This window comes from Ciconia boyciana, chromosome 9 (assembly GCF_034638445.1).
Source record: "Ciconia boyciana chromosome 9, ASM3463844v1, whole genome shotgun sequence".
Lineage (NCBI taxonomy): Eukaryota > Metazoa > Chordata > Aves > Ciconiiformes > Ciconiidae > Ciconia > Ciconia boyciana.
The window spans coordinates 13,553,143-13,622,700 of NC_132942.1; the positions used below are offsets into that span (position 1 = coordinate 13,553,143).

A 69,558-nucleotide genomic window follows, 5' to 3' on the forward strand; every position below is an offset into this window, starting at 1 on the left:
CAGCTGCCTGGGCTGGGGCGAGCTGCCTGCATGGGAGTGGTGCTCTCTTGAGACAGCTTGGCTGTGAAAGCCAGAGCTCTTTATTTGGTGTTTTTCCAGAAACTTTGTGTTTCTGGAATAAAGAGACTTTATGTAAATCTCTGTTTTGGTTTAAAAACAAAGTAAATAACTGCTTGGCGGGAGGACAATGGCAGCGCAAACCAAAATGCAGCCTGAAGGTGCAGGAGCAAGCCAGAATGTGTTATTTTTAAAATTCTCCAAAGTCTAAGCCAGTCATTTTGAGTTTCGTGTGGGGTTTTTCCTCGCTTCTAGTATTTCAACGATTGGCCCTGTAGTGACCCAGAGACACTTGTACCTTGGCAGCTGCCCTTCCCTCCCTCCTCTCCTGGGTGAGGCAGGAGGAGGGGAGCCCACAGCTGCTTGAGATGATTGTTCTTGCAGGATTGGGCTTCATGGAGACATTTTGTTCAGCATGCAAGTTGCTCTTAAGGCATCCTAAGAGGAAATTCATCTTTTCTAGAGGAACCTGTGCAAGAGGAACCCACATGTATCCCTTCAAACACTCATGCCTCTCTCACAGAAATACTTGTGATGTGGTATGTTTAAATGACTTCAGCGCAGTGGGAGGTTAAACGATCTGGAGAAGCTGTTCCTCTCCCTCTTGCCTGCTATATTTTATTGGTTTGTGTTTTCCCTTGCTCTGAGTCCTCGATGGCAGCAGATGCCCGGGGCTGGGGTTGAGCTGTGCAGCGCAGCGGGCAGCACCGTGACCTGGTGGGGCGGCCGGGGCAGTTCCCGAGGGTGGACAGGAGCAGGCTGGAGCCAGAGTCCGGCGCTGCTCCTGCGGGAAGGACCTCGTAGCCCCAAACTGAAAGCAAGTGCTACTGTACTGAGCACTCAGCGGGGGGTCAGTGGTTTTCTTTATAATTCGCATTTTGATATTCCAGACATAAAAGACTCATTTGCATGTTTTTCTTTTCACTAGAATAAAAAGGATGCTTTGCCAGACAGTTAATAACTTCCCTTGTTTCTCATCTGGGAAAACCAGCTTCTGTCCCCCTGAGAAGGCTGACACCGGGAGGAAACACTCCCTGCTGGGGCCTTCTCTGGAGATAACAAGGGAAGACTGAGGGGCTGAGCTGATCTAATTGCTCACTGCTGCTTCCCCTCCACCCTCCTCTTCTCAGGCTTATTCCCTGTGGGGCTCTCCCATCCCCTTCCAGCTCTGGTACCTGCCTGGTGCCAAGTGGGTTCAGCTCATAAAATCAGGGAAGAACTAACTTGACTACAAATAAAACCCAAACAATAAAAAACCCCACCCCCAAAATACCCACTTTTGGGGATGGGTAATGCACTGAATCAAGGGGGAAGAACTGAGGAGGGAAGCTAGGTCTCTGTCTTCTGGCAGCAGTGGGCTGAGAGAGCTACTGGATTAATTAAAGCTGTACTATGTAATTTCCCTTTTGGGTGCAGCACAGCTGGGTGGCGTTGTGGAGAGGCAACATCCTCCCATGTGTCCCACCACCTCCCCTGAGCTGCCCCTAACATGTACAGTTGCTGGGGGACCTGTGTCGGGACCTGTAGAGACCTGCATGCACCTCAGCTCAGCCAAAAAGCAGTTATTTCCCCCGCTGGGCTCCTGGGCTGTCAGGGTGGGAGTCAGGGGCTGGGCATTGAGGGAGAAATGCAATCCTTGAACTGCTGCTGCCTTTGGAAGGCTGCCTGCAAATGCACCCCAGGACACCCTAAATGAGGGAGGTTTGGAAAGAGAAATATATTATCTGAGCAACCCCTGCCAGGGAAAGGACACCTGCCGTCTGGGTGAGCAGCTTCAGGGGAACAGGCAGATCCTACTCTTCCACCTTGCAGGTTTCCTTGCACAGAGAGTAGAAAACTCTGTGCGTTCCCCAGCTTGCTGGGCTGGGAGGAGGGAAATACTCCTGTGGCACCAGCCCCTACAAAATCCGTCGCTAAACCCAACAGTGTCTGTGGAATCTGTAACACAGTTTTGAAATACCTTCTGGGAAACCACTTTTCTAAATATCAAGACTATTCCAGCAGTACTTTTGTTCAGATTTATTTTATAAAATGTATTTGAAAACATTTTTGTAAGATATAACACAATTACTGTAGTTCACGAAAATCATGCAAATATTTTGACTTGTAAAAGTAAGATTGAAAAAAAAAAAAATTTGTTCTTATGGGATATCCCTTCAATGCCTAAATATGAGGATTAGAGGAGCTAGAGTTCATGGGAGTCTTCACCAAGTGATAAAGGAGATGAAAAACTGGAAACCAAGAGGACGCATCTGATAGCAAGGAAGAGACTCCTTCCATCTGGCTACTGAGACAGAGACCTCTGTGTTACAGGACTTCTGGACACCCTGGGGCAAGGCAGCCAGGCTGAGTGGCTTTATGGCAGGAGAACTCTTTGCTCTGGTAATAGCGAACCATTTTAGAGCATGTCCCTGCGTCAGCTGATGCAGAGGAGGAAAAAAAATTGCTAAGCTCAGCTTAGCAAAAGCAAAAAGCTCAACTGAGCGAAAGTTCAGCTTTTGACTTTTCTGGGTTTTTTTCCATACAGTTTAGAACCAAAACATTGATTTTGGAACATCTGTAACATTTGACATACAACATCAAAAAAGCAAAGCAGCAGTAAGATAGGGTCTAGCTGTAGCATTAAGCCCTTGAGGGGGATCTCAGCAGCACCACAAGTATCCCCTTCCAGCAAAAGCTGGCAGGGATGAAGGGAGGGGGTTATTAATGAATCTGTTTCTGGAATGAAGGTTCATGCTGTCTTTGACAGTTGAGTCTTATCTGCAAAGTTCATCCTCCACCGTGGCTCGGGGGCCCACAGGTATTCAGCTTGCACAGTCCAGTTCAGGCTCTGGTCACAGCTTACCAACACTTGTCTGAAACCAGACACAGGACTCCAGCGCTGGTATATCGAGGCTGAAATCTGAGAAATGCCAGTGCTCAGTGCAACAGTCTTACGAGGAGTCTTACCTTTAACCTTAAAAATGAGACCTCTCTTTTGTGTAATTTCCTATTTAGACCGATGCCTTTGCTTATTAGTACTGCTTTGATGAGGCTGAGAGCTACTCTTACTTTTATAACTTTAGCTGACAACTTCCTGACTCTTAGGTAGCTGGTAAAGTGTAACTCTGTATTAACAAGGATTATTACTATTATGGGGTGTAGAGGGAGGCGGCGCAGTGGTACAATCTCCAGCATCAATGGCACTTCTGAGCTCAGCTTTCAGAAAATGGTTGCTGGTCTCCATGCTTCATAATAATAATAAAATTATCAAAGCATTCTGCAAAAAATTCTGCAGTATTTGAGTTACATGTCCATGGTTTGTTGGAATCATCACGGAAAACATAATGGGTGGCTTTGAGATTTAGAGATTCATAAGGCTGCTTAAAGGTGAGTCCTACTGGTCTTGGTACCCTGTGGACTAGTTGATGACATCCAGTAAATATTTAAATAGCCAATACAGGCTGTTAGCGCCAAAAATGTGGAATCGTATGATAATCCCACCCATGTTCATGTACAGGCTACACTTTGCTGGACTGAGGTCTCATGCATTTCCTATTTTTTCCCACAGGCTAGTTTCTTATCCTATATTTCATTGAGATAATCTTGATCAGGATATATCAGGAAGCCAGTAAATAAGCTGTCTGTCCAGTAGGGATCATAAAAGAGCCCATTTTGTTCTGAGTAAAAGATCTGCAGCCATACCTCATCCTCCTGCTTCAGAGAGAGGATGGTTGATCCAGAGGCAACATCATGGTTCCCAGTGTTGGCATCAAAAGTCTTGATCCGGTACTGCCCATTGTGGACCAAGCCAATGGCCAGATGTTTGTTGGCCAAAGTGATATCATAAGTAAAGTAGTAAATACCTGGGATGCCGCATATAAATTTCCCACTGGAAGCATTGTAATGTCCTCCCTCGTTCATCAGGATCCTGTCAAATTTGATGGGCAACCTTTCTCTTGGGTAGCTCTTTGAGACTGCCACGGAGAAGGCAGATTTGGCTTTGTTGGCGTTACAGGTGCAGGGTCCTGGCATCCCAGTCTCGCCCTTGTTCCCTTTGGGCCCTTTCTTTCCTGGTGCCCCATTTTTTCCAGGATTACCCTTTAAACCCTTGGGCCCTCGTGGGCCTGCCTTGCCAATAGCTCCTGCTTTACCCTTTGGTCCTGGCTTGCCGGGGTTTCCTGTTCTGCCTCGTGGACCTAAAAGACAAACAACCTTGTAAATTTTTCAGTGAAAGAGATGATATGGCAAGTGGAAAGGGGTTGTATCGTTGCAGTGGTATATTTTCATTTAGAAGGGAAACTTTGCTGGTGAGAATCCTGATGAAATACCACCTGGGGCTGGACATCTGTCAGACCTGACTAACCATGTTAGGTAGGTGGTTGGCATGATAACAATGGGACTCGGGAGCAGGACAGTCTGTCCCTTTTAAGAACCAAAAGGCTGGTTCTATTATCTGACTCACTTGAGAAAAAGGAGTAATTAATTATAAAGCTGGCCAATAACAAGCTTTAAATGTTTGGGTTTTCCAGGAGTGGGACAGATTTGTGAAGCTTTTGGAACCAAGCTGTGAGCAGATGGGGTACTTTTAATCTCCTGTCTCGTTTTTTTTTTTTTTTTTACATTTAACATGAAACTGTTGTTTAAAAAAAAAAAAATAATTCTAGGTGTAGTAAAAAGCCCAGCCTAGTTGGGGGATGAACCCGTCATGAACCAGAAGACAGCCAGTGCAGGGACTGCCTTGAGATGGGAAGTGAGTTGGGCTGTCACTGTGATGCTGCAACTGCTGATTACTGCTGATTGCAGTAGTGTCTGATATAAGACAAATTCATGGGGATTTGTACCCTGTCTCTTGACCTGCTGTAGCAAGACTAGATTTAAATGCAGCTGTGGGTGGAAACCTGTTCTCCAGATTCCCTGTTTTGGGGGTGGGAGAAGAGAATAAGATGCAGCTTTGGCACGCCGGTGTTACGCTGAATCAGGAGTGCACTCTAGTGTGGCAATGGGAAATCACTGTTTTCTCACCATAGCTGGTCCTGATGCTTACTGACTGTAAGGCTGGATCTAAAGGAGAGCCCCACCTCAGGATTAAAGAAGGGTTGTTGTTTGCTTTGATTTAAATTGAGCATGGTCAGCCTGTCACCCAGCTAGAGTGCTCCGGGGAGCAAATAATTTTTTCACCTGACTTTGCTTCGCTTGAGAGCAGGAGTCAGAGACCACCACTTTGTCTCATCTAGAGAGCATCTATCAGAACAGGGAAAATCTCACTTCATAACAAAATGAAGCCAATAGGAATTGCATACAGCATTAAGATGCTATCAGCAAATGATGCGAGTCTGAACCCTCCTGGCAGAAGCTGACAAGTGTGAGATGCTGGAGGGGGCAGAGTGGAAATTTCTAGAAGAGTTTCCTATGAGATGTTGTCTGTCCTGGGGCTCAGATTTGGGGTGACAGGTTAACTGGGCTGTTGCACTATTGCTTTTACATTTTACCCTTGCTGTGTTAAGAAGCGCTTTTCTCTTACCTTCATCACCGTGCTCGCCTTTATCCCCATCCTTGCCATCCTTGCCATCTTTGCCCGGGAAGCCCATCCTGCCCACCGTCCCTGGAGCCCCGGGTGCGCCGGGGGGGCCGGGTGGCCCGGGGGGTCCCGGCAGGCTGCACGCCAGCTGGGGACCTTCCTGCAGCGCTCCCTTGGCAAAGCCCCCGAGGATGTGGTTTGCCACACAGGGCACAGTCCAGAGGAGGAGGACAGCGGAGATCATGGCGCAGCCTGTAAAAAGGAGATGGGACGTGGCTGTTACGTGTGGTTGGCTACCACTTGTGTGGGTACGGTGGTATCGCCTCCACCGGGACAGTGCATTGTAGAGACTTGCATGAAAATGGGAGATAATTGGGCTCTTTTTGGCAGGGTGGGGGAGCTGTTTGTTTTGGTGTGACATGAATTCAAGGATTTGGCTCATGGAGTTTTCTAGGTCTGACCAATATTTTTTTCAGACTTGCTCTTCTCTAAGCCTGTATCTGTGGCCATCCCTCGTTTTGTTTTGTTCTCTGGGCCTCCTTTCTCCGGAAACAAAAGTAGCGATGGCAGAGGGGTGCAGAAAGCAGCTGCTCGGGACTAGCAGAGTGGAGGAAGGAGAAAGGGTTTTGGTGTAAACTTCCCCAGTAAGACCTGCCCTGCAACTGGGTCACTGGGGTTTCTTACCAAGCACAAAACCCATCGTGTGATGCGGGGCTGAATTTAGAAGACGGGCTTGCGGAGGCTTTGGGCCAAGGCAGTCCTTACTGCGTTTTGCCTGACAGTACGAATGGAGCCTCTTAGCTAGCTGAGAATGTCCGGTTCCTCATGGCAGCTCGGCTGCACGGCACTGCACAACCTGCAGCCGAATTGCCCACCAAGTCTCTGGCTCAGTGTCGGGGTGCAGCCGCCTCTGCGGCCGTGACCAGCCCTGCTGCAGCCTCTGCCCTGCTCTCCTCTCGCCGTGCTGACCTGCCTCTCGGGGGGGGGCAGTAGCTCAGGCTTTATGTCTGTTACTAGCATTCACCTTGGAAAGAAAGGTAACTGTTAAAACCCTGGCTGTTGTTTGTCTCCTGGCTCTGTAAAGTAAGCCATTGCTTTAAGTATAGCAAATGCCAAGGGCTTTTTTGGAGCATCCGAGGCTCTGCCTTCATTCACAGCGGGAGACTGAGCCTCCTGGGCTTGTCTCACTCCACTCCTGGATGGGGAAATAGCGATGGAAAATAATTTCTGGAATAAAGCTATTCCCATGAACCTGCTAATGATACAGAGCAGTTATTACACAGTAAAATATCCCTCTGGATGTCTGCGCATGGAGCTGTTTGCAAATAGCTATGGTCCATGTGCAGCTCCTGAGTAACTCCACTGCATCTTGAAATAGTGCTCAGATGTATCAGCAGCTTAGAGAAGATGCTCAAAATCAGGCTGATTGATAAGAGCCCATCTTCATGCATGACCCACCTGACACTCTGGGTATTAGAAGCATTTAAAATAGAATTTGGGTTCTGCACATGGTTACAGATATAGTAAAAAAGAGAATTTCCCCTATGGTATCAGTTTCTGACTACCCATGGGTAAAGGTGCTCCTGCCATCCCCTCCCCAGAACAGAAGGCCTCCTTATGCCCGGGCTGAGGACTTTTTCCTCCCTTTGCTCTGCCAGTGAGGGAGGTTATGGCCATGGCCACCAGCTCCCCAGCAGGGCTGGTGCTCCCTGGTGGGCACTGACCATGGGCTGAGGGGAGATGCTGATGGAGTTGGGCTCTTTTCCAGTTGTATGAATATGGAAACAAGCTGGTTGGGGGATGAAAGGCATCCCCTGGCCCAATTTCTTTCTTTCAGCTTCTGTAGCTGGAGTAGCCCTTGGAGAAATGAGACACGAAGCCTAAAACTGCCCCATACAAATCTGTGGCTGGTTCACTGTTTGCTTGGTAGCTCTTTGATCAGGAGAGATGAAGCTAAAGCCAAAGGATTTGGCTTTTTTAAAGGAATTTTTTTTGCTTTTTTAAAGGAATTAGCCATGTATCACTTTAATACAACTCCTACCCACGGGCTAAGAGGTGCACACTCTTATTTGATGGAAAAGACTCCTATGAAATTTAGTCTTTTCCCTTATTAGAGCTACCTCTGACAGTAGGGGGTTAAATATTTTACAAGAATCATCCATCTGCGTGGGCTTTCTTATCACATCCCGAAGTCCTGCTAACAAAATACAGAATGTAAGTGAGGATTGAAAAGCAAGCAAACTGCCTTTCACATATTGCCTTCAAGATTTGGTGCTGAAGCAAATTTGTAGTTAAGCACAGATGCAATAGAAGATGAGCTGGGATATTCCAGACCTTTCAATCTGTCGGTGGCCTTTTGGTCAGGCAAGGTCCTGCTTGACATCATTAAGTCAAATACCAGGAGGCTTTAGCATCTCCCCAGTAGTGTTATGTTTAACTCCTGCACTGGAAATAAGATGCTTAAAGTATTGGATAAATTTCATGTTGGCCTTAGCACTCTCATCCTGGTATCGGCTCCAGAAGGGGGTGGAAATGCATATTACATGCTCCAAATCCAGCGAGCAATATGCTACCTATTAAGGCTGAGTGGGAGCCTCCCAGTTCTGCGATATGTATAATTAAGAACATGCAGAGGAGTGGGAAATGCAAAACAGATCTCTGGGCTGGATTCAGCTGCTAAGCCATTTTGTTCTTCAGCTCTCTTTTGGATTTCTTATACCTAAGTTTATTTGATGCTAGTGAAAGGTGTCAGTTTAATGGCCTTGTGAGATGGAAATCACCAACCAGTATTAATGTGGGCAGTTGAATAAAGGCTCTCAGTTCACAGAAAGGGAAACAAAATGTTAAAATGCCTGCGGAGTGGGGAGATCCCAAGGAAAGCTACATCCCTGCTTCCCAGTAACCACCTCAAATGGGGCAGAAGAGAAGTGAGAGGCGTCTGGAGGTGGATGACACTAAGTTGTGGCAAGGAAAAATGTCATTGTGGAGCATAACCTGGAAAAAAGCTGGGACTGCTTCATGTGGAGAAGAAACAGGCAAGAGTGAGTACAGGGCAGGAGGGCAGCTCCTTCTCTTAAAGTTTCTTACCATAAGTACTTCTATTACCTTCAGACAACCCAGCTAGTTGACCTGATGGGATAAAAAGTGGCAAACACAAAATACCCCAAGGCTGGGAGTTTTGTAGTACCGATACTTGGATAGACGGAGAATATTTGACTACCTGGAGCTGTGTGCTGGCGCAGCTCCCGAGTCGGTGTTAATTAACGGCTCCACAAGAACATTTCATCCCACATCACAGCAGTGTGTGTGGGATGCAAAGCACAGTCACATTCACAAGAGGATCTATAAATAGCCTCTTAAAGAAATCTCTTTGAAAGAAAACAAACCTTGTGCTGTTCCACCTTAAAAGGAAAATTGTTTCTCTATGTAGAATGTACGATGAGCTCCAAAAAGCAAATTGGAAACAGATCAGCATCTTTCCGCAGTACGGGAGGCAGGCCTGGCACTGGAGGCCATGCAGCATGGTTTCAGCTGAGGTCTTACTTTCCTAGTGACATTTTAATTAATGCCTTTGTTAATAGGGGTTTGGAGACCTTTTGGCTACGACTGACGCCTGTTGTGTGGGTGTGTGCACCATGCCCAGGGGGTTACGAGAGCTGACTGGTGGTGGAGGACTGCTTAGGAAGGAGAGGAGATCCTGCGTCATCTGACTGAGCGTGGGGACTGGGCGATGGCTGTAGTTTATACCTGCCACTGAAATGCAAATGTTCAGCTCTTCAGCACCTGTGGAGAGCACACCGGTATCGGGCACTGATTTCAGCATGGGAAAAGAAAATGGACCAGCTTCACTTAAACAAGCTAGCTCAGATGTCCACAGCATAGGCATGGCTGGCCAGGGCTTAGGGCTGCCATGCCCCAGCTTCTCCCCAGCAGAGCCTGGAGCACCAGGACTATGCTTGAGGTTATCAAGCATGTTGGTGCCAAGCTTGGGCCAGAGCACCAGGTGTGGAGTGCCTCTCCCTCAGTGACAGCATGTTGGTGATGGGCGAAATCTCATGCATGCAGAAATGCTTTTCTTCCCAATACTTAAAAATAACCTATCCATCCATTGAGTCACTCTGAAATGATGTCTTCTGAAATATTTAGCAGCAATGGTGCTTTCTAGGTTGCTCAGTCGAAGAAGACCAAGCCCTTGGGCTCAGGAGATGGTGCAGCTTGTGGTGGGCATGTGATGGAGAAGGGCAGCACTGAGTTGCTCTGAGGTAGAAGGTCTTGAAGAAAAGACCCTTTGAGCTCCCAGATGCTAGGTAGGCTCTGGCTGAGGCCTCATGTTCTGATCATAGCTGGGTCAAACCTCCACCCAGTCAGAGAGGAGAGGGACTCCAAAATGTGCTGCAAATGTCTGTGCCCTGAGGTGGAAGGATGAGGCAGATAGGTGGAGTGACAGGTGTCCATCAGCTGGGTTTGAGAGACAATGATTCCCTGTGCCCTTCAGCTGAATCAATGGAAATTGCTGCTGTGGGTCCAAGGCATCCCCTGAGATCAATGTAGTCTGTCAAACTGTGCTGTGGATCCCCACCAGCTAATTCTGGGGAATACTTGTCAGCAAGCAAACCAGGAAGGGGATGATTTTGGAAAATGTTCACTCCTGAATCTTAGAGCTGGAACACACCTTTATAGAAAATACCTCAGGGCAAATAAAGCAATAAAGATAGAGCATCTCTGAGTTGCAAGCGTGGTACATGCAGAGCTGAGCATTTACTGGCTTCTCTCTTCCTAACGAGCCATGTGTTTAGTGGCCTTCACTATAATTACATAATACAATGTAATGAATGACTCAAAGCAAGCATGTGTCTGAAACGGGATGTTCTGACTCTGCCCCTTGGCCTTTACCTGACACCCGCTTTCTGTTTTAGGACATTTTGTTGTCATCGCTCGTTGCTTCAGTGGGTCCTTCTCTTCCTGCTGGAGCTCAGGCCCTTGGCAGAGGCTGCCCCATGCCCTGGCTCTCCTTGCCGCAGGGGCTGGGGAGGGGAGGCTGGGGCTTCGCTTTCCTCAGGATCAACAAATGCTGGGAGCGGGTGGGCTGCCTGACTCCCCAGCTGCCCTAACCAGCCCATTTGAAGCAGACACTTGTACACTCAGCACGATTTGAACCCAACCCCTCCATGCTGAAACTTGAGCACCCCATGAGCTTCTGTAGCACATGGAGCATCTGTGCAGGGGGACTGCAAACCCATGCTCTCTAATAGCTTTTCTGTGCATGCTCCTTGTCGCCAGAGCTACAGCGCATCACTCTCTCACCTGAGAGCCTCCATCCCTAGGAGCTGTGTCCCCACAGGGCTCCTTGCAGCCCCCAGTCCCGACCTGCAGCTCCCCTTTCTGCTGGCTGCTGCAGTGTGGGACGGGCTTGCTGCTGCTGGAGGGGCCTCACAGGCAGGGGTGTGGGGGACACATCTCTTGCCATGTCTCCCCTATAGCTTTGGCTGCCACAACATCCCTGCTCCACGTGGCTCCTGCAAGCCCCTGTGCGACCACCCTCATCCCAGCCCTGCTGCAGGTGAGCTTCCTGAGCCACGTCACAGTTAAGAAGCCAGACCAATTCTATAGATCTGTATGCATTAAAAAGGTGTTTCTGTAAGAAAATATTTTGCCTGTAAGAGTGAGTCCCAGGCATGAAGGATCAGTTGTACTTTCTGGTGCTTACAGGGCAGCTGGGCTGAAATCCCATCAGAGGGAAAAATCCCTGAGGATTTTCCAGATGTGGGGTGGTTTGGTGGCACGCGCAGTGGCCAGATGGTGATTTTTGGCCAGGGAGACCCTGTGCCATGCGGTGGGGAGGAAAAGCGCAGTGGGGGAGAGAAAAGGAGGGAGTCTGGGGGGAACTGCTGCTTGGAGAGAGGGAGGAGCAGGATGGTCTGATAGCCCGAGAGGGGACCCAGCAGCGAACAAACGACGGTGACTTTCTACTCTGTTTCCTTCCAATACTAGAGGCTTTCTTAAACAAAACAACCATCTTCCTGCTTCACAATTTCCCAGTGTACCTCAAGGCATCTTAATTAGTCTTCAAAATAATCATTATCCCCGTGAGCCTAATTCTCAGCTCTGGTGGTTGCCCTGCGGCATCCCTGGGGTGGAAGCACAAGGAGCCCTTGGGCGCACAGGGCTGATTTAGATAAAGTAAGGTGTGCTGCCGGTGACAGCAGCTGAAATAGATGTATTTAATTTCTGATATAAGCCAGTGAAATAGTTATACCAAATATGAGTTTGATCTGTTATCTGGTATTGCACAAAGCAATGTCAAAGGAGATAAAGGAGAGCGATGCATCTGTGCCTGAACCTGCATCACCGTCTTGGCTTTAGGCAGCCAGGGATGCCTGTGGCAAACCTTTCCTAGCCCCGAGCTAAAGCCCTGTTACAGAAGCTGCCGATCAGTGCCAGAGCGAAGGGAGAGGCTGCGGTTTCGGCTGTACAAGGTGGCTGCTCCCAGCAAAAGTCTAAGGGGTGTTTCCTTCCTGGAGTATTTCTTCTAACTGGCAACTGTTGCCTTTATGGATTGCTGTGCAGGCACTGGAAACCTGAGTGCTCAATGATTTAGACCTTATTTGGTAAGTTTTCGAAGTTAAGGTTAAGAGGAAAGAGAAAAAAAAAAAGGAAAAGTGAATCTACTCACCAAGACTAATCTCTTCAGTGAGATCTTGACAGGCACTGGAAACCTACACGATTTCAAGCAGATGTTTTGCTGCAGATGGCTGTCACGCGCAGAGCCCAAGCCCCGTCCTGCCGCAGCAGCTTCCTTCTGAGGAGCGTGCAATATTGACTTCGGTCTTTCTTTTTTATTAACGTTTTACTCCTTTTTGTGCAGATTGCTAGCTTCCTGCAGCAGTTCCAGGTTTTGGCTCAATGTTGCCAAAGGCATATTTTTATTATTGTGTAATGGGTCTGCGCCTCTTCCTCTGTCACGTGGCATGGGAAGAAATTTTTACGCACATATGGCTGGAAAGTGCTTGGTGCTTGGGGAGCTTTTGCCTTTCTCTGTCTCCCTTGCAGTCTTGTAGGAAAGGCTCAGGAGTTGCCTGGATCATTTCTGACCAATTCTGCCCCTCTCTGCTGTAGCTGCTGCCTGCGCAAGCAGAATTTGTAAGAGGACGGGTAATGCAGATCAAACTAGGGAACAACTTTGACACTTGATCCTGAAGCATTAGCAAGGGAAGCAAATCTTGTCCTAAGGGTGGAAACTCTCTTCTAAAACAAATTAGACAAACACGTAATGGCATATCACTCCAGGCTTGAATTAAAGGACGTGGTTGTGAAGCAGCAGCTTTGCAAATGCAAATTTTGAGAGGAAACTGCATGTACCTCAGCACTGCTTCAGGTGGATGTGCAAGACCAAACACAGAGACTTTGCCATAGGCATGTCAGGGCAGGAATGGGAATGCTTCTGTCTTTGGAAAGGGTTGGGATTTTGTTTTATGCTTGCAAAGTAATTACAAAACCCCCAGCAATTGCTTAAGGTAAGGCAGTAACACCAGAAGCAGTGTCTGAAGCCAGAGTTCAGCTTTAGCTCTGCCAACACAGAAGTGTGGAGTCACAGTAAATCCCTGTCCCTTCTTGTTTCTCCGCTGCAGCAAGTCATGGTGTTATAGGTCTGAGCAGTGTTGATATCCCAGCTTATGCCAGCCCATTAAACACAGAATTTGCAAATGCCTTGCAACTCTCAATATTGACAGTGCTTCCCTAACAGCCCCCGGGGAGGTGCAGAGGTGCAGCGAGATGAATGGGGGTTGAAGAGTTTCCTGACCCCACTCCCCCGCTGCCCACCCCTGCCCTCCCTCCCCACTTTGCAGGATGCTCTGTGATGCTGCTGGGGTTGGTACGGACCAGACTCATCTTTTTAAGGGAGCAGTGGGGAAGAGTCTAAACAGGCGAGATGACCCAGATATAAAGCCTGGCCCCAGGGGTGCCCCAGGCTGGCGGTGTGGGAGGTTGTGGGGGTCCCATCACCCTGCCGGGAGGGCAGCAATGGCCCTGGGGCCATCATCCCCCACGCAGAGTGGGTCACTGGTGCCCCTGGCTGCAGCCTACAGGTCCTGGTTGAGGGTCCGTGGCCCCTGCTCTGCCCCAGCCAGGATCCTGTGTGGGGCTTGAGACAGGCATGTGCTCCGTGGCAGGGCTCCAGAGCCTGTCCTGCTGCTCTCCAGCCAGTAAATATTTCTGCTCAGTGGAGATTATCAGCTGATTGGGAGTACGCTGGAAGTATCATTCCTTACTCTGCCAGAATTCATCCTTATCGGAGCTGGTTTGGTTTTTTTTTTTGCTTTTCCCTGCACTTGCTGTTGGAACATGGTGGGAATGGATACAATGTAAACATGAAGCATGTACACAGTTTGCTTTGTGAGCTCTAATCAGTTCAGCTGCTCCTGGGAGGGTTGGGAATGTTTGGCCGACGAAGCACAGGGCTGTTTTCGTGCTGTACTGATGGTCCTGCAGAGCTTCTTCAGAGCCGGCACCCCGGCCCCCAGCTCCCTGACAGCTCAGCGATGTTCCCTGCCATTGAACAACCTCCAGGAGAACAACCCCCCTCCCCAAACCCACGCAATCATCACCTTAAATTTCACTGGGATAAGGGCTGTTTTAGAAAAGCTGCCACGTGGCTGCAGAGCTCTGGCGTGGCCATGGGGAGCTGTCCCCAGCCCCACTGCTCCCCTGGCATTGGGGCCAGCGCAGGCAGGGACAACACCAGACACGGGCTCTGAGAGCCGTTCTTCACTGGGGTGAATGAATTCTCACTTTTTGCCTGTTTGTAGGAACCCAGTTCTCTTGGAGAACCTCTCCCGCCCGGGTGTGGGGCTGGAGTCAGCCAAAAGGCTCAAGGCATTGCACGTGCGTGGGTCCTGCCTCAGGTTTCTTATGAAACCAGATGAAAACGTCCTCTGGGCTTTGCCAGGGTGCCAGTCGGATTGGCCTGGGAAGTCATAGTGGTTTCCTCAGACACTAACAGTGTTGAGAAGAAAAAGCCCTTATCCTTATCCCAAACCTGCCCCATGGCAGCTGTGCTGGGGCACTGGGGCTTTGGGATGAGTGTGAAATGGGCCAGGGACAAAATGATGCTTGAAAATACAGCAGTCCTGCTGGGCAATTCAAGGTGTGACTGGGGAAGTTGCAGTTACTAGTGATTTTGTGCCTGGATCTGCGGCGTGTTGAAGGCAGCAAGATCCTGACCTAGTTCGGCAGCGTGGGGAGAGGCAGCGCTGGGAAGCTCCTGCCAGGCAGATGGAAAATATGTCTGTGCTGCAACGCTGAGCCGAGCTCACTCAGGGTCCCAGACAGCTCTGCTCTGCTGGAGAACATGTTTGGCAGCACGCTTTGTTGAATAAACTGCCCGTTCACAGTGAAACAAGAGCCGCCCCGAGACTTGGTTCTCAGTTCATTTTTTTTCAGCTAGACATTGCAGGGAAGCGTTACAAGAGATCGAGTCCCGTCTGTCCCACTTTTTAGCAAAAGCCTCCTGCTGTGACTAATGTGGGTTTCACCATTGATCATGGGGAAGGCGGCTCGTTGCTGCAGCGTGGGGAGCCAGCTCGGGCTGACGTCCGCCTCGGCAGAGCCCCACGGGACATGCGTAGGACTGGGGGTGCAGGTCTCCACCGTGGATGGGCTGCTGGGGCCTGTTGTGGTGCTTCCTCCTCGGCAGCAAAGCCGTCCTGCCCATGCCGCCCCTTGCAGTCCTCGCACCAGCCCAGGAGGTGCTGCCTCGCCTGGACTGGGCACTGCTCCTGGCTGGTGTGGGCCTGTCCCCCGTCTGCATCCCCCGCCAGTACCCCCAGCGCTGTGGCTTCGCATTCTTTAGGTAAAGCTTGTTGGGGGAATGCATGGCTCGTGTAGCAAGGGAAAAGTGCATCATCCAGCACCTACAGTCGAAAGTGTAATCGTAGTTCCGCTATCTCCTGTGCATGTGCAAACAAGAGTGCCTAAAGGTGAGCGATCGCCGGCTCCCACCCCGGGACAGCAGGACAGGACTGCCTCCCAGCAAGGAAGGATTTTCCCTTGTTTGCTTTCTGAGCGCTAACACATTTTACTGTTACAGATACCGACCTTGCAGCAACGACTTTGTAACCAAATCAAATGACTCAGCAAATGCCAAAATAGCTGCAGTTCACCCAGAGGCTGAAGGCAGCCTAAAATACAGCTTTCCCATTGCACTGGGCAATGGCAATTCTCTCCAAAGGTGAGTGTAGGTGCTTCGGGGGTTTTTCTGGAAGATACTAATGGGAGGGAAAAAGCATTTTTCTACCCTACAGGCCTCCTGGCTTAGTGTGGACTGGTGATTTGAGTAATTTTTATCACCCTGCCTAAAAGGAGTTTGGAAGTCTGTGAGCAGTCTTCAGAGAGTGATTGTCCCTCTCCAAAAGCCCCCATAAAAATGAGTCAAATCTCTGTTTAAACTTAAAGGGTGCCCTTGAGACCACTAGCTCTACTTAGGAACTGCAGTCCTAACCCATTAAGATAAAAATAAATAGAGCTTATTTTAGGAAGAGTGAAGTGGGAACCAGCCCAAGCACCAGTGAGCCACCGCAAGCACAGCGCAGAACATGTGTTAAGGTTGGGTTTTTTTTCTTTCATCTCATGCACCTTCTAATTCTAAGTGAAATTCAGCAATCTTTTTGACTTGCCACAACTGGCTCCTGCCTAGGTATCTAATAACATAGTTAGACAAGAAAAGACTCTTCTGAAAATGCCTTATATTTCCCAAAATACAAAGAACTCCAGCCCCACTTCTGGAGTCTGTAGCATCAGCAGCAGCAGCAATCCCAGTACCTGGGGACTCGGGCAGCATTTGCCCAAGCCAGAAAAGCCAGCAACAAATGTCACTTGCCAGTGTCACAGTACAGTGCCTCTGTCCTCCAGGGCAAAGCAGCAGCCCCCAGAGACGAGTGAAAAATTACTTCCACTGTGTGCGAGCAGTGACAGTCCGTGCAGATAGTAATAGTGAGAGATAAAATCCCCTCTCCTGCTGCTGCTTTCCAAGCAGAGAATTTTGCATTACAGTTGGCTTTTCTGTTCTCACGGAATTGATAAATTGCTAAAAATGGTCTTTCAGTTATTCATAAAATATTAAGAAAATATGAGTGGGGCTGTGCTGCCTCTCCGGGGTTAAAACCTGCAGCCCAGTGCTTTTGCTTCTGCACATGCCCAGCATGAGACTTGTTAAAGCAAGAAGCAACAGCCGAGCAAAACCAGAAGCCAGCTGAAGGCACCATTTTCCTGCCCCGGCCTGGGTCTCATGCGGCCCAGAGGCTGATGCCATAACCCTTTCCCAACCAGGCTTGTGCAGAACCAGAAGCAAAGCTAGCACGAGGAAACTCCTCTTTCACCTGTGCTGCTGTGACAGCCACCCTGCTGATGGGGCACGACAGCAGGCGACTTCAACCTCAGGCCTTGCGCTCCAGCATCCACTTCCCCAATGCACTGTTAGCATAAGTTGTAGCGGCTTGTGAATAAAGAGCAGCAATGGGTTAAAACTCTGCTGTGAGGTGGTGCTGGAGCCAAATTTGTAGTTCTTAGCTTTATATTAAAAATCAAGAACAAATGCATGTGAAAATGTGCTAAGGAAGTAAATGCATCTGAAAAAAGGTCCCACTCCTAAGAGATGTGGTGGGAGATTACAGAGCCACGGGCCAAGGGCTGTGCTTAGATCCAAATGCAGTGCAAATGAGTGGCTGGGTGGAGGCTATTTCTAAAATGCCTTGGAATTGCTGCACTTACTTTTAAGACTTTGTAGCTTAGAAATTTTGGGTTTGCTAATGTGTCCACTGAGCAAGGTTTTTCTTAAGCAAAGTGACTTATTTCTCTGTTCCACTGAGGTCCAAAATGCATTTTGCAGAAGCAAAAATCATCACTATCTACTACCCCGGTGGGTTTCTGGTTGGGTCATCTAAGAGATGTGAACAAATTTGTTTCATGTACAATATCTAGTTTAAGTTAGAATGATATTTCTGCCTCTTTCTTTGTTGCATCTGGCAAAATGAATGCAAACAGGAGTGCTAACAGAACAATGAGGAGTTACCTGCATGTAGTTCAGGCCACAGTGTTTTGGCCTGAATGGAGTAAAGTTATACCCAAAAGTGGTACAGAAAACTGCAGTTACTGGGTTGCACTAGGCACTAGTGGGCACAGAAAATCCTGTCTCTTCTGTTTTGTCTTTTTCCTAAAAGTTGAACTCCATTTCATCCTTAACTAATTGCTATCGTTCCCGCTTTTTTTCTGATCCCTTAACAGCCTAAAACAATTACGCTCACGTAGAACAGTGCATCTCTTTCATTAACCCACTCAGGAACGCCATAAAGATCCAATTACAAAGATATATGGAGACAGTAAAAGAACTACCTTCTGGCATGCCTTGAAAGATAACATAGACTCTTAAACTTTTCAACAACAACAAAAAAAGGAGAATGTTTTAATCTACATGTTCTAAAAATGCAAATGTCTTCAAATCAGCTGGCTAGTGCACAGTTTGCAGACTGAGTATGGCTCAGACAACCAGTACTCAACAGGATGAAAAATGAGGCAATTGAAGCAATTGTTGAAAAGGGAGTTGAGAAAGTAATTTTTCAGCTTTGCCAAGGGCAAGATTCAGCAAAAGCTACCCTGAATGTGCTGGGAGGGTCTGTCTTGTATTATGATTTGAGAATTTGACTAGTTTGTGTTACCAGGCTAAGAATTTTCTCTCGTGTCGCTTCTGTCTGTATGCATGCAAGAAACAGGAGTTCTCAACTTCAGCTGTCTCTGCTAGAGTATGCTTGTTTTCATTGTATGTTCGTTTTTGTCCAGGCTAGCCTACAAACTTGTTTCAAACTCATTTCAGAAAGGAAAAATTCTTCCTGTGCAATAGGAAGCGGTCTTTGGATATGCACGGTCATACTGCATACCAAATCCAAGGGGAAGCAGATGGAGGGAAATTAATCCTCGTGATCAGATCCACAATGTTCTTTAACATTTAACCTTTATGATATAAATAGGACAACATGTTTTAAGCTTCATTTGTCCTCTAGCTGTTGAGACTGATCCAGACAGGATCTACTCTGCAACATTCACAAGCTCAAGGAACTATATTTTGAATAAAACACTACTAATTGCTTTTTCCCCTGGAGATGCCTTTCTGCTCCACCAGAGAGGAAACTGGTCCATCTTCCCCATAGGCTCTCTCTTAGCAGAGCAAGACAGGGCACGCCACAAAGTAAGTTACAGTCATGTCTTCAGGTATTGAAAAGAAAATCCATCCACATGAGTATGCTTAAGGTGGAATTCAGTATGTTTACTTGTAATAAACGTGTCTCTCTGTAGCACTGAACACATTATATTGGCTTCTAAAATACACACACCTTTAACTCTCTTCCCGTTTTTCTCTTGAATGTAAGAAAAATACTTACTAAACAAGAGTTTATATCTGAACTTTACAGGGTGCCTAGACTGGTGAATTATTTGTTCTTCATTCTAAACTGCTCTTTTCAGTGTCATTTCTGAATTGCCTCCTTTATAAAGAATCAAGTGTCTATCTACTTTTAGAAAGTACCTAAATAGCTCACGGAGCTGATAACATGGACCCTTCTGACACCTCATCTTCCCTCAGATTGAACTTGGCACTGACTAAGACAACAGCAGTTGGTATCTGCAGCTGGAAGTATGCTGGCCAGAACTTCAGATGTTACAGCCTTGAGAAGAATCATAGTTTACAGTTCAGCTAATTCAGAAAAATCATCCAAGGACAGTTTGCATTCAGGTCATACCAGAGGATCTCTGGAACACAGTAAATACTCAACCTAAAATGTTGATCCTCAATGAGAATATCACGGATAGTTTTAATATGGAACTACGTTGCAGAATAACGCAGAATTTCCATTATTAGCATTTCTGTATGCGAAATTGAAATACTCAATCCTCGAAGCGGCTGTGAAATCACATACACAACACTTAAATGTATGTTTATTGTATGTAATTACTTGTGGAAAAGAGCAGTTTTCCCTTGAAATTATCCATAACCTAGAAAGGCCAAGACATGAGCTGATGTGGAAACCTAGCAAATGTGAGTCACTAGTATAGCGGAAGGGAAACTATATCCCTAGTATTTTTCCCCCTCTGACTGTCTAAATCCACATTGTTTGTGAAAACATAAAAGCAATTTCTGCAAAAGATGATTTCTACTCTTTAAAGTTTTTCCTTTCTGGTACTTGGTTATATTAACAATTCCACCCCCAGATCTTTGATCTCACTAGTTGGTTATATTTTTTTGCAAGTGCTAGGAGGATTTTAAAATCAAGTTTTATAAAATAAAAGTCTGCAGTCAGATTTATAAGTCTTACAAAATTCTGCATTCAGAATTAGTATTTCTGTAACAAAAAATAAAGGGGAAGCAAACTTGGAGAAAACCTAAAAAAAAAGGAAACCAGCTTTACAGGTGGAAATTACAGGTACAACATGTTACAGACCTAACATACTATTTCGTTTTCTTCCAGTAACTTCCTTCATTATTTACAAAGTGGAAATTGTAATTAGGTTCTTAATTTTAAGAAGAAAAGCCAGGATTACAAAGTCTTCCTTGTCCTACCATTAATATAACCACATTAAATGTGGTTATAAAAGCCATGTTTAATAAGACAGTTTAAGCCATAACAGAAATAATTCTCAAGCCTTCCAACTCTATGCTGTGAAGTTTTTCACCCATTTCTTCAACTTTTAATAGTTAAAGTGGATAACTCCCAGTTTAAGGACTAATACTGCCAAACACAAAGCAGATGCTGCTTGACATTATCACAAGGTATTAGAGCCTGACACTTTGTATTACACCATGTAACAGGATTCTGGAAGTTATAAGGGTAAGATGAATACTGTTATCAAACAGAAAACCAAGAACTCAGATCTTTGCAACTGGAATTTATATGTTAACATCTGCAGAAACAGAATTAGAATTTAAAAGCCCTACAGTCACCTTCTCCTAACCTCTTCATTAAAAAAGCTGGACAGCATTTAAGACCTTTACATTAATTTAACCAAAATTGTACAAAGCAATCAATTTTTACATTTCCAAAATACTTACTACAAAGTGATCAAGAAAGAAACTATTTCTCCTTTTAAACCCATGTGACAGGCAACTCCCTTTACAAATAAGAGGCTTCAGTAGCTGTATCAATTTGTTTTTCAACAATTTTTGTTCTAGATTAAGTGACACCTGCTGACCATTTCTTTGGCATAGTCACTTTTACTGAATGTATCATGACTTTATGCACATATTAGTTGGCCAAACGAACCTAGAATTCCAGCCAATATCAGATCTTTTCCAATAAAGAATTGACATAGTAGGTGTATGTATTTTATATATACATATAATTCTATATATATAGGGGTGTGTGTATATATATATTTGTGACTGTATATGTATACACACACACATATATAAAATTGCTGTAAGTATTGGACTGCTTATGTCTGTTGAAAGAAGTTTTCACCATCTTCTTTGGTGCAAAAAAAGGTCTCTGCTATTTCTGACACTTATTAGACACATGGAAGGTAAGCAAGTGTCTACAGAGTTGTAAACAAGTATGAAAAAAGTCTTGTGTATTCAAATGATTTTCACGGTGACTACTGTCCAAGAAAAGAGGCCATGGGATCATCAGGTCTCTGACGTTTCATTCTGTATGCTTCCATTTCCTCTTCTGTTGGCTCCCTGGTTTCATATAGGCTGTTGTATGGTCTCTTCCTCTCATCTAACTGCATGATTTCTTTAACATGGAGAAGACGAGCCTCTTCTGCATTCAGTGCCTGAAGTGAAAGCAAAGAAAAAAAAAAACCACAATGAAAGTTAAGCAAAAGAAACAATGAAAGTTTGTATTAGATTCTAGCATAATGAACAAGCAGCAGGCAGAATGGTGGGATAAGCAATGCACACCTGCCTGGCCCACCTACAGCACATTTCATTTAATACTTATTTTTTAGTGTTTAACATAAAATTATGGTAAAAAGATATTTAGCAAACAAGATACTTTAATCTCTTTCCAATTGCCCAAATCAAGTAAGAAACTCCTTGGATTTGCCTAAAATGTAGTCACGATCCAGCAAGTAAAAAAAGCAGATAAGCAAGCACGTGATCTTAGGGGCTTGGGCTTTGGGTTTTTTTTGGTTTTGTTTTTTTTTTCCAGTCAGGGTGCTTTTTGAAATACATATTATCCCATTCCTCAAACTACTACTGTTGCTTCTTCTTGCTACTGCAAAGAAGTTGCATTTGTACAATGCTTTGATTAACCATAGTTTAACATTAGTTTCACACTCTGAATATCCAGAGGCAAGCTGCTGTGCTTGAGGAAGGGCTGTTAGCATCAGCCAGTAGATAGCTTGGTGGATGGATTTATTGCATCAACTGTGAGACTGGGCCCAAGTCTGGGATAAAAAGTCTCAAGTTAAGCTTTGACAGTGCCTTTGATCTCCCCATCAATACCCAAACCATTGTGTTCTGCAATGTCTTTTATAGATCTACAGCTGTAATAGGTGCCTAGAAAGGAAGTGTTCTAAATCTTCTGAACTCAGTCTTCCAAAACTAAATATTTATTGCATGTTTGCCTGAGAAATAGGGAATGTACTTTAGAACATCTAACAGCATTTTAAATTTGCTTTAGCTTAAAATTAGCATCAAAGGACATCCCACAAAATACCACAAGAACTGAATTATAGGCTTCATAAAACTGACACAGTTGTAAAATATATTTCAAGAACTTTTTGCTACAAAACCACTGAAGAATATAGTGCACCTTTTTAAGTTTTTCTTGCTTCTTTTTCTCTTCACCCTCACTATCTGAATTTGAGCTCTTCTTGTGCTTCTTCTTTTTCTTTTCTTTCTGTTTCTCTTGGTGGATCTGTAAGGTGGAAAACCAGCTACTGTTAAGATTCAACTTGCGAACATTAGTAATGTTCAAGCCATTAAATCCCAAGCATCTATTAATGCTATTTGAGAGCTTAGTTTTCAGTAGAGATATTAATGACCTAATAACACAGTCTAAAAATTTTCAGACTCATTATGACTTACATAATTTTGTAGTTATAAATATCTTTCCATCTCTTAAAATGCTGAGGAAAAATATCTGCCTTCCTGAGAAAGGGAAACAACCTACCTCCATCAGTGTTTTGGGTTTTGTTACATGTTCTTCCTCCCTGGGTTGCTCTTCCAGTAAGCTTGCTTCAGTACTCTATACAATAGACAAGAAGGACACCCATTTACTAAGCACATTTGAAAGGGGAAGAACAACAAAAAAAAACCAAACTGAAAACCTCAAACCCCAAAAAAAACAACCCCCCCCCAAAAAGCAAAACAGTCTAAAACTTAAGGTAGGAAGATGAATGCTTTTTAGCTCTTTCCAAGTGACTAAACAAGACAATACTTACAGCAATTTCCTTCCCAGCTTCTCCTGTACAGTATGAGTACTTGACAAATGAGTGGCAGCATTTGTAACCCCACTTGCCTTCTTTCCAATATGAACCCCAAATGCACTGCAAGAGAAGACAACATAGCAGTTATGTCCACAATGATACTTCCATAAGAGACAGACTGCAATTTATTCTTGAGGTTACATTATTATAATTATTATAATTATATTATTATAATTAATTATATTATAACCTGATAAATTATTCAAACAATCCAGAAGGGAAAGTTATGAGAAATACTTTTGCAATTTTACATTAGCCTTACAGGTACAGTTTCAAAAAAGAAAAAAGCAACAGGATGCAATCAACTCGTATTCAAAGTCAAAGGGAAATACAGTAACTTCCCCTTCAGTTTAAGATTGTCATCGCAACTCCTCAAATTCACATCGCAACCATGACAACTTGAAATTCATCCTTAATAGAAAAGCGAGTGTCACATTTGAGACAGGAGAAATTTATCTGCTGTATTAATTATACCGTGCTGTATCCTACCATACCTCATTCCCTTCCAATGGGAAGGAATCTATTTTTTAAATAATTTTTACATAAGCTAGAGCTTACTGTATGGTTGTTGATCTTTACATCCTCTTCATATTTAGAACAAGCAATAGCTTTCTCTTGTCCTTTGATGACTGTTCCATGTCTAGAGTACTCCACGTAATCTTCTGTTTGAGCTAACAGCAGTTCAGCTGGTGGGGCATCTAGATGCTCTTGTCCTCCATACTAAAATGCATACAGAAATGACATATAATAGTTTTGGAAAAAAACCCACCTTTTATGTAGTTTATGTTTCAAAATCTTCACCCTCAGTACCTTCTGAAGAAGGGACAAAAGAAGTGGATGGAGACAGCTTAATCTTTAGTGAATAGTTAAGAGAGAAATACATCTCCTCCTATGACCACTGTGGTGTTTTTTTGGTGGTGGTTTGTTTTGTTTGTTGTTTTGACTTTTTGGGGGGTTTGGTGTTGGTTTTTTTTTTGTTTTGTTTTTTGGTGATTTTTTTTTTTTTTTAATGCTTGGAGGGTTACAACAGTGATATTCCTCACTCAAAGCAGGAAAACTTTTCAGACCAAACCAAAAGGCTCTGGTATAACCACAGCAGTACTTCCTGTCCCCCTCCAAACTTGAATGTTGAAGGTTAGAATCTAAATGGATTATTTAGTTCTTTATCAGTTGTCCAAGAAACCAGTAGCAAAATATAAAATAAATATTTATCTAGAAGACCGCACCCAAAACTCGAGTCTGAAAATTCTGGTTTTCACATTTAAGAGAAAAGAAAAATTAAAAATAATTTTGAGAGACAGTTACTTGGGTATTTTACAAAAGATACCACTTCTAAACAGCAAAACAATTTTTTCAATCACTTGTATTATTTAAAAAGAAAAAATATCTAAATTCCCACTCCTCCTACATACTGCTGTCAGATTTTTCACTGGAGAAATTCTGACACTTAAGGGAACAGCTCCCAATAATCCAAAGAAATACCAGTGGATCTTCAACAGTTCCCATATTAAATAACATAATGAATCCAATTGATGAGATAGTGTGTATAGATATAAAAATCTTTTTATAAATCTAAGCTGCTGAGAACAGCTGATGCATTTTCACACAGCATTAGTAATCTTATTTGTTCCCTAAGACCCAGACTTCAAATTCAACACAATTCTTATTAAATAAAACCAAATGTCTATTACCTTCTCTAGGATGCTTTCTTTCTGCTGTGCCTTGAAATCTTCTTTTTTCACTTTGAAGGATTTATAAAGTAGCTCTAATTTTGTAGGGTCTGCTTGAAGATGAACTTCAGAGCCTTTGTCATAAGCCTCCCATGCAAACACTGTGTACACAAGAGGTTTCACTCAATATTTATTCTAAACCTGACACGTGCATTCGCATTACAATCTTTAATTCTGTAGTAATTTGAAAGAAAGCCTTGATCTAAAAAGATTTATTTCTCCTTTACAAGAAAGAAGCATTGTTAACTTAAGCCTTTTAAGTCCATTTCCTCAAAAAAAACCCCCAAAACCCAAAGCTCACTTACACTGAGTCTGTGCCATTGAAATGGTATCTCCAGTGTAGCGAACAAAGTTGTCACCTGCGTAACCAACTCTGCAGAAAAGAACAATATGATTCTTAGCATTCAAGCAATGTGATTTCCTTTAGATACAATCATGGAACACCAACAGGAAAGTAAAAATTCTCCTTTCTGCCCTGAGAGTTAAGAATGGAGGGAGCGGAAGGAGCATTCAACTCAATACATGAAATGAAAGTCTAGGCTCCCCATAGAGTCATGAAAGCAACTTGGAATATTTGATGCCTATATTTGCACAGAAACATCTTACGACACAGACCTGGAGCTTTGTCTGGGATACCAAGTACCATGAGTCAAGCTTGCATCCAACTGCACAATAAATATGCATGAATGGTAGGTGATATTCTAGCATAGTGATTCTCAGCTTTTGGATTTGTGAATCTCTCCTCCCACCCAGACCCAGTGTATTTTACTGGGTTAAAGCCTGGAAATAGCTTTACTGTTCTCAGTTACCTTTTGCACACCCCTTTAAGAGATTCACAATGAGTGTATCAAACACAGGTTGAAAATCAAACAACGTTAACAATCCAATTTCCCACACTTTTCATCTCCCACTCTGAAAAATTTACAGTCTGTAATGCTGTGGCAGAAACACAGATTCAACAAAGGTCAAATTATGACTCTGGAGAGAAGTGAAAGCACCTGCATTTAAAAAAAAGAACCGACTGGCATTATTCTAGCTGGGGGCAAGGAGAGGCGGAAAGGGCATTATTTGCTAGCATTTAGCCACTGCCGTTCTATTTCAAGCAGCGAGCTAATCCAATTACTGTACTCTAAATAAATGTTTCTACTCGGAGCTTGTCTACTCTGTACGTCCACAGCACTACACAGGTCACGGCAGGGTCACAGCTCAAGTGCTTGACTCGGGTTTTAAGTGAGACAGCCTTATGTGCAGCCAAAAGCCAGCCTATGGCATTCTATAATAAGTTGTCTATCTAGACAATGCCAAAGCTTTCAGACGTTTTCTAAGGCAGACTCCACTAATATATAAGGAGCTTTTGCTTCTAATTCAGGCATTTAGTTAGGTACCACAGATACTCCATGCTAGTCTCCAGTGCTGAATGCCTCCAAACAAGCAAGGGATGAAGTTTAAGATTTGGTTACTGAAATACTTTACATAAACATCATTATTGTTTACAGGTATTATCTCTAGATACAGCAGACTAATCCTTGTACAGATCATTACACTAAACGGTGGTCCACATATCTCTCAAGATAAAGAGCCAGCATTACTAAAATACCACTTTTCTATACTAAAACAAAAAGTACTGCTAAATAAAACAATTTTTTCCATGTTTACTACTACTTCTACCCATAACTGACTAGAGATTCATTAGTAAAAGGACATACAGATAAAAGAAAATACAAAACTATTAATCTCATTTTTAACAGAGTTTTGTTGGATACACAAGCATGACCCTGTTTTAACTTACTCATCTGGATTCTTGCCTGTATTGGCATATGGGTTCTCCCTCATTGCTCTTGTTTTGGGATCATAATAAGCAGAGTTTGGATCTAGATTCCTCAAGTACTAGGAAAAGAAAACAGCATACAAGATATTAGATATTTATGATTTTAGAAGAACTGAAGTTACTACTGTATCCCCTAGCTTAGACATTTTAGAAAGGTGTATCTGTGTAAAAGGATGACCTTGACGAAGTCGTAACATGAGTAGGAATAGAACTGAGAACAGACCTTAACCTCCAAATCCCAAGACCCATATGCAAACTCATTAATAATTGAGTGTACAATTTTTTGAAGTTAATTCTCATGAATACAAAAGAACATCTGTAAAGAATTCTTTACTCACTTTTGCAATATCTTCCCGAATACGTAAATTTCGAACTGTGATACGTCTTTTAGAGTCAAAGTTCTGCCCAGGCATATCAATGTCATCTGCATATTTATCTTCATCTTCATCTTCACTGTTATGATCTCTTTCCTGAGGAGAGATGGGAAACTTCTAAATTCACTCTAGAGACAAGTACAAGAATCTGATTTTAGTGGTTTCATTAAAAATTCTGCAATCCCTGTAGTTAAAAGTTAGCATCATTTACTTGGGCTTAAGTGTGCTGTTATGCTAGTAACATGCTAATCTAACATTCAACAATTTTCAGAAATACTCTTGTTAAAGTACTTGACTTCCTCATATGGAAACAGTTACAAAAACGTAACTGTGATGATATTAAGAAAACAGTTATTTTGGGCAAAATATACCACATATTAAAAACTAGTTACTGCTTGTCTCTGTAAGGTTTGACAACACACAGGAGTTAAAACAAAACCAAAAACCCCTCTATGAAATCCAACAACCTCTGCCCAAAAGAACAGGCAGCGAGTGGCATGAACCCAACATTGAAACCCTGATGCCACCTTTGTTTCACTGTTCCACTAACTACAGGTCCTTTTTTCTGCCCATGGTGTGATGCAGTGGGTAATCATCTTACTGTCTGTGAATTTGGTTCCTCTTCTCCCCACTGGTGTCTTGGGGAGTTCTGCAGCAAACAAAGAGCACATCAGCAGAGAAGACAAGATAGTGGAAAGAAGAAAGATGGCAGGGAGATAAAGAACAATCAAAGCAGAGCTTTGATGCTGGATGCAACACACAATTTACCTGTGGCACAAAATGCACAAAGACTGCTATATTTTGAACGTTCTAGGAAAGAGCTTGTAAGTGTCTCCATCACAGATGCATGTTCGAGACCTTTGCACTGTATTCCCAACTACATTTCCAAGCCTTTGCAGGAACGGCAAATTCTAGAACTGTCACTGTTATTTAGAGCTTGCTATGCCTTTGAATACTACTGGTTTAGACTATACTATTTCATGTCATGTAAATATAACCAAGATTCAACTCTGAAAGCTTAAAGAAAATAATTAAGAAGATATGCATATGCAAGTATTTAGTTAGGACTGACAGGAATACTGAGCATGAATCAGAAACTATAATTTAATCTGGAGAAACACAGACAAATTTTTTTTAACTTGCTTAGCCTCTAACTTGAGAATACTTGCAGTGGTAAAGATGGAAACAACTATGACTCCTGGAAGACTGACCAGCAAACTGGCCAGCAATGACTATGCAAATTGCAATCAGTCTTGGTCCTCTCCATCAGAGATATTTCGTATGTTTCAAACATACTTTTCTTCTTTCAGCTCCATTTTGTTAGGACTAAGTATATGAAGCCAACAATGCTGCCTTGTGGTGAAAACAGGCATCAAAAAGAGAAAGGAGCTTTTCTATCAGGAAGGTCAGAACGCTGTAATTTGTGCTGGGTTGGAGATTAACTTCACTCTGCCATCTAGTGACAAAATGCAACGTGACAACCTCTGGAAAACGGAGGCCCAATTTGTATGTAGTCTTTTGCTTGGTGTTTTCTTTCCTACCATATTGATTAAAAAAACTACTTCTGATCAGTAGCAATCTCTACTTTTTCCCCATTTTATAAACTTAGAATATTATCAGAAATGCCTTTTAAAATTAGAATTTTATAAGAGGAGCTTGTAGAAGTTAGTGGAAGATGCAAACTCTGCAGAGTTATAAGCCAGAGGGAAACAGATTATCCTCAGCCTTCAAATAACCAGAGACACTGCAAATAGTAATAGCAATGACTGAAGAAGAAACAAGTTTGGTTCTAAGATAAAAAAAATACCTTCCTATTCCAATTTATACTAAGCATTACTAAAACAATCCACAGTCACGTAATAGTCATTACCTCAACACTAGTCAGACATAACAATCTTTAAATACAAAAAACCATTTCAGTACATAAAACTACTACATGGAAAACAAGTCTTTCTGACCGAAAAATCCACATCATTAATTTTATCAAGAATAATAATCATGCAGAATTTTTGCCAATAAGGTGAAAACAAAGTCACTCTCATTTGAAAGAAGATGCTTCAAATTCTTGAATGTGACACAGAATATGCTGGTGCTAGGAAAATCTTTAAATTACTGAAGGGCATAAAAAACAATAGCAGACCCTGTATAGAGAATAAAAGCATCAGAGAGCAGAAATAACCTGTTGCATTTTTATTTGGCCTAAACAAAAATAAATTAGGATTTAGTTTACTTACCACTTGCTCCAGCTTTCCTGATGCTAACTCTTCCTGAAGCTTCTGGGCTTTCAGTGTACGTTTGGCCTGCGTATCATGAAAATGCATTTTTTTAAATATTTCTTTTTAATAGCAAGTGTGTAGTATTACTTATCATATACTTGTCATTTAAAATGTATTCTTTATTATAAAAAAATGAGGTTTTAATTCTCTGGGTGCTTGTAACAAAATCAGCAGCCTAGAGCTTCTCTCCTCTACTCCTATGCTTTACCGTATTGTTTTTTGAGCTTCAAGGAAAGGAACCTATATATACACTAACCATTTTACTATTTTATATTATACTATTAAATAAAACAGTTTACTAGAGCTTATGAAGCTATATCATTACTACGTGCATCCTAATTTAAGAAAGAGAACTTATTTTAGTTCAATAGTGTTTAAGAACAAACATGTTTTGTTATTGTGTCCTCATAATCTAGTTCAGAACTTCAGTGCTTAAGGTACTTCATGACTGATGCTGCGAGCATTTATGTTTCATCCAGGAAGCACCGAAGTCTAGCATCTAAAGTGAGATTCTAAAGCAGCATGTAGTGAATTTTTGTATGTGTTTGACATCATAGAACCACAGAACAGTTGATGTTGGAGGTACCTCTGGAGACCGCCAAGGACAATCGCCCTGCTCAAAGCAGGCTTACCTACAACAGGTTGCCGAGGACAATGTCTATGCAGGTTTTGATTACTCCAAGAATGGAGACTCCCCAGCCTTGCTGGGCAAGCTGTTCCACTGTTTGATCACCCTTACAGTAGAACATTTTTTTCTTATGTTTAAACAGAATTTCTTGTATTTCAATTTGTGCCCACTGCTTCTTGTCCTGTCGCTAGATACTACTGAGAAGAGTATGGCTCTGCCATTAAACACTCCCATTAGACATTTATACACACTGATTAGATCACATTTAGCATTAGCTTTCCTATGCGCTATAGGAAAATACTGAGGACCAGGCACTGAAGGGAATTAGTTAGGCAACTAACTACCTTTTGGAACTGGTCTAACATCCAGCCAAGGTAGTAAACTACTTTTTTTTTTTCTTCTAAAAAGTTAAGAATGTCCACATGGATTTGGTGCATTCAGATAGAAAGTTAACTGCAACAGCAAGGTGCTGATCTGCATAAAGACATGTACAAATAGTCTACTGCTCCACCATGGTAACAAAAAGGATTCATAAGTAAAATAACATGAATGAGGTTACAAAATAGATACAGGTTTATCAGCTCTAATACAGCCAGATAATAAATTCCTTTCTTGCCTGCAATTCAATCTGCATCTTGGGTAATAAATTCTAAGGCTTGTCTATTAAAAAGTAAGCAATCTGGAGAGACACTTCATTTATTGTACAGACCCATACTCAGTTGCCAGTTCTGATCTGAATTTTCAGTTTAAGCAAAGTCTGCTATCAAACACAGAATCCACCTCACTTTTTCATTATGAATACAGCACAAGGTAAATATTAACAGTGCACATAACAAATGTTCCTCCTCCCAGCCCAGCCAAACACTGAAGCTTTCCCCAGTAAACCATAGCACCTACATACCAAATCAACCTTGGAATATTCCTCTACAATCTTCATGTGCTCTTCTGGATTATAACCATTCCAACGATCTCGCTTTCCATCATAATCAAACATTAGTTGAGGCTGCACATGTTCATCTGGTGCAATATTCATGCCTGTGTATTTTGCTCCAACCTTCCTGGGTCTCTGAAAGGAAAAAAATGGTTGGATCAGGCCATTAGACTAAAATATGTTAGTCACTCAGACATCCCTTTAAAAACAGTATCCATTGAGCTCTTCTAAAGCCAGTTAAATTCAGCACTATAAGCCTGTGAATTGTAAATAAATGCAAGTAGTTCATTTCTGTATTTTAAAGTAGTGCAACTGACTCCAAACCCCATCAATTTCTAACTCTATTTTCCACAGTTAAGAAAGCAATTAAAACACAGTTTCTGGGGATGGCTTCTAGCTGATATGAAACAGAAAGACAGGAACAGCAGCACTTGAGTTAAAGCAAATTAACATGAAGAGCTAAACATTTTCACCTATTATTGCAGCACTTATCACAAACAGAATTGATGAGCAAACCCCTGAATAGTAGCATTTTTTCCTTTCATTTTTCCTACATAACAATTTCTTTAGAAATTTTCAAGGCACCTTTCAATACTTGTAACCTTTTTCAAAACAGCTTTTTCAAAACTAGTAATTTTTATTTTATCTATAGCTAGCTATTTTTCACTAAGATTAGAATTCACATTGTTTTCAAAACCATTAAAACATCAAAAAAAGTCAAGTTTACCTCCATGCAGTCTTTCTTTTTGTGTGTCAATGCACCACAGTTCTCGCAAGCTCCTTTACGATATCTAGTTGCTATAGCATGCTAAACAATAAAAAAAGAAAGTGTTGTACAAACTTGTGGCAAGATTCATATGTGTGTTCCCAATAACTAATTCATTTTTTCAGTACAACTAAAGTATGTGTGGTCTACCCAAACCCAGAACACATGTTTTGATTATTACCAAACACTGCAATTTGGATGCTGAATAAGAATTCCCAGCTTCTGTCCCTCTCAAAAAACATGTAACCGGAGTTATGTCTTTATAGGGAGTCAATGTTTCTTTTCTTATTTCCTCACAAAATCAAACCAAATCTTTATTTTATGACAAAAATATTTTGCATACCTCTTGAACTCCTCGTTTGTACCAATCTCCTGAGGAGCTATACTGTTTCTGCTTCTCTGGCTGAGGTCTCTGATGCTTTAGTGTAGGTCTTTTAGAGGGATCTATGTACCATGGTACTGAGGATATGTACTGAGGAATATGAGGATTGATATCTCTGTAAAAGATGTTGTGTAATAAATACATGGCATAGGGAAAAAAACCACAACAACTTAACCTAACAAATAACTCTCACATTAAAGTTCAGTGCTTTAGGAGTGATAATAAAATAATGAAGCTGTTACAATGCATTGCAAAATGAGCTCTAATTTAACTAGATAAACACAAACTTTCATTGAGATTTTGTTGCCATCTAATTCACCTAAAATCCTGACTCCAAATCAAATACCTTATTCTATGCAATGTTACTGAGCACAAAAATAGTAAAATTTCTCAGAAACAATGAGCCTTGTAAAAGCAGAGAGAGGGAACAGATAAGGTACGCAGTAAAGTTCCCCAGTACTACGTTTCGGACACTTTTAAAGTACCACTTGGAAGTAGTTGCATAGATGGGACTTTTTAGCAGCACTATCAGTGGATCACAGTAGATAAACACTGAACCTATAGTTTTTGGAAAATATCTGTCTTCTGAGGATGAGTGGAATGTTAAAAGCAAATTCACAAAGTTCAACTATTTACTTCTACAATGACTCATGTAGAAATCATGTATCACCCTCATGATTATTCTGTAATCACAACAGGAAAAAAAGACATTTTTAATCAGTGCCTTTAGAATAACCATGGCTTTAATAAAACTTACTTTCCTTCTTCATCCACTTCAGCAGGTGCATTTCCTAGTTTTCTTTGTTCTTCTAATTCCTTCTTTTTCCTCCAGTCTTCCCTTGTCATCTTCTTTGGTTCCTCCAGGCTCACATCATTTGATCCTCCTGAAGAAGTGGTGTTTGTTACCGTCCCTGATGCCATTTTCTTTTTTCACCTGTAACAAAAAAAAAAAAAAAAGAAAAATCAGATCAATACCATTTGACAGCACAGTTCTTCAACGTGGTTTTGTATCATTCAGTTAAACCAGTAACACTGTATTATGCATTGACATAGATCTTGTCACAAAAATAAGTACCAGTGCTGGGAAAAAAAAAATCTTATTAATGTTTCTCTTCTCTAACTAATATGATACGTGATGGGGACGAACAGCAGCAGCTCTGCACGCAGCGTCAGGACACGCACTATCGGGCCTTCCCCGCCCGGACTCGCCCACTACTGCACGGGAGGTCAGGGCCCACGGACAGGCCGGGGCTGCCGGAAGGCCCCACGAGCCCGCCGGGGCCCCGCACAACGCGCAAACCTGGGCCTACGCGCACCCCGAAGGCGAGGCCTGAGAGCGACTGCGAGGAAGCAGCGCCCCACCAGGGCCCCAGGCCCGGCCCGCGAGGACGCGGGTGTTTCCTCGGAGCCCAAAGCGGCTGCTCAGCGGCCGCCCCCCGCTCAGGCAGCCGATCCCCGCCGCCCTCCCGGACACCCCCTACCTCCGCCGCCCTTGTTTACCAGCTAGGCCGCACCGCCGCCCCACAATGCACCGCGGCACCGCCTCGAGCCTTGCCCCGTCAAGAACCAGTCACTGCCAGGGGCGGCGCCACGCCGTCGCCATAGTAACGCGGCGCCAGGGCCTGCGGGGCGGTCGCGGGCTTGCCCGTGCCCGGGCCTGCCCCGCCCCCGGAAATCAGGGGGTGGAGCCGCGGGGGGGAGCAGGTGAGGCGGCGCGGAAGCGGCGCTGCTGAGCCAATCGGCTGCTGAGCGTCGGTCGAAGCAGCCAATGGGCGATGCGGAGGCGATTTAAAAACCTGCCGGCGGTTGGAGCGCTGGGTGCTGCGGCTTTGTCTTCTGAGGTGGGGTGTCTGCGGCGCGGCTCTGCGTGACCCGAAACGGGTCTAGCTCTGCTTTGTATGCGCTGTTGTCCTGCCTCAGCGCTCAGAGCTGCTGGTAGTTCCTGAGGTGAGCCCTCGGCTGGGTAAGCGTGGCTGGTTGGGAGGGCTGGGAAGGCGGTTGGTGTTACCTGGTTAAAGCCGGGGTCTCCTCTGAGTGCAGGAGAAGGGAGGGGGCTTCTGGAGCTGTCACCAGAAGGTGGCTTAAATAAGGGAAGTGCTGAGATCTGTGGCTGTAAGTCTTGCTTTGACTTTGTGCTTAAGCTTTTGACTTCAGGCTATACCAATTAAAAGCAGCTTTTTCTGCAGACCTCTCTTGAATGAGGAATCGCTTGCCCACCTATGTAATAGCAGTGGTAGGCTCCAGTTGGGAGCTGCCTGGCTGTTCTTAACAGTGCAAGGGAGTGCTCTGATCTGTTGTCTCGGATGGGGCTGAAAACCAGTAGTGAAATCTATTTGTATAGGGTGTCCTCTAATAGGTTTTGTTTTCTGGTGAAAAGATGTCTCTGCTAGTAAAATAACTGGTGTTACTCTTGGCTGTTCAAGTGCTACAAGTTGAGCTAAGGACTGGATTGCTGAGCTAGGAGATGTATTCTTTTCTTGTATTGAGGAAACAGTTAAACACTACAAAGAAGAGACAAAGCAAACCAAAGGTACTAGATCTTTCTGTGTAGGATTGCTGGTGAGACCTTGCTGCTTTCCCAAACTCATACAAGCTCCTTTAGGACTATGAACCTATTATGTACACTAATAATGCCTTCAACCATAAGGGTCTGTAGCTAAACTACTATGAAATGGTATGAAGTATGGGTTTGTTCCCCTTCCTCTAGGGACCAGCACGTGGCAGCTATGTTGTCTTTAATGTGGTTTGTTTAAAAGTGTGCTGTGGTGGAAGAAATTACAAGATTTCCTCTTTTTCCTGTATGGACTTTCCAGAGTGGTCTCATCAACCTGAAGATGGCAACGCTAATCTTTATTGATAAGGAGAATGGTGAAGCAGGTGCTACTAAGAATCAGCTAAGATTCCCTTCAGGATCTTGTGCGTATATGCTGCCCTAAGCCAGTAGGGTATCAAGTGAAGTGCATAAACTGTGTTTTGTTAATCACTGTTTTGAACAGTAATAGTTTTCTATTCTTAGATCTAATTATCTAACCAATTCTGCTAAGCTCATCAATTACTGTGAAAATAACTTTGTGCTTTTGTCATAGATGGGGCTTATGCTCCTGAGTTATAAATGGTGAACAATGACTTTTGACAACTAGTTTTCCAGCACATGCACTTACTGAAGCAAGCTTTAGGGTTGATATGGTGCTAAAGTTTGCTTTTTTCTTCCCCCCCCATTCTCTAGCAAAAGTCTTATCTGAAAGAACACAAGTTAACACTCCATGTGCTAAAAAAACAATTGGTACATCTCCAGCCACATGTCACTCTGTCAGAAAGGTTCTTGGAAATGTGAATAGAACTGAAGAAGTCACAAGCAAGATGGAAAAGATAAGACAGAAAAATCAGCCTTGCACTACAAACAAAGTGAGTATAACACACTTCTACAGGGGGGGGAAAAATGCATAGTTTACCTGCTGTTGTGGCTTAACCCTGGCAGGCAGCTAAGTACCACACAGCTGCTTGCTCATTCTCCCTTCAGTGGGATGGGGGAAAGAATCTCAATCCATGAGTTCTCACTTTTACTCTTCCAATTAAGACAATTTAATAATTAAAAATCTCAAGGAAAACCAAAACAAATTTCTTAACCACCAGCTGACTGATGCCTTGCCAGTCTCTGAGCAATGGCAGCCCTGGCAAACTTCTCCACCAGTTTTCATTGTTAGCATGATATCATATGGTGTGGAATATCCCTTTGGTCAGTTGGGGTCAGCTGTCCTGGCTTGGTCCCCTCCCAGCTTCTTGTGCACCCCAAGGCTACTTGCTGGTGGGGTGAGAGGCAGAAAAGGTGTTGATGCTGTGTAAGCACTGCTCAGCAATAGCTAAAACAGCTGTGTGTTATCAACACTGTTTTCATCATGAAGCCAAAACATGGCATCATATGAGCTACTAGGAAGAAAAATAACTCTACCCTAGCCAAAACCAGTATACCTACATAGGCACAAGGAGTACAACAGCTTGGGGGTACCTAACGGCAAAGAAGTGCCTCTAGAGAAAATAGTCTGAGTTAATGTCTTGTTCACATGTTAAGTATCAGGAGTTTAATATTATGAGCCTAAATGTTCTAGTACAGTGATTTGTTGCCACTGTATATAGTATTGCACTACACAAACTCAACTGGAGCATTTGCCCATCTGCAGCTTATTTGTGTTGAAGGTATTAGAATTTAGGCATAACTGAATACTATATGGCAGGCATTCTTGTCTGTAGACCTGTATAGCACAGAAAAGCCACTACAAAGGTGCTACAATGAGAAACTACAGTAGCTCAAATAATGTGACTTTCTCTTTTTAAGATTACTGAAAAGACTGCTGGATTAGAAAGCTGTGATGCAGTGGTTGAAGAAGACTGGCCAGAAATAGAAAATATGTTTCCTTTTGATCCTCGAAGTAAGACCTATTGGTGTAATTATTAAAATGAACAATCAGGCTTTCATGTTGACATTGTTGTAAGACTTTGGCTAAGCTATTGTGGCAAACAAGCCAGCATTGCATTTCTCTGGAGTCCTTTCTTAAACATAAGGGTGCTTGCTACTTCTGAAGTACTATCTCATTCTTGTTAAATATTTCTAACTGCAATAGTGGTACCCCAGATTCGTAGTAGTCTGAATCCATTATTATAGTGGCAGGAAACTAGTTCCAAATAACCATGCTATAGCCTCTTAGTTAAAGGGCAACTGGTAGAAAAGTACTTGAAGGAATACTTAAGCAGTACTGAAGAGTAGACTTCTCTTAAGAGTGTATGCCAAGATGGTAACTTATAAATGAAGAGATTATTACTGCTCTAGGATATAATAGTTGATGATGAAACTTCTAAAGCTGTTCTTAGAATATCTGCAGTGGGCTGTGCTATCTCAGTCCTTCAAAGTGTGTCCTTAAACTATCCAGTTCTTGTGGAAGTGAGTGTGCAAAAACTACTGTACCAAAGACTACTTTGGTGTTGGTGAAATATATGCTCTGCTTGATGAAGTTGACCTAGTATAGTGATTGGAAAGAAATTACTAAAAGCTCCTGCTTTACACTGTTGTTATGCAATCTAGTCTTTTGATAAGTGTTAGTATGAGATTTTATGAACAACTAAGGTGTAACTGCAAATAAATACCCTGTAAGAGGGAGCTGTTGGATTGTGTTTTGGACCTGCTCCTACTTCATTTGATCTAGAAGAATTTGCAGATTCCCAGGCTACTGTTACTAAACTACAGTGTGTCTTCTCAAACAGACTTTGAGAATTTTGATATTCCTGAAGAGCATGAAATAAGCAAAATCAATCTGCATGGTCTTCCCCTCATGATATTTGAAAGGACATATGACAGATGTGTGAACATGGTTCCTTCACCTGTGAAGATCAAAGAGGTTTCATGGGAGTCTGGTAGGTGGAAACTTAGCATGAGTTTCAGTACATACAGTGCTCATTAGTGGTTTGGGAGGGAAGCTTGTTGGCTGCAGTAGTGAACTGCCACTGCTGTCCTAACTACCAGAATAGCACACTAGTATCAAACAGCTTTTGGTGTATAGTCAAGCTGAATTTAACTGATCAACCCTACTAGTACAGGTAGTGGCCTCAGTGATGTTGCTGAGCAGTCTCTTGCAGTGCATTGCTAACTAATCAGTTAAGTTGAATTGTTTGTTTGTATAAGCCAATATTTCCTCTAGTCATTCAAGAGGTTTATGCTAATCCACTGGGAGCTAGCTTATTTTAGAGTATAAATTCTGGGTTTCATGAGAAACTTGATTTGCTCTATTTCTAACTTTCAGACTTGCTACAATCAACTGCTGACTTCCTTGCTACCCTGGATGAGATCATTGACATGCCACCTCTGAATTATTACCTTTAATGCATATTCTGAAGCTTCTGTTGAGTTCAAATTTCATGTAGTTCTGTATTTTAATAAAGGCTAATCTAACCTGTATAATAACTTGTCTACTTTCAGTAGACCCAAGATGCAGGTAGTAAAATAGTGTTTTGAAAAGGAGGCTATCTGACAAGCAATTAAAGCAGAGCCTGGATAAGCTTCTAAGCAAGATTATAATTCACTGTTGTGAACCATATCCAGGACTTAGTACCTGCTGATTAGACTATGTGGTCATGATAGGTTAAGAGGCCCTTCTGACCTCACTGTTTATGTAACTTTATCCATTAAACATGCAAGGGTTAAACTAATCTGTGTATCTAGTGTAAATTAAGTACTAGAGCTAGTACTCTTCTGGCTTTTTTCCTTTCTTGAACTTGTTTGCTCTTCACAGTGGTTGTCTAAGATGGTATATGTTGGATTCTTATGCAGCTGTAGACTGCCTTTAATTGTCACAGCATTCTGTGGCTCTCACTGCTGGGTACTGTCTGTGCTCTGTGAGGAAAGGCTGGTGCAACCCCATCCTTTAAATTATAAGCACACAGGTTCAGTCTCTTCTCTTGCATTGTAATGGCCTCAAGTCCAGTTCTTCATCACAAAGACAAGTCAGTTGTAGAGGTGGTCAGCCCTCACTTAAGTTAAACTGCTTTTATAGTTCCTAGGCAGTACTCTGATCTAGTTGGATTACAGCAGCCTGAGCTGCCTTCAGCTTTTAGCTCATCCTTAACATGAATCACAATGCTGTGCCAGAACACAGGTTCTGGTCATCTGCTAAGGTAGAAAGCCTTTCTGGCCTTCCATGATGCACCTGAGCTCTGAACAGGAGGAATTGCCTTGTCATATTTACCACTAGCACACTGGCACTATAACTGCAAGCAGTGGCAAGACCAGCTCTTCAGCTTGCACTTACAGTACTGTCTGAAGTAACAACAAATATGCTTTAATGATTGCAAGCTGACTAAAAGATGAAAATGCTCTAGGTAAGGAATGGGGTTAACTTGGCATGGGTCAGTGCTGCATCCCACAGTTCTGCTTCTTGGAGGCATACCGTGGCTGCAACCTGACTGCATGTGAAGATGAGGTGTGAATGTGTAACCATACTCTCATGCTGTTGTTTCTAGGAAACCTAAAAATGCAGGCAGAAAAGGAGCCCTTGTGTTTTCCAATAGGTTGTCTCATTTGCAGGTGCTGAAGGGAATACATTTGCCCTGCTGTGATGACAGAACTAATAAAGGCTACTTTTAGTCTTGAAAAGAGTAACAGGCAGAGCAGAGAATACCCGTTTGCACTGTTTCCTAGTTTTGGATGTTTCCTCAAGACATGTTTACTTCCTTAATGCTTTTTACTTGTCAGGGGGTAGATGGGCCTCTTTGGAATTGTCCTGTTGCAAATTCTGACCTTCAGTCTCTTAGGACTAGAAATTTGCTGTTGCTGTTTCTGAATTCAGACATCTGGAAGTAAAAACAGGCATTCATTCTGTTTCTTCCTCAAACTTGTCAGGGTATCAGCCAATGTGTTAAATTGTAATGAATTATACAATAGCTGGTCTTTATCTCCAATCTGTTGTCTTTGGTTTGAAAATTCAAAGAATTCAGAGGAATATCAAACTAAACTGAAAAAAGATACAATTAAGGAAATTCTCTATAGAGATTTCAGCTTTTGGCTGATCCTTAATTGTATTTTAATAGATTTTGATTCTGAAAACTTGGTCATCTCAGCTGTGATTAAAGTTTGATGGGTACAGTCTACCAGCCACAGGAGTTAAGCCATAAGAACTATAAAAGAAAGTGACAAAATGCATCTTCCTTTGACTTTTTGTCTTCACCAGTTCAAATGAGCTGGGGGAAAACAGTCCAAGCCCGATTTTACAGAAAAATGCCTGTAAGTAAGGCACTGAAACTGGTTACATAGTGCCATCATGTGGCTGCTTGTTATGCAGCCACACAGGTAAAAGTAGTCATTGATATGCAAAACACAAGATAATGTTGTATGAGATACCATAAGGCAATGACACTAAATCAACATAAATGTAGGCTGTAACTTTTTGTATGTACAAACAGACATCTTGCCTGGAGAGGACAAGATGTCCTGGAGAGGACACACATGTCCACATGTGTGTGTATGCATGCATGTTCAAACATTTAAAACATGCTTGTTAATTGTAGGATTTCATACCAAAATGGATGAGCATTTGTATAATGTTTGTAAAGCTGATAATTAAATTATTCAGGCCTCTTGGTACTGATAGTTTTTGGGCTTCAAAATCAAAATCTTTTTACTTGTGGGGATAGTGGAATGGGTGTGCAGAAAGCACAGTATGAGTCAGACTTTGGAATATTGCTGGTCTGCATGAGAATGCTGCTGCAGTGTAGAACATAGGGTAATAATGCTAGAATAAACTAAATGAGTTCACACTTGCGTAATCTTATTTTACTGAAATTATTAATCCTTTCAATGTCTAGGGAAAAATAAATAGTCATAGGTTTTATGTCCTTTCCTTCACCCACCCCCATTTTTTTTTTTCAATAAAATTATGAAAGGGTGTTTTGGTTGCAGAAGAACATTTCTGTGGGATCCTCTTTTGGGTGTTTCATCTGATTTTCTACAAATACTGTCTCTTACAGCTGCTGGCAAGCACCACAAGCTAGTCAAAGTAAGAAGCAAGCAAGGTTTTCAACATTTTATCTGTAAATAGTTGAGATCAAAAAGGTATGTTTCATCACATAGCCTACCTCTGAGCCAAAACACGAGTGTTGCTAGAAATCATGTGTATGGGATATAAATCTGTATTCAGCAACACAATGCAAAAATAATTTTCTTTATACTACCACTACAGCTAATGAATATTTAGTGTTTAAAGATTGATTAGCTTTTTAAAATGTTGGCCATGATCCTTTTGGTTTAAAAGATTAAAAAGAAATAAATGCTAATGTCCAATTTCAAACACATCCATGACAAAACCCAGAGTTAAGAAGTCTCTATAACAGATGAATGGTGATGTTTAACCTCAATTTTGGTTAGATGTTAATTCACGGCACCAAATTTTAGGTGACTGGGACTATTTTTGTTTCCTACAGTAGGGTACCTCATCTGGGGCTTTTTGTTCTCGTTGGGATTTCTGGTTAATACATGATCAAGTTTTTGCTTTTACAAAGCTTTATTTTGTAAATGTTCATAAGAAAGATCCATTTGTTTCAGCTGGCTTTTATTTTCCCCATTTCATGTACTTTTCAAATTAGCTGGCCGGGGTTAAAGGGAAATACATGTTTCTGACTTGCGCGAGAACAAAGCTGTGATGAGACTCAATCTGTGGATTGAGCTTCCTGTTTGCCGTGACTCGAGCAGATCACAGTCACAAAAGTATAATCTGCTATTTAGAAAATGTCAACTGTCTTAGCCTCAGAGATGCAAGACTAGCTGGCGTCAGCCCATGAAGTGCCAGCTTCATGAGACACAGGGAGCCTGGTCGCTGGGAATTTTGCACTGCTTCATGCCATTTCAGTTGGGTGTTAACACTGACTTCTGGTGACTGAAAAATCAATTTCCTTAACTGTTTTAATGTTGATATACAGAGCTTTTTATACTTATAAAGTTTTATTTTCTGTTGGGGTATTGTCAGGAATAGATGCAACTTGAGTTCAAATTGGTGTATGAGCACTACCCTGCACAACAGAAGTCCTATTTAAAACTGCTTGTAATGTTTTGGTTTACTTGTTTGAGTTTACGCTTCCTGCAAAGACCTGAGATATCTGGGATTTTAAATGGATGTCTGTGATGAAAACGAATGCTTGCTTGGTGGCTTGTTCTCAGTTCAAATGAGCCTTAATAGGCCAGTGTAACTGTGTACTGTGACTGGGAAATCTGGATTGTAACCAAGTACACAGAGCAGGTACCTTTTTAGTTGGTTATCACTCTGTAAAGCATCTTCTTTGACAGCATTCTGGCTGTGAGAATCACTTTAAATCCTTACCTGAATTTCTGTAAGGAGAACTTGGAGATTCATATAAAAATAATCTCTTAGCAGGCTGAATAAAATGACTTCAGTGCATGTCAGATAATTCATCCTATTTGTAATGTTCTGGCAGCGGGTGGCACCATGGTAACAGCATGTATTACGGCTTCTCACTCCTGCAACCTGACAGCTGTGGTGTGATGATGTTTGCCTTTGGTACATCATGCACAGTGCAGGCATCTGTAATGGGTTTCATTGCTTCATTAGTGTGAAACAGAGGATAAGAGTCAGCACTAAGGAATTCAGTGTGCCTTGTGACTACAGGGAATAGTATATCAGCCAAGGGCATTTTTATCTTTTGTTATTTTAAAAACCCCAGAAATTAGAAGCCTGGAGGCAATTGGTCTCTCTAGGGTTAGCAAAGCCATGAATCTTGTAACTTTTAGTTTCATTGTAGTTTTATTAGTGTTAGTGAAGTACTGTATAGAAATACAATAATGTCCCTCTAACTAGCCCCAAAACGGTACTGTCTGTGCTCCAAGAGACACAGGCACTGATCAGATCAACATGTCTATAATGAGGTTATATACACAATATATATTTAGTAACTGGTTGTTTGGGATCTGGCTGTGCAAGCATGTGTTTTTGCAGATAACTTTCCGAAGCATGTAAGAAGAGCATAATTGATAAATTTACTTCTAACTGCAGACAAGTTAAAAGAGGGGTGGGCCCATTGTGCTTGGATGATCTACAAAATTAGAGGGAAAAGTTATAAAACAGCCCTAACGGGTATTTTCTTGCAGTCAGATTATGAAGAATGCCAGGATGAAAAAGGAGTGTGCAAACAACTTACTGGGTTGGGTGTTTTCTGCTTTTCTAACAGGTGAGGTAATTTCTCCCAGTTAATGAAGTTGGAGGGAGGTTCATGGAGCTGAAGGCACACTTCTAGCTCTAGATATTGTTTCGTTTTTTGTGCTAGCCAAATTATTTCCATAAGCTGTATAGAAGGTGGAGTCTTTGGAGGTTATCAGATGTTGGTCTTCAGTGGCTCAGGCTGGGCTTCCTTTGAGCACTTATGCTCAAAATATGTACCCAATGGGTAAAAGCATCTTAAGTCCCTTTGTATCATATAGCCAGTTTAAGTGAATTGGTACAGGCTCCAGTAGAAGTGATTCCTCTTCCTATTAGTCAAGGGACAAAACTGATTATTATGCGTAGGGAGAACATGTAAAAACTGGAAGAGGGGAGAGCTTGCTTTGAAAAACTGTTTATTTGCTTTGAAAACTGTTCTGAGTCAGTATGTTTCCTGCAGATCTGAATTCTTTGCTTAAGGGCATGTATCAGGTATGTCCTTTGTGTTTGATATCACCATCTGAAGTGACATGAACCCATCCCAAATACTAACTTTGGAAAAGTTTAAACCAGGAACAAGATCAGACTTTATTTGATCTCATTATGACTAGTAATGATGATTTACATAGCACTGAAAAAATCTAAGATTCAGTCTGCAAGGATATCACTTAACTGACATGTTAAACTTAATGAATTGCTGAGGACCTTTAAGATCAAGTAAGATGGAAGTACCATTTTGGTGATGGAGATTCTTTCTTGTATCATTTTTCAGTTACTTAAAGCAGAATTAGAGATGCTTCCTGTGGGATGGTATAATGATTGGTGTAGCTATACACAAAGGGATTTGAAAGAGGGGGAAGGAAAGCTTTTTGCATGGGACACTGAAGATTTAAAGAATAGCCAGAATGATGCAGGGTGATAGATAAGATGTATGTGGAGACATATCCTTCTCAGTGACAACATTTCCCTCATTGTATCTTGAATTCAACTTCTAGCCTTCAGAAGTAAACCTGTTCCAACATGGCCTTACCCCTGGAGGGATTGCAGCCATAGGTGTACCTGCTCTGTTGTGGGCTTATCCATGGCCACACGCTTTGAGGTGCTCCAGCATGACCTCATGCACAGCCACTGATGCTTCAAGGTGTACCTGCTGCAGCATGGACTTATACACAGCCACAGATGCTTTGAGGTGCACCTTCTCCAGTGTGGACTTATCCTTGGGCCACAATCCCTTCAAAGGTATACGTGCTGTGGCACAGACATAACCACAGATGCTTTGAGATGTACCTGCTCTGGCATGGACTTATTCACGGCCACAGATGCTTTGGGGTGTCCTGCTCCTGCATGGGCTCATCCACAGGTCATAGTCTCTTCGACTCGAGTTCACACTGGAGTTCCAGCCTGTCCAGTACAGCAGCAATGCCCTGGCCATCTGCCAGCCCAGGCGCATCACCATTGCTGTTATCAAAATGTTGCCAGGCACACCTGAGTAAGACGATGAAGCAGTACAGCAGTACAGCAAGCAGTGAAAGCAAAAAGCAGCCACTAACGAGCACTAGATTCTAATGTACAGTAAGGCAAGCAAGCCCCATGACAAGCACAGGAGCCTGATGATTAATAGCTAAACAGCAATAACAGCTATAGATTCGATCTAGTACATTCCAATCAAATCTGTCATTATCTCAAACCTGTTGAGCCCCACACTGGGTGCCCAAAAGGACTGTTGTGGTTTAATTCCAGCTAGCAACTAAGCACCACGCAGCTGCTCACTCACTCCTGCCCAGTGGGATGGGGGAGAGAATCAGAAGGGTAAAAGTGAGAAAAATTGTGGGCTGAGATAAAGACAGTTTAATAGGGAAAGCATAAGCTGGGGCATGCAAGCAAAGCAAAACAAGGAATTTATTCACTCCTCCCCATCGGCAGGCAGGTGTTCAGCCATCTCCAGGAAAGCAGGGCTCCATCATGTGTAACGGTTACTTGGGAAGACAAACGCCATCACCCTGAACATCCCCCCTTCCTTCTTCCCCCAGCTTTATATGCTGAGCATGACATCACATGGTGTGCGATATCCCTTTGGTCAGTTGGGGTCAGCTGTCCCAGCCGTGTCCCCTCCCAGCTTCTTGTGCACCCCCAGCCTGCTCGCTGGTGGGGTGGGGTGAGAGGCAGAAAAGGCCTTGACTCTGTGTAAGCCCTGCTCAGCAGTAAGGAAAACATCCCTGTGCTATCAACACTGTTTTCAGCACAAATCCAAAACGTAGCCCCATACTAGCTACTATGAAGAAAATTAACTCTGTCCCAGCCAAAACCAGTACAGTAAGCTTCATAGATCTTAAAACAGCCAACAGAATGTCCTAGAAAACACTGATTTCTGACTTCAGAAAAACCTTTATTACCTTGTCATACCATTAAGGCATGTTCTGGCATCAGTGCCCAGTTTAGATGGCACTCATGCTTCAGCTCACAACTGTTGAATATTTTCCTCAGGAAGGCAACTCCTGGAGAAAATCCCTGACAAACAGCTGTTTTTTTCAGCTATTTAAACATGTAGGAAAGAAGTTTTTACATTCAGGCATTTGGTTTGGCTTCAGGTTTTGGTTTCATTTTCACAATTAACCCTGAGCGTTCTTGACAGAAATGTCTTTTGGAGCTGAGCTGTCACAGCCTCTCTGTGGTAAAAGCGTATTTCCAACTTGAGAAAAGGTCCTGCAGAAAAAAATAGAAGCATGGTTGGGGCAGCTCTGAAGGTAAATTTGACCTCATTTCCTTTGCCCAGCAGTCCAGAGGCAAAACACCAGCAAAATTAAAAATGACCCTTGGTGCATGCTGTAAATCCAGCCTTTTACAACACTGCAGCCTTGGCTGAACTCTATTTTTACATGGGTGCTCAACAACCCGTGGGATCTGCTCTAGTGTTTCCTAGAGACCAGATCCTGCATCTTCTGCTCTTTCCTAATTCAGACAAAACTTCCATGAGCAAAACTTTCAGAGAGCACTGAGTAAGAACATTTAAGAACAGTAATTTCAAAAGTGCTGCAGTCAGGAGGAGGTAATTGCAGCTTATGTGAACACATCCAAGCTCTCTTTTGCCTTGCTCTAGACCTGTTGAGCCTCATGGTTTACCCACCGTAGTCCTCTGGCTCTTCTCCCTCGCTGCAGAGCCTGCGCTGTCCGGCCTGTTTTCCCCTTGGTGAGTGCTGGAGGAGAGCGCTGCCGGCGCCGGGCCCCTGCCAGCTCTCCGGCGGAGAGGCCTTGGGCTGGGCAGCACCTGCCTCAGCACAGCTCCGGGCTGAGGCTTCCTGACAGCATGTGGGGCTGGGATAAGCTGGGGGGCTGTGGTAGCGGGGTCTGGGTGGCTGCACCAGCGGCAACATGGCTCCAGGGTGTTTCCTCTGGGATTGCAGCCTCAGCGTTGTCGGTACCTGCAAAGTGTGTTGTACTCCTGTGGGGTTTTGAATTCTGAATTCTGCTCTAGCACTGCTTTGGGAATCCTACCTTTAGTCCTGGCCTTTCCTTCACAAAGTAGTGAAACTGGCATGCCTCAAAAGCCGAACTGCTGCACAAAGTCTCTGCAGAGCAAGTGTAGCTAAGCAGTACTGGTGGGATCTGCCATTTTCCTGGTGCTTTTTTCTCCTGTTGCCTGCTGTGGGTTGAAAACTAGTTGAAATTCTCAGGTTTGGTACTGCACGTGTGGTGGGAAAGCCTATGGTGGGGAAAGCCTGGCTTTCCCACCACACGTGCCTCCACTCTGCCTCCGCTTCATGAGTGGAGGCAGAACTGGATGTCACCACTCTAACAGCGAGGGGCTATGCCAGGGCTGACACAGGCAGCCCCTCACCATACCTGGGAAGTGGTCAAACTGGGGAGGTGGGACTGGGAGAAGTGGGCTGTCCTCACTGCAGCCGTGAGGTGGGAGATCCTGATGCTGGCAGGAGAGACAGACCTCACCCCTTCTGCACAGGCAGCCCTTTGCTGTGGTGGCATGAAGGGCAAGGCTGCCTTTCTGGAGGAAAGACCCCTCCTGCCAGACTGCTGCCTGTGGGCAAGGCCAGGCCTTTTTTATTGCACTGATGATCATGAGCTCAGTGTTGTGTAAGTCCAGTCTTCATTCATCAATATAGAAGCTAATACGAATTTAAATATAGACACGTTTGTATGTACTTATTGAAAGATAACTGTTCATCGTTCCTATAACATCATGAATATGTGCGTTGACACAGGAGTCACAAGGCAAGGCATTTGCTGTCTGGTGAGGTGTTGAACTTGCTGCATCACTGTTCAAACAAGTCTCCAGTGGACGGCAGAGCCAGACCCTGAGTAAAAATGGAAAAGCCAGAATGGGAGCTTTGAAGGATGAGGACAAAAGGCTGATGACACGATTTGGGTTGCTTGAGGATAACATATTTCACTGGTGAGAGAGGGTGTTATCACTGTGAATGATCATGCAGGATGGCTGTGGAAGGATACAGAGACCTCGGTAATGGCATCTGAGGGGCTTCAGTGTGGGTGCCAGGAGGAGTGGGGTAAAGACATGGCTGACAGCTCTTGGTGTGAGGAGGGGTAAAGGGGGCTGAAGGAGCCGGGGATAGGAAGCAGCACCCCTGTACCGAGCGCAGGGGGTGAGCAGGTGGCGGGAGGGGATGCGGGGAGGATGAGCGAGATCTCGGCAGCCAGGGTCTCCTGGCTGTCAGCCAGCCGTTCCTGGAAGCTGAGCCACGAGAGGGAGCTGCTGCTGCCGGACTGCGGGAGGAGGAGGAGGCCGGAGCGAACCTGCTCCTGAATTCCTCTGTTTGTGCCGCTGCTTCTGGGCCCTCAGCCCCAGCCTCGCTGCAGGACGCAGCGACCAGCGCCGAGAGGCAGGGCAGGGGCAGAGCCTCTGCCCTACGGCTTCTGCCTGCATTGCTGCTCCGTGTGCTTTGCCGGCCATGCAGCCACAGCGCGCAGCAGGGCTTCCCTGTGTTTCCCGTTGCCGTTTCTTTCTATGGCCGCAGCAGTCTGTGCGTGTGATGTGGATCCCAATAAGAAGGAGGATTCTCCTTGACCCTGAATTATAGACCCTTGTCTTCTCAGAAGGCAGAGGTTGGCCCTTTCTTCAAAAACTAAACAAACATATTTTCCTGCGAACTGTCACAGTGTGATTGCTGTGCAACAACAGAGAGTGCCTTTTAAAATTTCTCTGTCACTTTTCTCTCCACTGCTGCTGCTCAAATTTCTTCTGACATCCAAGCAAGATGGTGCTGTTAATCTTCTGTAAACAGCCAGCTGGGATACTAGATATTAGTGGGTTTAAGCAAAAATCCCTGGAAACGTTCACATTCCCCACAGTGTTTTTTTCCAGCTGCGCTGTGAACGTGCACCTCAGAAGATGGAGGGAAGATGATCTGTGCCTCAGTGGGAGCGCAGGGGAGAGCACGCAGCCTTCCTGGGGACATGAAGTGCAAGTCATTCTGTTCTTCCTTCTCTGGTAAACTCCCAGCTATCCACAGAGACACAAAACCAATGTGTGCTTGTCCCTGCAGTGAGGGATGTCCCTGGGACTGTTGAAGGGAAATCCCAACCACAGAGCCCTGCAGGCCCTTACTGCTCTCCAGAGCAATACGCAGTTCTCCAGCCTATGGGGTGAATAACATGGCCGGCCTTCCTTCTGATTCAGCTTGGGCAGGTGCGAGAAGTCTGTGTGGTGAACAGGTCTGAAGAGCAGCACCAAATACTTCTGCAGGGCAGCAATAAAACGGCTGCTCCACGGGCTGGTGAATCATCTGGCTTGAGAGGGACAGGCTGCAGCATGCAGCAGATCTCAGCAGGCACCTTCTGTGCTGGGATGTTCCCATCGGGGGATATCAGCTTTCAGCAGAACTGTTCCCTCAACAGGAACATTTTCTTTGTCTGTTGTTCCAGTGCAGGTTCTACAAAGTCTCTATGACTCAGTTTTGGAATGGGGGGGGGAACAGGACCGCAACAAAAACAAGCTTGAATCAGTTATTGTTTGGCTTCAGTTTTCTGTAAGCCAGGTGAGCAAAACCATTCCAGCTTCAGGAATCAATAAACTAACATAATGTTTAGCTAACCTATCATCTTGTTCCTTAATCAAATACAAGGTGCTACCAGAATTTATTAGTTCAGAGGGTTTTGCATTTCATTCAACGTGTAGCAACCTCCTTTTAAAAATATGATTAGCCAGAATTGGTGTTCTCTGTACCTGCTGCTTGTGGAAACTCCAGGCAGGAGAAATAAGCTGTGATTCTCTCTGATGGATTCTGTTTATTTTCAGGGAATGTACCAAGTTCTGTTCATCTAAACATATCCATCAGCAAGGAGTGAGTGATGGTTTCTTTGCTCCGAACCTCTTTTCAGCTTGAAAGCTTGTCCATACAGTTTTCTTCCTCAGGTTGTTTAGGTATGGCCTAGTCCTTGCCCATCACCTTCCTTCTTAAAAAATAGACAACGCTTGAGAGTTGTTTTTAGCAGCCGCATGATCCTTTGCTTGGAGTAGAGCCTACTACATTTCATCCCCTGGATTTTGTGAAGGAGCTTATAAATTCTTTTTAGGTATTTTAAATTGTCAGTTAAAGTGTCCCATTCTTATGAAACCAAGACTTCCAAAGCTGATTTACAAAATCTTACTCTGTAAAACTTAGGAATGAAGCTTCATCTTGTAAATGCAATGTGCCCTGGTTCCAGAAGCGTGCTGACCTATCAAAGCATGTGTGAGAGAAAACAATAAAAATGAAAATGGAAACATTCCTGTGGGAAATTGATTCCAACAGCACAGCACTTTTCTAAAAATAATTATTCCACTGGAAGATGTTCAAAACTTGCAAGTTGCAACCAGGTACTGGATTTTGCTTTTTACCTTCTACCCAGTCTTGCCCCAGCCTTTTTTTCAGATAAGTTCTCAACAGCTTCTTTCAGTGTAAGTAAACCTTCCTCTGAAGTCTTTTGTTCTTCCGTGTCCATCTTCCACGCCTTATTCTGAGTTTCTTTTGAAACTAGGAGGGATCTGGAAATGCTTTGCGTTGCAATCTAATTGCCTCGAGGAAGCTCATATTCTACTTCAGTTGTGTCCTGGTTCCCCAGCCTGGCGTATGTGACCATGCTGTGACTCGTCTTTTGCTACAGTGGTTTGCTGCTTTATAGAAGATTATTCTCAGAAGAAGCAGAGGGGCAAGGGCCTTTTTTAGTGATGGAACTCAGCCAGTTCTGTCTGTCCTCCAGATTTATTATTTTTTTTTCAGTTGGAACTAGCATCCTATTTTTCTGAGTAATACAGAGAGCAAAAAATGATTTGTCCTCCTAATAGCTTCAACAGTATGCTTGAAACAGAGGCCAGCATATTACGAACCTGATGCGCTACCTGTGAAACAGCTAATTCTTTAACTATTTTGCCCCATTTAGGAGCCTGCAAAAGTTGGTGGGTATTTGTTACCAGTCTAGGGGCTTGGTGCTTGTGTGACTGTCCAGGTTTAAGGGCTGAGTGTTATTTCCTGGTACTGCAACTGGGAATGCAACATTTTTGTGTGACGGGCAATACTGTCAAGCATCTAGAGTATAATTTTCAAAGCTGTCTGTGTGACTTCAGAACCCAGGTTCTATTTTTAGATGTAATTTGTGTGCCTGGAGGTACACCTACAAAAGGACCTGAGCCTCTTTTATACCTACCTCAAAATGCAGATCCTCAGAACTCCTGCCATACTGCTGCTGAGCTGTGGTAGCACTGATGGCTTATGGCTCTCCTGTTTACTCCAGATGAATTCTCTGATAAGCATCTGTTTCTAGGCAAGCAGCTAGAGTCTCGTTTATGCCTAAGCCCTGCTAAGATGTTCCTTGGCCTCCTTGTTCTGTGGAGGCTGATGTGACAGTGTTTTCAGAGCAATTTCTTCTCATGTAGGACACAGGCAGAGTAGGATGGCAACTGAGGAGGAGGTGTTGGTGTTTCTATTTTCAACAGCACAGTACTCATCTGAGTGTGTGAGGCCAGTGTTCAAATTTGAAGATGCTCAAGGGGATTTGAAATTCCAATCTCAGCCGAGTTATGCTGGAGGACTCTTCTCAGCTGCTCCTCCTGAGCAGAACTGCGCAGGAGCCTTTGGTGTGCCTGGCCAGGGAGGGGATGAGCTGGTGATTTGGTGGTTAGCCTGTTTCTACAAGGAGAAGGAAAATTGGTTAGAAGACAGTCCTCTGCATGGAGAAAATCTTCTCTCCTTTGGGCTGTGGTTGGTGAAGAAGAGTCCCTTTTCTTCTGTGGTCCTGCCCTGCTGGTGCTCTCTGCTCTCAGGTTCATTCACTCCGGTTCTGGATGTCCATGTCCATGTCCTGTGGCTGGGTGTCTGCATTGGAAGGGGTTGCTGTTTGCTGTCCCTCCTGCTCAGGGCTGACTCACTTCCTGCCTTCATAACTCATGTGAAACCTTCCTGTTTTCTTTAACTTCTGACTGCAAAGCATCTAGTGAAGCCATCTATGAAGCTTGTTACAGAATTTGTTCTGCGCTGCCTGATACTACTTTGCATCATTTCTTTTCACTCAAGCTGGCTGATAGGGCAGCAGTAGATTTTTTTTTTTACTCATTGAAATGCTGCATTCATCTTAGCAAGAGCCATTTGTCACAAGTGCAGGGTGCATGCAAGCCCAGGGCTTATCACAGGCAGCAGCTTTCAGTCAGGAGCGAGGCAGCAGAGGTGCTGCAGGCCAGGACTGAGGTGCAGCAGCAGATCTGTGGGTGCAGTGTAGTTTGTGTGGGGTCTGACTGCATTGTGCTGGCTCTCACAGTCTTGCTTTCACAGGTGTTAAAGCCAGTCACAGCAAAATAATTAAGAGAATGATAAACCTGAGTAGAATAACTCTGGCAGGGTTTAAGATGCTAGGATGGATAATCTGGCTGTCGTGGGGGACCCTGAGCAAAGCTGCAGGGGTTGTGGGCCGTTCTGGTAACATCCAAGCCTTCTGTGCAACTACAGAGCAAAATTCTTCCTTTAGCATAAGAAATATGTGCATGTACATGCACTCACGTACACAAACAGACTCTGGGGGGAAGGTTAATGCCTCTGTATGAATCTCTACAGGCATTTCCTCCTGGGAACACTTCCCAGTTTAGAAAAATGTGTCATGGAGGGTAGCTGCAGCTCTCCTGTCTTGGCATGTTCCTCCCTCTTTTGTGAGCCCTGTCCACGAGCAGAGAGCTCTGTGGCTTCTGGAGGCTGCACAGGTCATCAGGAATACACAGAAGGGCTGCTTACCATCCCTTCTCAACTCTGCTACCCCAGCATGCCTGACATACCTCTTCACTGCTTGCATAAGAGGTGGGAGCACTGTGTCCTAATTTATATGCCCATCACAGTGCAAAATAAGAATTGGCTAATTAAATCCTACCTGGCTTGCGATATGACCATAGCCTTTGTAAATGTGCAAAGTGGTCTTTGAAAGGTGCATGATGTATAAAGTATTTCCTCGGTTTCTCTGTCAGTCCAATCTCTTTTGAATCAGTTGTATTGGATACTAAAGCAACAAGACAGAAATCAGTAGGAGAGCTCATAAAATTTGTAAGTCAATTCAGCTTAAAGAAACCTGACAACTAGATGCACAAAAGTAGAAATTTATATATATATATTTGTATAAGGCTCTCTACCGTAGAAAAAGACCCACAGAACTCATCTCTCAAGGGAAACCAAGTGAAAGTTTGCTTTTAACAGTATGGAGGGAGAAATTCCAGTTTCTTCAAAAGTAATGTGGATTTTGCCATAGTTTTCAATGGGACCAAGCTCCAGCTCCTCTTGGAATTCATAACTTGTGGTATTATCTCACTGTTTGTCACAAAGAAATACTATAACCAGGGATGGAAGATTTATGAAATCATGCAAGAAATAGCTGTATGTCTACTGAGCTTTCTGAAGGCTGTATTTTTGTGGAAGATATTTTATATACAGGACCTGATCTATCTCTGATGCCTGCATGTTTTATACTGCTGTAAAGATTTCAACTAGCCTGGGAGAGATCGTCCCTTCTTGGAGGACCTTACTCCCCAGTGAAAGAAGGAAGTCAGCCCTTTATGTTTATATAGTATACAGCAAACAACAATAAATAAAGCAGAGAAGCTGGAACTACCTGGTGGTGATGATACCGGCACCTGGACTGTGATTTAATGCCTTTAGAAAGCACTGCATGACCATGCATGGTGTTTCTGATAATGCTGCACTCAGGGCTGTAGTGTTATCTTGTTTGGCCTAACATAATATTGCCTTAAGAAATTCCAGCCACTGAATTAGGGTAAGATCTAGACTTCCTGTCAAAAAACAAATTCAGTTAGTCAAAACTTTCCAGATGAGATGTTAAGATGATAATAACCATCCTGACTGATGTCAGCTGTCAAGAGCAGTGCACAGTATATTGTCTCTCTTCCCTTATCAGTCACTGTGTACAAGCTTTCTTTTTTTTACCCCCTTTAGTCTCTGCTTTTGTTTCACAAAGCAAAGTGGAGAACCTGTCCTGTCATCTTTCCTTTCTAAAGGCCTGTGTAAATGTTTAGGCTTTACTGGTCACTTCTCTGCTTTTGCTTGGAAGATGTGCCGAGCACTGAGGAATGCGATTCTCTCACCATGGGACTCAGGTTGTGTTTAGCTACTTTCTGCTTTAGGTTATCCAGCTGTGACACACACACATAATGAAACCTACCTTTTGGGACCCAGGAAACTTGAACAATCTCTACTTAAAGAACCAGCAAGGATGTATTGGTCAGCAGAGAACAGATTAATTTAGTTCAGTGTCTTTTACAAAGAGTTTTTTAAACCTGGGGCTGGAGCAAGGATGCATTTTGAAAGTTGTACCAGTGAGCACTGCAAATACAGCTGAATCCCAGCCTGAAATATGACTGTTCCTCTCTTCCTGTGCAATGACTCATGCAAATTCATTTAAGTGTCCTTATTGATAAGTCCTTTGCTTCTCCGTGCCCAAACTTGACCCAGGGTGGCATCTGAGAGCTCAGACATGGTATTTTATTAGCCAACACCAGGTCTCTCATGCTGCTGAAAAGCAAAATCCCAGTTCCAGATGCTTTCAAAACTTCGGGGTTATTTCTCATCTGGATCTGGACTCAGTGTCAATGGATCTGCCTTCAGTGTTAATTACTGTTGTTATATATTTTAACATGGGTATTAAAATTATGTATTAGGTTTTGAATACAAAACCTCTGCTTCTGTGATATGTATCTTGTGTATTAGCCTACTTGGAGATCTGTAAACCAGATCTTAGGATGAAACAAAAGATGGTACATACTTTTGCCCTGAGCATGGACAATCTGAGCCTTTGTACTGACTCAGAGGAATGTGGTTGTTAGCAATAAATATCTTCCTAATTTTCCTCTTCTCCAAAGTAGCTGGTCCATACATGAGCTTGTTTTTGTGGTAACCCTTAGGGTGAGTGCAGCAGAAAACATCAGAGCTCTCATGAAAAGCATTTGATATGTTTTATGCTCTGGGAGTGGAAAGTAGATTAAGCCCTGACTGCTTACAGACCTGCAATACCCGGGAAAATGTTCCTAGTTGCTTCCAGACTCATAGATGGAGTGAGTTTCTTCAAGATCTTCAGAAGTTGTGTGTGAAGGAGAACCTCCTGGAATGTATCCTAGAAAAGCTCCCTGGCCTGACTCAGATGAAGGAGACCAGTGGAAAGGAAGTTATTTCCTGTGGGTGAATCCCAATTCCAGTACCCATCTGAATTGGAAAATGGTGGGGGTTCAGACTGTGGTGGTGGAGATTTACTCTTCCAGGGCTAAATCCACAGATCAAAGAGTAGAGCCTGCTGTTAGCCTACAATGAGTGGCTGTGAAACGGGTTTGGAAACATCTGTCTAATGCCCGGTAAACAAGCATCTACATTGAACAAAACAAGGATTGCCACACTTGCTAGCTTTGCTGGAGAAGCCTGTGGGATGAGTGGGCACCGGAGTTTCAAGCAATCCCTTCCTCTCAGAAAGAATCTTCCTCAAGTCAATGGTGAACAATGTCGGGATGGAGTAAGCAATCCATGCTGCGGCTTCTGCTGTGTTATTTATTTGTGGATAAATAAAGGCATTTAATTAACCAGACATATAATTCTGCTCCTTTTTAATAAGCTTGAATTACACACACTGAGCATCTTGACGCAGGTATGGAAAAGTTGATTTGTTTATGTCAGTTTTAAACATCAGTCACATTATTTTGGATACCAGCGATGTTAGACTACAAGTCTAATCTCTTCTCCATTAGGGTCTTGCTTTTTATTTAGATTTTAAAACTGTATTCAAATGAGGTTTTGACCGAAACTGAATCACTATGTACTTGAAAGCTAAAGAGCTTATCAGGCATCTGATAATGTTTTCAGGATTTCCCCAGATTAGACCGCGGAGTGTACAGACAGGAAGCTGAAGTATTGAGCGCCTGACCAGAGCTTCCTCCTGTGCAAGAGTGGGGGTTTCTCTGACTTGAATTTTTAGCTCTATATGCATGGTCTGAGCCTTGAAATCTAAAGGATAAAAAGCACCCAAATCTCCCAGTTGGGTCCTCTGAGCAAGGCGAATGGAGCGCTTCATTTAAGCCCCGCTTGCAAGGTCAGCAAAACAGTTCTCACCTCTCCCTGCTGTTGCGTTACCTTCCTGGCTCTTTATCAACCAGGGAATCAGAAAGGGACTTTCCAGAGCTATAAACATGTGAGCTGAATAGATGGAATGAACCCATATGCAAATGAGTTTTGATTCCCTTCCCTTTATAAAGTTAAAATGTTTTTGAGAGAGAAACAGATCCTCCAGAATGTGGGTGTCCGAGATTGTTACCTTGGACTGGCTGTATCTTTCTCCCTGCTGTCTGTCTGTCTGTCTGCCTTTCTTTCTGCTTGTCTGTCTTTCCATTGTAGAGAACAAAGCGGAGTAATGTAAAATAGAAAATGAGAAATGCAAACCTGTGGTGATTGAAGAGGAGGAAGGAAAATGAAAGAAAAAAAGCTGAAGAGTGGGAAAAAGATAAAATAAAATGAATTTTGGGGATTCCACTGTGAGTAAGAGCTGAAAAAAATGTAAGCTGATTTATTACATGCTTATCTTCTGCCTGAGAGCCAGTACGCTTTGTATACGTGAAAGGTAAATTGCACATTAAAGATTGAATCAAAATGCCAAATTCTTCCTCAATTCCTCCAGCTTTAAACCAGAGTAATTCTGTCAGCTTCGATAGATTTACATTTTGTAAACAGCAGCAGAATCAAGATAAAGTGTTTTAAGTAATTTTGAGTTATATCTATGCAAAAGCGATGAGAAATCTAGAATGACTTTTAAATACTGACGTGTTAGGGAAGCTGCACATTTTCTAATGCTTCTCTTCATCGGGCAGGAATTTTTTGCTGTTGTCCTCCAGCACTGTTATGACTTTATTCTGAATGCAATGGCAATTCAGAAACAAGGGATGGTGGTAGTGTTATGTGCATTAACATTTTCCTTGCGTTATGATTTCTGTGTATTCATTTTTTCTTTTAAATCTGTATCTTAACCCACTTAAATAACAATTATTTAAACAGGGAAAGGATGTGAGTTAGTTGATGTATGTATTTTTTCTCTCTCTCCATCAAATGCCTCTGATTTTGAAAGTACAATGTTTGATTGCAGCCGAGAGGTTTGACTGGCTATACCTGGTTTTCTTTCACATTGATCCTTTACTTTTTGAAGATGATTTATTTATTTTTTCCTCTATGTGCTCTGAGCTTATCTAGGCATCCAGAAGTTTGTTTTACAGTATGGAAAAAAGGGATGGAGGAAATGCCACAGTTTTCCATGGTGGAATTTCCAACGAATTCCCCGTTGGGTTGGAAGGGTGCAGAGATGGGTTTCTGGAGTCTGCAGGATAAGGCAGCTCCCATCCCTCCATCTACTAGCCTGATTAGAGACAAGCAGTTACTCTTTTCTTTGTCTGAATAGTTTGCTTGCTGAAAAATGCAGTTTTGAATGAACTGGAATTATTTATAAAGCTCAACTGAGTGCGGCAAATAGTATCGGGTAAATAATCAAAAAGTAAAAATATTTTAACATTTTCAGAATTAAACCTTAATTTTTTCTTTAAAAATACTGTTTTCATTTTCTTAATTGCCCTCATGCAGTAATAATAATAGCAAAAAAGAAACAAAGTTTTTTGTTTTAGGCCAAAAAATACCTTGTCATGTACCTAAAATGAATGTGTTTTGTCTCCAGAAAATAATAATAATTAAAAAAAATCATTCCAGGTTCAGCCAAATGACTTTTTTCTTTTGCCTTATTTTTCTTCTTTTTGGCTAGTGGATGAAAAAATTGCTAATTGCCATAGCTTTGGTGCAGACCAGCTATTACTGGGACCAGCTATATTTCACTGTCATCTGAGAGAATGTTGAGATTTTATTTTCTGTGGGAAATGTTGATGAAAATGTGAGTTATTTTAATGAGAAAAATGTATACTTTTCTGTCCTTTTATTGGTCAAATCAAACCATTAGCCATCTTTTGCCATAATTAAAAAAGAAAGGAGAAAAGTAAATTTTCATTATTGAAATAGATTTTGTGTATGATTTTTGAACCAGTTCCATAATGTCGTGAGCAAGGCTTCAGCTACTCTCTCTTCTGCAGCTTTTCAGGTATCTGTAGTCCATCTCAATTTGCTTCGGGGACAGGGCTTCACAGGTGCTTAAAACAGTTTTATTGTTGTTTAAGCAGGGCCTGGAGCTCCCGGGGAGAGCGGGAGTTTGAGGATTGCCATGATGGCAGGACAAGGGCCTGAGGTGGCAATGGGGACCCTTTTGCAAGAAAGAGGTTTCAAATACGTCACTGACTACCTGTGACCTTCTTGGGAGGATTCATTAAGGAGAAGTCTGAAAAAATTGATTCAAAGCTGCATTTAATCCTTTAGTGGATACTGAATATCCAAGTCCCTGCTGGCAGTTCTAGTGATCTTATGCTAAAAGTCTGTGCATGCATCAAAGAATGTCTTTACTTTTCACTGTTGTAGTCATTAGTTGTAGTCAACATACTTGGCTAAATATTCTAGATGTCATTATGTTGAATCTAAATAGCACCTAAAATTATTTTCTTTAAAATCAGATCTGGTGAGCTCAAGGGGAACAAGATTTAAAATCCTGAATAGGAGGCAAGCGTATCCCAGAGGAGGGCAGCGTCAGGTCCCTGCAAGCTGGCTGTGTCAGTGTTTCTCAGCCTTTTCTAATGGAGCCCCTTTGAAACAAAAACCTTGGACCATTTCACATGCCTGAAAAGGAGCCGTCTGCACCTGCAGGCAGTCCCTGGCAGCATCCAGAAACTGGCTCCCAACTCTGTCTGCCAGTGCTCGTGCATCGCTGCCAACAGTGTGGGGATAGATGTGCATTTTTTTATCTTCTAAATGAGGTTGTTCATGGACCGGTTTCTGGTGCTGACAGCAGTGGTCCCCATCCCACAGGCTGAGTAACGCTATCTAAGTAGCTTGCAGTGGTTAGGGTGCCTTAACTGGGTCACAATTCATTGCTCTCAGACTATTTTGTTAACCATCATGTACCTTTGTCTGAATTAACTATGGCCAGTTTCCACAGTACTTGAGACGTTTCATTATTCTAATATCACACTGGTTTATTTCAGTGAATTAATATTGAAACAGACCATGTATGTATTGAAAGTTTGTTTGCTATTCATAGACTACCCTATTTTCAATAACTACAGTATAGTTACAATATAAAATAGAAATACAGTAATCTTTTATATTTCAAGTATGTATATTTTGAACCTGTTTGAAGAAAAAAAAATCTCAGGCTTCTAATAGATTACTAACATTAGTTATTACAATCTGCTTTTCCAGATAAACTCCTTGCTGGGTGATCGTCACATTTCTTTTTTAAATAATGGGAGGGTTACAAAAAGGTGATTAATTTATGTTTACCTGTTTGTTTTTTAACTGCTTATACAGAATCTAACCTTTTGGGTTAGTAATATATAGTGTAGTAGTTATGCAGTGACAAATACTGTAAATATCTGTGTACTTTCAGCAGTTGAAACGTTGCCCGTTCTTTTTAATTATTAAAAATGTGGAAATTGGAAGGGAACAAGAAATGGCCATCTACTCTTCTCTGTTTACTTTTTCCCCTCTTCCTATATTTTTGGGTGTTTAGATCACATCTGAAACATATGGATTGACCAGTCATTTCGAGCTCACTCCGTTCCACTACATTTATCAGGAATCGATTCAGATGAACAGTTCATCTTACCACCCTGCCTGCCTTTTCACGGGCTGGGAGACAGCATGTGTGTCACCTCCAGCATCTGCCATGGGTACGGTGATCAGATATCGTGACCAAGGGAGGAAGTATTGCTGGGTTTGGAGACAGCTCCGTATTCGAAGAGGTAGACCTTTTCCTTCATCATCATTATTAGTCAGCTAGTATGAAACTTCTTGTTTGTTTAGAGTAAAAAATTATTGCTGAAATTATAAAGAATAGTCTCCAGGGCTGTGACCTATTATGGCTTACTGTGAATATCACTGAAACTATACTATATTGTAACTATACTAAGTATGTGCTATAGAGATTACTAAAAATAATACTTAGTATTAGAAGTCTTTATTATTATTGCTGATGTCCAGAACTTTTAAAAAATATGAAATAACATTTTCATTATGCAATTTTCCATATTACTGTTTTAACCAGCTGCAATGTATATAGATGGCCGACTAGGTGTAAACATATATTTTTCCTAGTGATTTATGCCTGGTATGTATTTTGTCATGTATTTTTTCTTTAAATTATTGAAAAAATGCAAAAACCATCAGTAAGTTTTAGGGCAAAAATTGAAATGGAATATGCAATCATTTTTATCTTTCATGAAGGAAAATGGTCTGTTGCACGAAGTACTGTGTTGTTGGAAAATGTGATTAAAATGGAGACAACAGAATTGAACCTCCAGATAAGCAGAGTGGAATAATTCTACAGGAGAGGAAATTGAATGTTTGTTATTTGTGACATAGACATTGGCAGCAGAAATATAACTACTGCTTGAAATTAAAATTGCGTCCAGGAAATAACTGGAAGTTTCAGAAAGCATATTGGGAACAAATGCACTTGCTTCTGCCAAGCCCAAAATATGTGCTTGGGCTAATACCGATTCATCATGAGATGTGAAATTTTTTTTCAAATACAAATTAACCATTCCAGTTTTTTTAAAAAACTTTTTTTTTTGGTGGGGGGACAATGAAGGTGTCTGTGTAGTTGCTAGGCTGAGGGCATTATGGACCTGATGCATTTGACATCTTGAAGGGTTCAGGAGAAGGAATACCTACAGGCAGTTCCTCATCTGACATTGCTGATAGTCATCATTGATGTGGTGAGAACCTGGGATATAATATTGGAGCAGAGTGTGCTTAGCACCAACATATCTATGTCTGATGTGAACTGTTGGGTACTGGCAGAGTTTAGCTCAAGAGCAAAGCTTGGGTGGGCTTTTTCTTTAAACTTGCACCGGAACTTTGGTCTTGGATTTTTCAGTGGTGAACATGATTTTTATAGAGTGTGGAAAGACTAATAGCTTCTCTGCATGTGAGCACTCTTTGCCTGTAAACATGTGTGTTAGCTTTACTGAAAGGGATTAACAATATTTAAGGTGTGTTAAGATATTGGCAGTGTTTGCCTTGTACCTAAGCAATTGGTGTCAAGACTTCCTTGTTGATCCTTAATTCATGAGCAGAACCACTCCACTGTTGGTAGGAGTGATGGAAGAAGACCTGATCATTGTAGAAAGGGCTTGACTGTTTTCGGTGTGGTGTGGTGTAACCCTGAGTGGGGACAAGGCAGGGTCCGCAAGGCCCAGCACACCATGCAGCTCCTACAGAGCAGTGAGTCGGGGCAGAAATTTGAATTACTGTGGAGAGCAAGGGAGGCTGCCTGCTCCCATCTGAGTGGGGACAGCCGGGGCCAGGGCGAGTAGCCAGCCCGGCCAGGGGACGTGGAGATGCTTCCTCTGTGGAAAAGTTCAAGAAATATGGGAAAGAGGGAAAGTCGAAGAAATGGGGATTTTTTAAATGTCAAGGTCAAGTAAGGAAAGGTCAAGTAAGGATTTTAAAGATTGATGGTCTGGGTTTTAAAGATTGATGGTCTGGGTTTTGAATGTTGAGGTCTGGGTTCATCACGCTGAGCAGAAGTTTCTCACTGGCCAGTGCCCTACCAGCAAACGCGCAGGCGGGTGTGAGGCTGGTCTGCAGCTGCACCTGGCAGTGCTGTCACAGGGGATGAAGGAGATCTGCCCAGCAAGCAAAATACCCCGCTGCTCTGCAGGGCATGCAACCCACGGCCCCGCTTCCGAAACCCTCAGCTCTCACGCCCTGCGACACAGTGGGCCAGTTTTAACCCGAGAGCTGAATTCGAGTGTATGGCTGCCTCTGGTGTCACTGTGGTCCCTTCTGGATGCAAGTTTTCCTTTTATTTTAATGTCAAGATCTCTAGAATGACTTAATCTTCCATTTTGCCCTCTTGTTTCAACTAACCAGATGTCACTGGAGCTGTGAGATACGTATTTTTCCACTAGCTGTGGGGAAAATGTATTTAACTAAATAAGGGTGAAGAAGATACGTTATGCTCCTAATGAAATGTGACCATATTCATATTTTATTTCAAGTTCCTCATCGGTGCTAATTAATTACCACCCATGATGAACTCATTTGAATAGTATCTGAATTTTATGTGAAGCTGCAGTAGATCATTGACTGGTTAAGAAGCATTAAAATCTCACTCTTTGGTTGTATGTTCAGACAAACGTAGGTGTATTAAAAAGAAAGGTAGTAATGGCAATATAGAGAATAAAAGTGGGGGATGATAAGGAAAATGCAGAGAATTTACACATTCCATTAATTTGATGGCTTTAGGATCCTTATGTTCTTTTCCTGTTAAAACGTATTTAATTCAAAAGGAAACTTATGGAAGACTAGTCTTCAGGCACTTCACATTACTTAATCACTCTAAAAAGGTTTGTCTTTTGGTGTAGCAGTAAAACTTTATATGATGATTGCCTATTAAATATCTGTCCTGTGTCCTGGTTTCAGCTGGGATAGAGTTAATTTTCTTCACAGTAGCTGGTATGGGGCTGTGTTTTGGATTTGTGCTGGAAACAGTGTTGATAGCACAGGGATGTTTTCGTTACTGCTGAGCAGTGCTTACACAGAGTCAAGGCCTTTTCTGCCTTTCACCCCACCCCACCAGCGAGCAGGCTGGGGGTGCACAAGAAGCTGGGAGGGGACACGGCTGGGACAGCTGACCCCAACTGACCAAAGGGCTATCCCACACCATGGGACGTCATGCTCAGCATATAAAGCTGGGGGAAGAAGGAGGAAGGGAGGGATGTTCGGAGTGATAGTGTTTGTCTTCCCAAGTAACTGTTATGCGTGATGGAGCCCTGCTTTCCTGGAGATGGCTGAACACCTGCCTGCCCATGGGAAGTAGTGAATGAATTCCTTCTTTTGCTTTGCTTGTGTGTGCAGCTTTTGCTTTCCCTATGAAACTGTCTTTATCTCAACCCACGAGTTTTCTCACTTTTACTCTTCTGATTCTCTCCCCCATCCTGCTGTGGGGGGAGTGAGTGAGTGGCTGTGTGGGGCTTAATTGCCAGCTGGGGCTAAACCACGACAGCTGTAGGAATAGTTAATTCTGATGTAATAAGATCTCCAAGCTATGAGGTACTAAGTGACCTTGCTGGAATAGGAAAAAATAATGTTTTTTCAAAAAGTAGATTTATGGCCTGTTGAAAAGACTCATCTCCTCACTGCTCTTGCAAAGGCAGAACAATATGATTTTATGGGCTGTCTTCTTGTTTGCAAATGCATGAATTTAATCCTTGAGTAAATGAGTTCTCAGAGTGAGGGGGGCACTCCAGGAATGACACTGAAAGGGTAGGGGATGGCACACGTGAAGTTGATAAAGGGTCAAAGCAGAATGTGGCTGAAACTGGCATCATGTTTTTTTAAGATCAGAGAGAACTAATGCACTATGATGATATTAAACTCAGCAGGCAAATTGGGAGAGAGTTTGACCTTTTCTCCTACTCTCCTACTTAGTTAAAAATCCTCAAAAGCCAACCTTGAAAATGACTCTGGAATTATGAGGATGCACCAGTCCATACCTGCCCTTTAGGGATTTCACTAAAACACCGTCTGTGCTGGTAGAGAGCTCAGCTGGGCTGTCCTCCCCGGGGAGGCCTTTGGGACAGGTCTATCCCAGAGCTTTGGGAGGGAGCGGTGCTGCCTGCTGCAGCGGGTGCTGCAGGTTCCCAAGTCTGAGGTAGTAATCTTAAAGCATATTCATCTGTGTCCCTGTCTTGGGGATGTCTGCTCTCCATGCTCGTCTCCCTGGAAGGTGGCAGCTCTGCAGGTGCTCACCCAGGAAGTGGGAGAGGTGGGTTTAGCTTCCCGTGAGCCCAGGGCTGGGGAGCACCCCAGGCTGCACCCCAGTGCTCAGCTGCCCTCCTGGCCTGGGTGGGGGCTGCTGTGGTGGGGCCACCAGCAGTGCCTGAGCTAGCTAGCTTAGAGCTACCGCAGGTCCATTTACTGTGTTTCGTGGAGGAGGATTTAGTATTTTTCCTTGTCATTAGCGTGCCTGATTGTGCAATGCAAACGAGTGCCAAAGTTAGGTGTCCCCAGCTGTGTGTGCTGACCATGCTGGTGCCCAGGTAGTGCCAACTCCTCCCAAGTAACTCTGTAGAAATGCCGTGCACTTAACACAGGCAGGAGGACTGTCCCAAGGGCTGGGCACTTCCATCCTTTATTCTTCCTGACCCTTCCTCTGTTTTACCATATCATGTTTTCATTAGTGATTGATTTTTTTTCCTGCTTGAGATTGGAAGACTGATTACCACAGAAGGGCCGGGCTGCTGGCGAATGTCTTGCTTAATCTCAGCAACGATTTTAGCAAGCAGTACTCTAGTGACCAATCAGAAAAATCAGACAAGCAAAATTTATTGCTATGGTATCCTATTTCAAAGTTGCAGATAAAGTTGTTTATTATTTGAGGACCTTAACAAGAAGTTACTTTTGTTAATTTGTTTTTTCTTTCCTGTAATAGAAGTCTCACAGAGTCAACTGACAGATCGCTGGGACTAAACTGGGCTGTGGGTACCATAGGACAGTTACTTTGCAAAAATGTTTGTTCAGTGGTTTCCCTCCCAGCAAGAGAAATAGTTAAAGAAGCATACTTTTAATTTCTGTTGTTTGGTTGACTGGTTCAACAGCCTAAGAAAACAATTACAGCTGTAAAGACGGGGGCACACTGTTGGATACCGCAGCAGCAGAGCTGTTGGATATTCTGCCAAACAACGCACTCTGCGCTGAGCCTCTGCTGATTTGGCTGCATGTGTCGCTAATTTAGCTGAAAAAGTGACACTAGGTGTTATCAAGAATCATTCATTGCAATTTTCTCAGACATTTGTTGTTTACTTGAGGTGAAGGTTTTAGAGATAAATTTAAGAGTGAGTTCCTAGTTAAATTAAATGATTTAGAAAACCGGATAGTAATTGCTCTAGGACAGGCTGCTGTACAAAGAATAAAGTTTTCATATCCACGCAGTGCTGGCTGCACAGTCACAGGTACCCCTGTCTTCAGCTTGACAGTGAGCTTTACTGGGGGACCTTTGAATTCCTGCCAGGGCTGGGAAAATTTTTGGTTGGAATAAGTTGGGCTTTTTCTAGTCAAAACATTGGAAATGTTTTGCAGCTTTGAATCAAATTACTTTCTCAGGGGAAAGCTAGAAACTCGTTGATGCTTTTTAATTTTCATTCAACATTTTTATTTCAAAAAAAGTATACTTATTTATAATTTAAGAAAAGCAATACTAAAACAAAATAAGTCATTCTCTTTGAACCATTCTGTTCATTTAAATTTACTTAAATTTAGTTTTTAAGGCTAAAAGATTTAATCTGAAATCCCCTTGACCTCCAAATATTTGATTACAGACCATATATTTATTTTCATTGAACCAAAGGGATTTTTTTGTGATGCTTCATCTCACTGGGACATAAAGAAATATGCTTAAAATGTTCCAAATAAATCTGAAATTATTTTTTTTATAACTAAACCAACACTGTTTATACATGGTGCTATGCATACATAACATCTAATTTACAGATTAATGCATCGTCCAACATCTTATCCAACCTATTTTTCCTCAAAAATTCCAAGTTTGGGGTATGAAGTTTAATGAAACTTGTGAATTCCCTTAGGTTTGTCAGAAGCGACAAGGTGTTTCCTGTCTGAGATTTCAGCTTTGATCTTCAGTGTGTTTGAACAGTATTTATCTGTAGTCCAAAACTCCTGCTTTTGGGTGAGATTGTCACCGTGGGATGAGGTTGCCACATCAGACAAAGTTGTGTCAGGGCACAACCGTGCAGCTATAATACTGAAGGCTTCTGCTTTCCTTTTTGCCACCCAGACTCTGACGAGTCTGAAGGGCTGCACCAGTGCCAGATTTCCTTCTTTTGAGCTTCTGGATGGATTATTTTGTTAACAAAGATTGCCATGCGACTCTGGAATATTTTACCTCTGTGTCTGTGTCGTCATATTAAAAAAAAAAAGGGAAGGAAATTTATAACTTACCTCTTTGAAATTCTCAGAGGCTTCCAGAAAAGTGCAAAATGTTATACTGTTAGACTCCTTGGCTGTAAATTTCATTTTTTATTACTAAGAATTCTGCTACGTGTTAGGGCACATTCTGTCTATGTGTGTGGCCACTTCTGGTGCCAAAAGAAAATATAAAATAGCCTATTTTTCAATATATATGTCCTCGAGCCATTATTCTGCATCTGACCTACAGTCTGGGTAGGGCTGCTTTGGCTGCAGTGAAGGTTTCACTCTTCTGTTTTACAGCACCTGGAAGAAGGCCAGGCACTGGAGAGAGCAAGCAGGAGTATGAGATACTACTGTGCGTCAGGACAGCCTTAAAATGAATGTCATGTATTCTCAGCTTTGAGAACTGAATTCCATGGGTTGTAATTGAATTTGCTGTCAGACCCATGGGGCTCAGTTCTTCAGCTTGGATATTTCTGTCTTCACATACATGGGAGATCAAAGAAGCACTTGATCATTCGCTGACTCTTCTGGCTGGTGATAGCAGCAAGTAGGAGAGAAAGAATAACTGATGTGAATCATTTTAACAGGGAGGTTTCATTGCAAAGGCCACGCTCTCTCATGTTAAATAGCTATACAGTGATTGAATCTTTTATTAGCTGATAGGCTCTGTGTTGCTGCTCACTGTTTATTTCACTCTGTTCTTTCCTCTCGGTTTTATCAAGGTTACATATAAATCCCTGAGAGATTGTTGATTGAATGACGGTCCCCAAATATTGCAAAGTGGTGCAGTGCTCCTAACGGCAGCTATGGTGAGCTGCACTAGACCAGTGAAACCCTGCACCTCCTCGGTCTGAATGCCAAGTTTGCCAGCTGATAATCTGCTGTAACCTCCTCTGCCTGGTACCGCTGCTATACGGTTATTGTTTCTTTTGCTTTGTCTTATGCCAAATACCCATTTTCAGGAAAAAAAAAATCTCAGTTGTGACTGTAAAGAATACGCATTTGCACCAGCCACCAGCACCCTTACATAACACAGATTTGCTTTCCTGAAGATGCTAATGTGCTCCCAACATGTTTGGATAGGGAGCTTCTGTCTGAAGGCTCGGCAGCACAAGCATTCCCTTGTAGGGGGATTCATTCAAGTCACAGGCTGATGGTTTTTTTCTGGAGGATCTATGTTCAAATTTTTTGTTCAGGCATCAGGAAAATAATATTTGTGGTCTTTAAGCATGTAAAGAGTTATCGTTACCAATGAGCTTTCCACCTCTTTCCTGCAATAATAACACCTTCCTAAATTACATTTTTGCAACTCAGTAAAGTGGAGCATGCACTGATCTTATCCCTGTGGTGCAATGCTCTTACAAGCACAGAAATATTAAAATTCCACAGGTGCAGGAGCAGTGTGTTCAGCTAAATGGCTTAAAACTGTCACGAGCCTTTTATTCTGAAAATGTATTTACACTAAAAATAATCAGATATAATCACTGTTGCCTGTGGTTACAGATGTACCTTCATACTGATGTACTTTTCATATAAATTTTTATTCTAGGGGTTGAAGAGTTTCTTTGTGGCTGTCTGAAATGTATCGTGCTCACCAGTCTAGAAATTATAGTTCTTGGAAGAGCTCACCAGTTCCACCAGCTCCTGCTGTGGGAATATCCATTAAACAAGAGGGAGAAACGCACAAAGCAAAGGACGATATTGAAGTTTCATTTTTTTCATTTCCTCTATCATCCCTGTCAGAAAGAGGAAATGAAACTTGAGGTCAGAGTTAGCAAAATCTGCAAAAGAAGAGAGAGCGACAGAACAGTTTTACAGGATTTCTAATGCAGGCAGCATGGTGGATATTAGATGGCTGAACGGGCAAAACTTCATCTACTTCCTTCACTATGAAGCCCAGCCTCCAGGCAGGGATGCAGCAGAGATGATGATGTGTGTATGGTGGTAACCACACAAGGCCACTGATGAAATCAAGATGGTCTTTGGTACAGGAGTCTTTGCAGTCCCATCTCTTTGAGGGAAGACTTCAAAATGTGGTGTAAGGAATGCTTTTTTTTCTCAAAAGTCTACAGTAAGTCGTGAACTAATAATAGCACTATTGATGTTACCTCACATTAAGCTTAAGTAGTTAAAACATGGAGGGGTGAACAAGTCGCCATTGTGTGAGTGAGGGAACAGATACAGGGCTGTTGTTACTCTGATAATGGCTCGCGCCTGCGATTGTACTCGCAGGAAAGGCGAGGGGGTTCCCATGGTGGGCCAGAGCCATGCGTGTATACCCCCAGAGTGCGGTTCCTCACTCCCTACAAATTCATACACCAGATTACCACACCTTTGGTGACCTGCAAATGGGATATCACTACCAAATACTTGGTAGCTACGTCTGCATGGCGCTGAACTTCCCCAAGTGCCACAAACTGCCTGTGTCTAGGTGAAAGTCTAGCTCTTGAGCTCCAGCTCTCCATGAATGTTGGGCTTGCATGTAGGAAAACAGTTGCACAGGCCATGTGTAATGAAAAGTAGTTGGTATTTGTGTCCTGAGCAAATATATGTTCTGATCATAGCTGTTCATGTGAAAAATGGTGAAGGAAAGAGCTGTTCCCAGAGTTTGTTATTCTCAAACCTTTTTTCTCTGGAAGCTGCCTAGGTGTTTTCTGTGCTCTACAATTGCTGCTGGGTGAGAGAGAACAGATTAAAATGATTAGGCACAGAGCTATTTTGAAAGCAGAAGCAAGCCTGCCTTCCAGCCTTGCCGTGACGGACCATTCAGTGTGTTCTTCCTTTGCTACAGGTTACTGTAGGTACTTTTGACCTTTGCTTGCCCTGGATGACAAGGCATCTTCTTTTTGGATATTCTTGGGATCTTTAAACCAGGTAAGTTTTCAAGTCCTAGACTGTCCTACTGACAGTGCTGTGTCTTTCCAGCAGAATAGAAAGTATTTTTAGCATGCAGTTTCAAATCAGTGTACCTTCTGTCTGTCTAATTATGCTGCCTCACAGCATACACATTTATTCTACTTCACTGTGACCAGGGCAGTCCTCAGGATGCCCCAGCCTGCAGCTCACACCCCAGCCAGCCTGCAGTGGGATACGTGACTCTCAGCACACCGAAGTAATGCAGTGTCACAGTGCTGACGGTAAAGCAACTCAGTGACTCATTTCCTGACGCTCTGTCAGATGCACAACGTGTTATGTATATTAATTGATACAAGTCCTTACTGAATTCACCAGCTTTGTGCACAAGCACCAGAAGTGAAAGCATCACAACCTTCATGACTGAATCTCTTCTGAAGGATTTTCTCATCTTCTCCTATTCCCTGTCTTACAAAACTGATCTCTTTAATCTAGTCCTCTAAATGTTTCATTTCGGAGTGAAATTCTGATTTTTCATTGTACTTTTTTTCCTCTTGGCAGAATCATTCAGGTGAATTCAGCTATATTTGTTAGGGCTCCTATAGATTTGAAACTTGACTTTGGGGCAAGTAAAGCATTTGTTAAGAAGATATACCCTCACTATATCTTTTTCAAGCTGATGTGTGCCACCTTCTGGTGCTTATTCACAGATCGTACTCTGTTTATTTTGTTCTGAATAAATCAATAGGCTGAATCCCCCTGGCACAGCTCTGACAGACCAGCAAGGCTACTTACATTTTGCAGATGAACAAACTAAGAGTCCAAACCCTTAAAATGGAGAAGCAGCCCTGAATTCTATTGCATGCTTGTTGCTCTTCACTTGTGGCTTTCTGCTTACTATTCACAACAAAGAAATGAGCACAAAAGTCTACACGCTTCTTCTTCTGGTATGAGCATGCCCCAGTGTCTCACTGCCGCTGTTCGTGCGGTTTGCTGCCTCCCCCTCCCTTGGCTGACGTTCTGTCCCCTTCTTCCTGGTCCTTGATCCCTCCCTGCCTCCCCTGGGGCATATGTCTTGTGGTTTTTGGGCTTTTCTCCCCTGTATGTTGTGGGATTGTCCCTTTTTTTCTTTTTCTTTTTTTTTTTTTTTTTTGGTAGCTCATCCCCCAGGACGCTTTTGTCCCTGCTTCAAGATAGTGCTTGAATCTGGTGGAAAAAAGCAAACCTCGTGAGTGCTGGAGGGGCTTGTGCACTACTTCAAAAGCAGAATGGAAACAAATGGTGAAGCAACTCAGAGAGGGGAGTGGACAGAGGCAGACAGAGAGCAGCTGCCGCAGCAGTAACAGGTCTGTAAGTGTTCGCATGTTTTACATTGCAGGTAAGGTGAGAAAAGTGCCCTGTGGCATTAAGCACTGCTCCCTTTTGCTGCCTGCCACCCCTCATCTTCTCCTTAAGCCTCTGCATTTCTTTATACTGTGTGTGCCTTGTCCAGTGAATGCTGATGAGAGGCG

At 42.9% G+C, this 69,558-nt stretch overlaps 3 protein-coding genes and 1 long non-coding RNA gene across 10 annotated transcripts in view; 2 read left to right on the forward strand and 2 right to left on the reverse strand.

The window, feature by feature from the left end:
• Positions 1 to 2,114: 2,114 nt before the first annotated feature.
• C1QTNF2 (C1q and TNF related 2) lies at positions 2,115 to 12,485 on the reverse strand. Of its 2 annotated transcripts, XM_072872468.1 has the most exons (4): positions 12,231 to 12,485; positions 5,561 to 5,809; positions 3,742 to 4,235; positions 2,115 to 2,959 (listed from the first exon to the last, which is right to left on the reverse strand). In XM_072872468.1, exons 2-4 carry the CDS (start codon positions 5,799 to 5,801, stop codon positions 2,789 to 2,791), a joined length of 906 nt encoding a protein of 301 aa, XP_072728569.1. In that variant the 5' UTR covers positions 5,802 to 5,809; positions 12,231 to 12,485; the 3' UTR covers positions 2,115 to 2,788. The 2 variants fall into 2 exon arrangements, with proteins under 2 accessions (XP_072728569.1, XP_072728570.1); XM_072872469.1 differs by having other exon boundaries at positions 2,819 to 4,235.
• A 6,987-nt stretch (positions 12,486 to 19,472) lies between these two features.
• On the reverse strand, positions 19,473 to 33,597 carry SLU7 (SLU7 homolog, splicing factor). Of its 4 annotated transcripts, none has more exons than XM_072872271.1 (16): positions 33,448 to 33,597; positions 32,705 to 32,881; positions 31,909 to 32,062; positions 31,527 to 31,607; positions 30,770 to 30,934; positions 29,199 to 29,264; positions 27,566 to 27,613; positions 26,929 to 27,081; positions 26,552 to 26,649; positions 25,068 to 25,135; positions 24,724 to 24,863; positions 23,591 to 23,752; positions 22,988 to 23,092; positions 22,717 to 22,791; positions 22,357 to 22,461; positions 19,473 to 21,373 (listed from the first exon to the last, which is right to left on the reverse strand). In XM_072872271.1, the coding sequence occupies exons 2-16, from the start codon at positions 32,866 to 32,868 to the stop codon at positions 21,194 to 21,196; spliced, it is 1,764 nt and encodes a 587-aa protein (XP_072728372.1). In that variant the 5' UTR covers positions 32,869 to 32,881; positions 33,448 to 33,597; the 3' UTR covers positions 19,473 to 21,193. The 4 variants fall into 4 exon arrangements, with proteins under 4 accessions (XP_072728372.1, XP_072728373.1, XP_072728375.1 ...); XM_072872272.1 differs by having other exon boundaries at positions 33,429 to 33,497; XM_072872273.1 differs by having other exon boundaries at positions 19,475 to 21,373; positions 26,929 to 27,060.
• Positions 33,598 to 33,733: 136 nt separating this feature from the next.
• PTTG1 (PTTG1 regulator of sister chromatid separation, securin) lies at positions 33,734 to 40,719 on the forward strand. Of its 3 annotated transcripts, none has more exons than XM_072872276.1 (6): positions 33,734 to 33,894; positions 34,761 to 34,863; positions 35,174 to 35,352; positions 36,281 to 36,374; positions 37,204 to 37,353; positions 37,740 to 40,712. In XM_072872276.1, exons 2-6 carry the CDS (start codon positions 34,782 to 34,784, stop codon positions 37,817 to 37,819), a joined length of 585 nt encoding a protein of 194 aa, XP_072728377.1. In that variant the 5' UTR covers positions 33,734 to 33,894; positions 34,761 to 34,781; the 3' UTR covers positions 37,820 to 40,712. The 3 variants fall into 3 exon arrangements, with proteins under 3 accessions (XP_072728377.1, XP_072728378.1, XP_072728379.1); XM_072872277.1 differs by having other exon boundaries at positions 33,751 to 33,910; positions 37,740 to 40,717; XM_072872278.1 differs by having other exon boundaries at positions 33,752 to 33,894; positions 34,655 to 34,863; positions 37,740 to 40,719.
• Positions 40,720 to 67,990: 27,271 nt separating this feature from the next.
• LOC140656794 (uncharacterized) overlaps positions 67,991 to 69,558 on the forward strand; it is an 18,411-nt gene continuing 16,843 nt past the window's right edge. Inside the window, exons 1-2 of the long non-coding RNA XR_012044152.1 lie at positions 67,991 to 68,068; positions 69,206 to 69,393. This is a non-coding gene — a long non-coding RNA (uncharacterized lncRNA). The remainder of the gene's footprint in view (positions 68,069 to 69,205; positions 69,394 to 69,558) is intronic.

What these genes read in the sequence shown, in the direction of transcription:
- SLU7 (XM_072872271.1), bottom strand. Translation starts at nt 32,868, where the DNA reads ATGGCATCAGGGACGGTAACAAACACCACTTCTTCAGGAGGATCAAAT. An exon ending in CAGGAAAGCTGGAGCAAGTG is followed by an intron (nt 27,614 to 29,198) that starts GTAAGTAAACTA and finishes TGTTTGCTGCAG; the next exon opens with AACTCCCCAAGACACCAGTG. An exon ending in AGCAAGAAAAACTTAAAAAG is followed by an intron (nt 21,374 to 22,356) that starts GTGCACTATATT and finishes CTTTCACTTCAG; the next exon opens with GCACTGAATGCAGAAGAGGC.
- PTTG1 (XM_072872276.1), top strand. Translation starts at nt 34,782, where the DNA reads ATGGCAACGCTAATCTTTATTGATAAGGAGAATGGTGAAGCAGGTGCT. An exon ending in AAGATTCCCTTCAGGATCTT is followed by an intron (nt 34,864 to 35,173) that starts GTGCGTATATGC and finishes CCCATTCTCTAG; the next exon opens with CAAAAGTCTTATCTGAAAGA. An exon ending in AGAGGTTTCATGGGAGTCTG is followed by an intron (nt 37,354 to 37,739) that starts GTAGGTGGAAAC and finishes TCTAACTTTCAG; the next exon opens with ACTTGCTACAATCAACTGCT.
- C1QTNF2 (XM_072872468.1), bottom strand. Translation starts at nt 5,801, where the DNA reads ATGATCTCCGCTGTCCTCCTCCTCTGGACTGTGCCCTGTGTGGCAAAC. An exon ending in AGGCGAGCACGGTGATGAAG is followed by an intron (nt 4,236 to 5,560) that starts GTAAGAGAAAAG and finishes TTTGTCTTTTAG; the next exon opens with GTCCACGAGGCAGAACAGGA. An exon ending in CTCTGAAGCAGGAGGATGAG is followed by an intron (nt 2,960 to 3,741) that starts GTATGGCTGCAG and finishes GGCATTTCTCAG; the next exon opens with ATTTCAGCCTCGATATACCA.